Source organism: Bos javanicus, chromosome 3, assembly GCF_032452875.1.
Source record: "Bos javanicus breed banteng chromosome 3, ARS-OSU_banteng_1.0, whole genome shotgun sequence".
NCBI classification, from domain to species: Eukaryota; Metazoa; Chordata; class Mammalia; order Artiodactyla; family Bovidae; genus Bos; species Bos javanicus.
This window is the reverse complement of record NC_083870.1, coordinates 39,836,613-39,908,701: the sequence shown is the minus strand read 5'-3', so window position 1 is coordinate 39,908,701 and position 72,089 is coordinate 39,836,613.

The following is a 72,089-nucleotide window of genomic DNA, read 5'->3' as shown; positions in this document are numbered from 1 at the left end:
CTGCCATCTACTACCTGCTAACGTGAAAGGTCCAGGTGTTGAAAAGCAGAATCCTTCCAGAAGGGCAAGGCGCCTTCCCCCCTGTAGAAGATTCAAGTCACAAGTCCTCGGAGTAGTCCCCAATGGGACTTGTCTCCTCAAAGTGAGGAGTTTCCCGGCCAAGGCACCAAATGTTGTAGCCACGCATTCCTGGAAACAAACTCATTCAGAAGGACAATGCAGATAGTGGAGTGCAGTTTATTACACCGATGGGCCCAAGGCAGAGTCTCTTCTTAGCCAAGGACCCTGACCAGTTTTTGTGAAAACCTTATATACTCTAAGTGTATATACCCTAACTGCTCAAACCCACCTCCCCAAATTCTCTGAAACTAGTCTGAACAAAGGAAAAGAAAGATACAATCAAAGTTAACCCATGACTCGTATGTCGTAAGCCTAGGTAGTTAACAATGGACAATTATCAATAGGCCTCTGGTCACACCCCAATTAGCATAATAGAATTTATTATTCTATTCTGTTACACAGATAATTAGGGTATTTTTTTAGCCATCTGAGAGTTTAGGTATGAACCCTGGGGCTCTTCCATGGAGGGGGAGGGGGTGTCTGGTTTTCCAGTTTGGTATGTCGTTTCCATAGATACTGGGCATATAGCTCAAATTCCATGGTCTGGCCCAAGGTGGAGTCCTGCTTTCAAGATGGAGCCTCTTCTGTTTCCTCCTTCAATGGGGCATTGAGACTTAAAATCTGAAACTTTAGAGATGAACATTTGACATTCCCACTTGCTAAAAGGTGGTTCTCATGTTTTTCTCCATCTCAGAGAAGACACATCAGGATGAGGCTGTTGTTCCTTTTTCATTCAATACTGTCATCCCTTCTTCCTTAAAGAAAATCTAGTTTAATACTCTTCCATGAATCTATATCCTTCCCCCCTCAAAGCTTGAGGTTTTCTTTAGGATTCCAGCTTTAGACACAAAAGTTGTGCCATCCCATTTCTAAGGGTATGTGTAGAAAATAGTTAGCACAGCAGGCCTGAGGCTACTTAGAAAGGACTGTTTGCAGAGTTGTCCCTTGGCTGGTATTTGGAAGCTTGGATTTCTGTTCCCACCATTCCCTGCCTAACAAAAGAGTGGCTCTCTGTGCCTGTTTTTTTTATGCAAGCAGTGTGGTTTATGCAGAGCGCCTGTTTTACTTCTGGGAGTCTGGAATTTTGGCAGAGGTTGCCTGTGTCCATGTGACCAGTCTTTGATGAAACCTTGGGCACAGAGTCTCTCAAGAATTTGTCTGATAGATGGTTCTGTACGTGTACTGTCACAGCTTGATGCTGAGGGAATTAAGATCTGCATGACTCCACTGGGAAGGGACTCTTGGACGCTTGTATCTGGGTTCCTTTTGACTTTGTCACGTGTGCTTTTTACCTTTTGCTGATTTTTTTTTTTTTTTGTATCCATTTACTTCAACAAGAGTTAAGCCTGAAAACAACTATATGCTGAGTCATGTAAGACTTCCTAGTAAATCACTGAAGTAGGATGTGGTCTTGGGGATCCTCTACATAGGAAAAATGACCATTTACTATTTCCTACAATTTCTCTACCAGTAATAACAGTAAAACCAAGAAAAGAATTAGTATCTTAATGACTTAGAAATTTAAATGAAACGTCAAGGATTGTTAAACTAAAACAAATGCTCCCCAAAGGATATCCTTGGTAATTCTGAAAGTTCTAATGATTAGTTGTTGCAATGTGGTTAGGGAAGTTTTCACAGAAGAGGGAATCCTTGAGTCTATGTTTATGTCTTTTTAGAGATGACCTCTCTTTTTATGAAGAAACATTAATAGTATCCTAAGGCTATACCATGGGATTCCAGTTGAATCAAATACTACTTTGTCTATAGAGCCTATGTAGATGGAAAGATAATACAAGAATACTTAAAAAAAAAAAAAATCCTGTTAATTTTTCTCTTTGATGCCATTGAAGTTATTTGCTGGAAATTTGTTGTGTGTGAGTGCATGTCTGTGTTTGCCTCAAAACTTCAGGAGTGAGCACAGTTATAAAAATCCATTAAATAAATAAATAGAGAACAAAAAATAAAAAAAAAAAATCTGAAACTATTGTATTTTGGTAACTTCTAGAATCAATTTGTTTACTGATTGTTTTCCCTTGGTACAACCAGTTAGCCAACCTCACTTGGCTATGTGACCAGAGAGGCGTAAAGGTTTCTAATAAGAATTTTATCTCCTGATGAATTCAGATCTCCTGAGGTCGAGATTCACTGTACACATCTTGAAGGATCACTCTGGAGACGTTTGTTAGTAAGAGTCACTTGGAGCTTGCACATGGGATTCTTTTGGAGCCCTGGTGCTTATCTGCACTATCTTTTTCTTTTTGTGCTGTTACCTGCCTTTATACTAACGTCTTACATGACTACATCTTGTAGGTTCTAGTGGATCGTTTCAAACCTTCAAACTTATGAAATCTTTGTAAACTCCCTGGACAGTGTCACTAAAAGTCTCTAATTATGTTTAAGGTATTTTTTCTTAGTAAACCCATACAGGCTCCTAATGATCGCCTTGTTTATAGACTCAATATTACTCTATTTAAATATATTTTGTAAAACTTCCTGAGGATCAACAGTAAGCTTAAAGATTTATAGCTCTCAGATTACAATATTCTTCCACTTTTGAAAATTTATATACTTTTCTATCATTAGTTGAACTCCTATACAGCTGACAATAATTTTCAAAGATTTCTCCCATCTCAAACCAATTTAAAATTTTTGTTTTAAAACTCTGATTGATGGGACTTCCCTGGTGGTTCAGTGGTTAAGAATACACATGCCAATGCAAGAGACACAAGTTTGATCCATGGTCTGGAAAGATTCCACATGTTGTGCAGCAATTAAGCCTGTGCACTACAACTATTGACCCTGTGTTCTAAAGCCTGGAAGCGGCGACCACAGAGCCCATGTGCCACAACTACTGAAGCCCACATGCCTAGAGTGTCATGCTCCATAACAAAAGAAGCCACTGCAATGAGAAGCACGTGCACTACAACTAAAGCACAGATCCTGCTCATCATAACTACAGAAAGCCCACATGCAGCAAAGAAGACAAAGCACAGACAAAAAAAAAAAAAAATTTAAAACTGATTGATGAAGCTTGGGTTAGACACCAAATCAACTGTGACCTGGTGAAAGCCAAATTTATATGCATTGCAAGGTACCACAGACTCACTTAATGGGTCCAAGTTTGACCTCAGAGACTAGAAAGTGAGACTCCTATAATTTTTCTCTAGTTAATTCTAAGATTCAAATGTTTATAGGCTCAGATAACACTATTCTACATCTCCTGTCTGCTTCCCTCCAGAGGTCCAATGCCACAATTCTAATTGCTTATTTGATATTAATATGTTACTCCAAAGTCAACATATATAAAATTAGATTAATTTGTTTGAAACATTATAACATTGCTAATAATAGTGTTTAATACTTATTGTGTGAAAAGTAATATTATTTGCATATGTAGTCTTATTTTGTGTTCATGCCATCCCTTTATAATAGGTGCTTGATTAGTCCTCTTTTACAGATGGGGAAATTAAGGCACAGAAATCTCATGTAAGTTCCATGAGATCACAAAGTTGACCAGCAGTAAAGCTGCAATTCAAACTCAAATCTTTTTATTCCAGAGTTTACAACTGTAATAACTATTTTACATTGCTTTTCACAGAGTTTCTTCTTCTTTTTTTCTAAATTAGCCAGAATTATAATGTAATTTTCAATTTTCACTGATTTCTCACAATGTCATTAACCAAAAACTTTGGGTGTCTTCAGCTCATCCCCATTTCTGATTACACTGTCTCTGGTTTAGGCCCTAGTTTCTGGAGAGCTGGATTGCTGCAAGGGTTTCTAAAATGCATTTCTAATTTTTCTTTTGTCTACTCCTCTCTGCATACCACTGAGAATCCTAAAACAAAACTCTGATCACATCTCAAATTTTCATTGAAAATCTTTTAATGGTGTCATATTATCTACCTAAAGATGTTCTCTGACCATCAAAAAGCCCTTCTATTTTTTCACCTTTATTTCCTTCTTTAGTGATAGTCCTCTTTTATGGAAAGTACAAATCAAATCCTTCATGCTGTTCAATCTTTCAAACTACTTTATCTATTTTCTTTCACTGAGCAAATACCACTACTTAATGTACTTATTTTGTTTTGTAATATAAATTCTATTTTCTTTTGCCCATGTCTCCTAAATGGCATTCTATTCTGCTGAGAGCCTAGCTTGACAATACGTACATGATAATTAGTTAATTCACTAACATTTATTGAGTGATTGTTTTGTGCTTCATAAACTGAAATATGATACTTCATTTTTTCTGTAGATGTTCTTTAAGAGGAAATATCTCAAAATTTTCTGTACAGCAAAAAGCAATTTAAAAGGGCACTTGCCAACTGGTTCTTAGCTATCACAATGAAAATATCTAGAGTATTTCTTACTATCTTTCCAATCAGTCTAAAAGCTGTATTTGAGGGGCAAATAATGATTCTGGTTGCAGCTAAGACACAAAGAAGGGACTCAAGCATTCACTTCTGAAAACCATGGAGTTAGGAAACCAGGTGAAAGTTTTTTGTGTGTGGAATGAAAGATCACTACACTTCTGCATGATGCTGACTTGGAATCTACCAATCCCTCAGCCATGAGGGCTTGACTTTGGGGAGAGCACTCAAGGGATTGACTTATCATTGTGGAATGGTCTTTATTTAAAGCTAGTGATTTTGTTTTACAAAGAAACGGAGACTTTTTCATTCTATGCCAGTGTAGCCTAGAGTAAAGAAAACATTCTCTGGGATATTTCTATTCCCCGAACATTATCACATTTATTTATTAACCCGACTTCATCAGAATTTGTTCTCCCTGTATGGATATGATGTGTGTATGTGTGTGTTAAAACATACTTTAAAGTTACATTACTATTGAGTATACTTATGCTGTGTAAATATATAGCAAATAATTGGTTATATAGGTATAATATAAATTTTTTATTATGATGGCATAAAATAAAAGATGTAGGTGCTAGAACAATCCAATATATCAGTAAAGAAATTTTATTGAAGCATTAATGAGGAATACATGCTTAAATTCGTTCTAGGCTTGAAAATATTGATTTACGCTATAGCATTCTCTGAGAAACTTATAACAAAGCTGCAAGTGAGCTGGGGATTATCTAATTCAAATTCACTTCTCAATGCCAGTATATTCTGTACAACACCCTCACCTGATGATATGCATTTGTCCGTATATTAATGAAGAAGCTACTGTTCGTGGCACTGAAGCACCTCTCTGAATGGTGCCATAACTTTGACTCCATGGTCACCCAGCAACATACCAAGTACCAGAAGGTGACCTAAAAATGATATATGAGTCTTATTTAGTGTGAAGCTTATTGCAAGAGAAATGAAGAAGAAATAGCCTTACCTAAAGCTTCAGTTAGACAAAATTGCAATAAAATTCTGTGCATGTATAACATATAGAATAACTTTCAACATTTTGCCATTTTCGTTAAGGATGAGTAATTTTCAAATGGTCATTTGCATTCTGACTAATACAGAAGTTATGCTATTATAGTACTGACTGCAGCAGCTTAGAGGCCAAGGAGTCTGGTGTGGGTTCAAAATTGATTTGATAACTCACTTGAACATAAGGATTATATTTTACTCAAGATGCTAGCTAATATACCATAGGCAATTGATTTTCTAGTTTAATGTAGAAATTCCCCAAATTACTCCATTGGCTCTCAATTTGGGTTGACTAGACAAGAAATCCCCCAGGACACTTCATTAATCCCCAATAAGGGTGCAGCTCTCTGAATCATTAAACCATTCAGTGTTTCAGTTTTCTTACCTGCAGAATAAAGACTACATAGTCCCTGAGGTCCCTCTGGCTCTAATGCTTAGATGCAGTTGTCTCCAATTAATTCTTAGCTTTATGGTAATTTGTTCACTTGCTAATATATGAAGAAACACTGAATTATAAAGACTCACGCAATGATTTTCATACATAAAACTTACAAGTAAATATTTGCTGAATTAATGATTTTCTTTGGGAAAATCACTTGGTTATGGGTATAACTGTACTCTGTTAAAATAATCAGGGTTCTTTTCTGTAGCCTAAGCTGTGTTTATCCAGTCTCTTACTATCCTGGAGGATGTGCAAGGTATAACTACAAAACAACTATTTGAACAAGAAGTCAGATTAGTACTTAAGAAGGATTCATTCTGAAAGGAGGGCAATTGGGTCCAAGGAAGTGCTTCAAATCAACTTATAATCAGCTCAATCTTGTTGAATTAAGGAGGTATGCTACTAACTGTTGTTGTTTAGTCACTAAGTTACATCCAACTCTTTTTGCAACCCATGGACTGTAACCTGCCAGACTCCTCTGTCCATGGGATTTCACAGGCAAAAATATTGGAGTGGGTTGCCATTTCCTTTTCCAGGGGATCTTCCTGACCCAGGGGGCTGGTACATTTATTTATTTTTATTTTTAAACAGCTCAAATATGCCTTGTATAATATAATGTAATTGTATTTACATTGTAAATACCATGTATTTAATTGTATTTAATTAATACATTAATACAATATATTTAATGTATTTAATTGTAAATATGATAAAATTTACAATTGTAATTGTACAATATAATATAATATATTGTGATTGTATTAAATTACACAGAATGTAATAACTATGTAATATATATAAATATTGAAATAAGCCACTTTGTTGAATTTCTGAAGACTTTGGCTAAGTAGAAGTCAGGATTTTGAGGCCCAACTAACTGAGAACATTGTGGGCTCTGGTGAGCTAATGTAGGAACAGGAGCTTTGTGAGTATCAGGAAATGCTGTCAGCAACTCTGAAAGCCCAAGAGCAGAAGTGGTGACTTTGTGTGCATAAGACACTTCAAAAGCATGGTAAATATAGGGCAGGAAGGGGATGGCCTTGGAATCTAAGGAGCGTTGTTCCTGCATCCAAGGCAGAAACAAAGGCAGAAGGAAGGAGCATGAAAGGTGTTTATGCTTTGGCTTTAACTGGTAACAAAACTTTGTAAGACTATTCCAAGTGTCTTAAGTTGTTGTCCATATTGTTATGTTTGTTTTGTGCAATATTAATTATATAATTTTGAATCAGAATTAATATTCAAGCTGTTTCTTAAAGCTTCCCAGGTGGCACAGTGGTAAAGAACCCACTTGCCAATGCAGAAGATAGAAGGGACACAGATTTGATCCCTGGGTCAGTAGGAAATGGCAACCCACTCCAGTATTCTTGGCAGGATCCCATGGATAGAGGAGCCTAGCGGGTTACAGTCCAGGGGGTTACAAAGGAGGACATGACTAAGTGACTGAGTGCATGCATATACACATCCCCCCACACACAAACTGCTTCTTAAATGTTATTACATTCATCTATATAAAGCTCTAAGATATATTGTTGTCTTCCTTATTCAACTGTAATCTTGAGGATATGTCATTTGTCTTCCTTGAGGATACATCATAATCTTGAAATTGTTATTTTACTCTATGTCCATATCTGCATAATCTTGTTTCTCACTGAATGAGAAACATTTTTCAAATGGATAAACTGAAGTTTGAGGATTTTAAATTTAGATAGTTCAGCTTTCAACTGATACTTAAACTAAATCTTCTGCATAGCAAACATGGGAAATAGTTACAATAAATTTAAGCTGTAATTTAAAAAAACTTAAACATCTTCCATGAATTAAAAATAGAAGCTGTTATAAGCGCAAGTGACATTTAAGCAGAAATGTTGAATAAACTCTTACCAGGGAAGAATTAGAGTTGAAATAATTATGGGTCTGACACAGACCAGAACCTATCGGTAATAAAGTTTTTGCCAATCTGTGATGAAATTAATAGAAAATAAAAGGAATGTAGTGAGTATTAAATGAAGATCAATTTATCTAATATTGTATAATAACCTTAATTTAAGATAGCATATCTTTGACTTCTGGTATCAATATTTTTTTTTTATTATATAAAGTCATGGTTGGTCTATCGGTCTTTCTGTCTATATGTATGTGTCTATCTTTCATCTTGTGCTGGCAACATAAAAATAAAGGAACCCCTCATCAGTTCCTCTTTTAAAATTTTTACTGAACTAAAAACATTCTAAACCATCAGATTCTATCACCCGTTCAATCTTAGAACTTTGATTCCTCATTATAAAACTGATAGATATTATTGTTAAGATTTTTTTAAAATTTCTGGTTCAGTATGAACTGACTTTTAAGGTTAAATTGTTTACACAATCTATTGTATAAAACTGAAATGCAACCTATCTCCACAGTGACTGTTTCTGGAAAGAACAATCCAGTCACATGGAAGAAAAGCAAAGTCTGGGATAAAAAAGCCACCCCATTCACACTCATTTGGAGGTGCTGCCCCAAGACAAACATTGCTTGCTGATGTACAGTTAAGTCTATAATTACTGTTCCAACTTGAACAGAAGTTTGGTAAGTAACATGAAAAAAATAACCAACTCTTGACTCTTGTACTCCAATTAACACACCTGGATGACATTTTATCAGGAAATATTATGAACTATTTTATTTAGATTTGGATTTTTTCCTCTTATTCTACAAAAATAAAATAACAATTCATCACCTTGTTTTCTTTTTGTTCTCTATCAAATTCAAATTTGAGTGCAAATTGTTTTGATTTGAGCTGTTTGTTTTCTATAGTGATTTTAAATACTTATCTACCTGTACCTGTATAGTTTCTTCAATCAGTGATTCTATTTTCATTTTCTCTGACTGAAATAATTCTATTTCCAATAGCAGTAATGATAATAGTAATTTTTATTTAAAAATTATTATAGTTAAGAGCAAATCAAAATCTTCCTTTGGTAATGGAGGGATAGCAAAATTTTTAGGCAGAACACATATAACCAGCTCACATGCCACAATATTTTACTGCTTTAGAGATACATCTCATATATACATAAATACAGCAATAGTAATACGTTTAAGTTAGATAGGAACTGTCCCAGAGGTTATTTATGTGGGAACTAGGGTAATAGTGGTCTTCCCTTGTGGCTCAGCTGGTAAAGAATCTGCCTGCAACATGGGAGACCTGGGTTCAATCCCTGGGTTGGGAAGACCTCCTGGAGAAGGGAAAGGCTACCCACTCCAGTATTCTGGCCTAGAGAATTTCACGGATTGTATAGTCCATGGGGTTGCAAAGAGTTGGACACGACTGAGCAACTTTCACTTCAGGGTAATAGAAATGAGAATTTTGTACTAATTTTTATTAGGACAAAATTTTGCTGATGATGGAGACGGATATAGACACCATACTGCATTTTAGGAGGATTTTCCTTTGCTGTTTGTGAAGCAGCTGAGAAAGACATCTTCTGCCAATCAACCCAGTATCTTTAATTTGATCGTATTGCCCAAACCTAGAATATGAGCAGGAGAAGTGACAACGTATTTTTCCCCAGGATTGCTCCATGAAGAAAACTCTATAGGAAATTTGTTAAAGGCTACTGAAAGGAAGTTTGAGGTAAGAAAATATCGACATAAGCTGTGAAATAGCTTATTTTAGCAAACATAAGCTCCATTTTATGTACACACCAGTAGACGTAATAACTGTGCTGTTTTTTTGGGTATTTGTTTTTTCCCTTTATTTTAGTAGAAAGAAGCAAAAGGGGAAAATCTAAATTGTTTCAAAGTTATTACCATAAAAGACTAAGCTCAGGTGTCACTTCCATCACACGTTCATCAGTGATGCTTTCTTATCCAAGGAGTGTGACGTTTGGCTCATGTTCTTCTATAAGAGTCTGGTCACTTCTATTACAACCTTTATCACACTATTAGAATTTTCCATTTGTTCATTGATTCCATCGTCTAGAATGTGGACTTCTTGAGTGTACTTGATATATATGTTTTTGTCATCTTTGTAACTTAAACACCTAGAATAGTGCCTAATAGACACAAAAATAACCAGCTGCTGCTGCTGCTGCTGCTAAGTTGCTTCAGTCATGTTCGACTCTGTGCGGCCCCATAGACGGCAGCCCACCACACTCCCCCATTCCTGGATTTTCCAGGCAAGAACACTGGAGTGGGTTGCCATTTGCTTCTCCAATGCATGAAAGTGAAAAGTGAAAGTGAAGTCGCTCAGTCATGTCTGACTCTTAGCAACCCCATGGGCTGCAGCCCACCAGGCTCCTCTGTCCATGGGATTTTCCAGGCAAGAGTACTGGAGTGGGGTGCCATTGCCTTCTCTGAATAATCAGCTAATATGAAAAAGCCTCTTGATTAAAGTGAAAGAGAGAGTGAAAAAGTTGGCTTAAAGCTCAACATTCAGAAAACTAAGATCATGGCATCTGGTCCCATCACTTCATGGGAAATAGATGGGGAAACAGTGGAAACAGTGTCAGACTTTATTTTGGGAGGCTCCAAAATCACTGCAGATGGTGATTTCAGCCATGAAATTAAAAGACACTTACTCCTTGGAAGGAGTGCTATGACCAACCTAGATAGCATATTGAAAAGCAGAGACATTACTTTGCCAACAAAGGTCCGTCTAGTCAAGGCTATGGTTTTTCCAGTGGTCATGTATGGATGTGAGAGTTGGAATGTGAAGAAAGCTGAGTGCCAAAGAATTGATGCTTTTGAACTGTGGTGTTGGAGAAGACTCTTGAGAGTCCCTTGGACTGCAAGGAGATCCAATCAGTCCATTCTAAAGGAGATCGGTCCTGGGCGTTCTTTGGAAGGAATAATGCTAAAGCTGAAACTCTAGTACTTTGGCCACCTCATGCGAAGAGTTGACTCACTGGAAAAGACCCTGATGCTGGGAGGGATTGGGGGCGGGAGGAGAAGGGGATGACAGAGAATGAGATGGCTGGATGGCATCACTGACTCGATGGACATGAGTCTGGGTGAACTCCGGGAGTTGGTGATGGACAGGGAGGCCTGGCATGCTGCGATTCATGGGCTCGCAAAGAGTCGGATACGACTGAGCGACTGAACTGCACTGAACTGAACTGATGTCTTAAATGGAGAAGGAAATGTTAACCCACTCCAGTATTCTTGCCTAGGAAATCCCATGGACAAAGTCTGAGCCTGGTGGATGACAGTCCATGGGGTCGAAAAGAGTTGGACTTGACTTAGCAGCTGAGCATGTCTTCTCAGTTATTTAGAGCATAAATATCTATAGTGGGTGACTATTAGATGTGCATACTTTAGTTGAAGTCTAGGTATTCATGTGAATAATTTTTAAAAGTCAGATGCCCTATAAAGTCTAAGTAGATAATTTTGCATCTGTATTGTAGACTGAATATTTAATCATAACAAGAATACGTTTAATCTTACTCTTTCACTGCTATTCTAAAGCTTGTCCTCTAGATGGCAACATTGAATAACCGTTCTGCAAATTTCTAAGTAAAGCTTTTATGGCTACCTTTAATTAACGTTTTGTATTTTAAAATAAACATATTTCCCCCAACCCCTACATCTTCTACTGTTGAAGAAACTATAATACTAAAGTCTCACTTTTGTATCCAGTAACCTTGAATGTACATGTTGAAAGAAACCATTAACAATTTTGAAGAATAAAAGTTAACCTAGAAGAAAGGTTCAAGTTAGCTCTGCTCAAATTTCCACATGTAAGAAATGTAACATGTTTTTAATGTAACATATGTTTCCTGCCAAGTAATTTATATCAATCAGATCAGATCAGATCAGTCGCTCAGTCGTGTCCGACTCTTTGCGACCCCATGAATCGCAGCACACCAGGCCTCCCTGTCCTTCACCAACTCCCGGAGTTGATTCAGACTCACATCCATCGAGTCAGCGATGCCATCCAGCCATCTCATCCTCTGTCGTCCCCTTCTCCTCCTGCCCCCAATCCCTCCCAGCATCAGAGTCTTTTCGAGTGAGTCAACTCTTCGCATGAGGTGGCCAAAGTACTGGAGTTTCAGCTTTAGCATCATTCCTTCCAAAGAAATCCCAGGGCTGATCTCCTTCAGAATAGACTGGTTGGATCATAGGTGTATTTAAATATAGGGGTAAATCAGTGCTTGTTCTTTTGAGGTAAACATTTATTTTCCTGCTATATTTATTCAAATGCAACGGAACATTTCTAGTATTTAATGTGATGTTAATAGGAATACAGTCATTTCTAAAGGAATTGCTCTAATGAAAATAACCAACCCCCGCCCCCACCCAAATAACCACAACACCTAAAAGAGTTTTTGCAATAAAAAAATACCATTTAAAAGCTACCAACAATGCTGTATATTCAATTATCACACCTGGGCATGTATTGTTACATTTTCTATTCTCCATTTTTTAGATTGTAGCCACCTAATAAACAAAGCTTTACTAATACATATCCATTCAAATGTTCAAAACAGTACTGTGAAATAGAAAGGTACCAAGTAATGTTTCACAGAGGTTAATTGACTGTGTGATCTGTCGGAGGCAAAGCCAAAAAATAGAACTCTGTACTTCTTATCTCTAGACAATGACAACTGCTCATGCTTATAATTCTAGCATTATATTTATAGGCAGTTCAACCACTTTACATGGCTTCTGAGAGATAGGCTAGTGTCTGCTTTCATGCTATCTTATGTTAGAATTTTGTTATATACACAATTTATGTTTTTGCTTATAGCTTTTGGGGGCTCTATGTGCTAGTGAAGCATGCAATAGGAGAATTAAAAGCATTGCCTGTTAAAGCTAATATTCATATTCCTTCCTATTTCTTTCTGTAAAATACCTTTAGAAAATTGTCTTAAATTCTTTAATGAGGCTATTCTGAATTGAATGGGATTTTTAAAAAGATAATTTTAGAATAGCAAGTAGAGAAGCTTCATGGTCAGATGAAAACAGGGGAGGACTCATCAGAGCCACATGAAATTAACTAGGTGAGTGAGGGAAGGAGAAATGCTGTAAGGCAGGCAAGAAGAAACTGGTGTGTGGGGAGCTTAGAGGAACTGGTCACTGCCTGCAGTGGCATGAAACAGATGGAGCTTTCTGACAGGTGCAGTGAGATGTACCCCAGACAGCATATTCACAGGTTTTAAACATTCTGCACACTGATACTCTATTAGCAAGGAGGACATATTCCAACATCATAATTTGCTAAAGCAGAATTGCTAGATGAAGAAATCAAATAGATGGCACATTCTGAGGTATAAATTTCCCTGCCACTTCATCTTGGAGGGACAATTTCTTTTTTCTTGGCCTGAGGCCAAGGAGCATCAGGCTCCACTTACTGATGCTTGCTATCATTCATGCTTATGAAAAGAACTCTCACCTTTCTTGAAAGAAGGAGAAACTGCCTGTGACACAGTGGTCAGATGGTCCTAATCTTTGGAATGCTCCTCTGATTTCCCTGAAATCAGAACATTAGGCCACATCACTACTCAGGAAATCCACAGGCTCTCCAGTAGGGCTCAGGTCTCAACAAATACCCTTTGTTCATCATGTGCTAATTGCTATTTAATTCCCACTGTTGTTTAGTTGCTAAGTCACGTCCGACTCTTGCAACCCATGGACTGTAGCCTGCCAGTCTCCTCTGTCCATGACATTTCCAGGCAAGAATACTGGAGTATGTTGCCATTCCTTTTCCAGGGGATCTTTCTGATGCAGCTATTGAACCTGCATTTCTTGCATTGGCAGATGAGTTCTCTACGACTTTGTCACCTGGGAAGTACATGGGAATTGTTTAATACTTTTTTATTACTTACTTGAAAGTAAAGCAGTGCTTGAAAATTGTTTTCTTAAAATGTTGATTTTATGGATTTTAAAATTTTCCTTCTAAAAATAAGACTATCTTTTAGTATTTGGTAATAATGGTAACTATGACTCTAACTTTCTACAGAAATAATCACTCAATATTTAAATCTTAGTTCTAATACATTTAAAATCCTAAAACAAATCTATTGACTCTCAGCCTATTAATTTTAACTTAGACAATAAAAAGAACCTAGTGAATAACGAGGTTTAGAACATATGTTCTCTGGTTATTTTTGGACTTGTAGTTTCTGGGAGAAGGGCATGGCAACCCACTCCAGTATTCTTGCCTGGAGAATCCCCATGGATAAAAGAGCCTGGAGGGCTACAGTCCATAGGGTTGCAAAGTGTCAGACACAACTGAAGCAACTTAGCAGGGAATATTCTACCATTTTGTGATCAAGAATGAATAAAATTTATGGAAATGTACAGCTATTTGCAACTATGGAGAAAATGATACATGGAAAGACTGGCTCATTGTTTGTCTCTCTCTCTCTCTCTCTCTCACACACACACACACACACACACGCACACTGCACTGCATGATGGTGAAACACTTTGCTCTGAAGCAGCCTCTGTAGACATCCATTATAGTTTATATTATACTGTATTGCAATTGTTCTTTTATTTTTATACTTTTCTTATTTTACTGTAAGTGCCCTGGGTCCAGGACTTGTGTTTCTCCTTTATATCTTCAGAGTATCATATAATACATGGCAGATATTAATAGACACTGAACAAATGAATGTTCTTGACTCATAGGTTAATTAATAACTCTTCATAGAGAAGTTGGCATTTTGAATTCACCATGATGGCTTTATAATTTCTTTATAAAAGGATCTGTTTGGTAGAGTGGGATAATATTTGCTCTAAAGTTCAATTTCATTGCAAGTTTATTTCTTTTACATAGACGTGTCATTTGGAGTGGCAATGTGAGAAGGCAGAGTCAATGTTTGAAATACATTGTACCAGTATTTTCCTCCTGATAGCAGTGGATAAAAAATTTTACAGCATACTTCAGCATGCTGAATACTTTGAAAATTCTATCTGGAGACTTTTTAGGGTCAAAGGCAAACAATTATTAAAAAACAAACAAACACCTGTATAGATTCTTCCATGTTTCTTAAAATAATTTTTGTATAATAAAATCGTGTTTATTGCATACAATAGAGACTCAACTCAAACTAATTTAAGAGAAAACCTGTTGATTCATGCTATATAACAAATACAAATTTAGAAACAGTTACATTCAGAGATTTAAATGAAGAAGTTTCTTTCTCCATTATTTTGTCAAGCTTCAGTTCAGTTCAGTTGCTCAGTCATGTCCAACTCTTTGTGACCCCATGAATCACAGCACACCAGGCCTCCCTGTCCATCACCAACTCCTGGAGTTCACTCAAACTCATGTCCATCGAGTCGGTGATGCCATCCAACCATCTCATCCTCTGTCATCCCCTTCTCTTCCTGCCCCCAATCCCTCCTAGCATCAGAGTCTTTTCCAATGAGTCAACTCTTCACATGAGGTGGCCAAAGTACTGGAGTTTCAGCTTTAGCATCATTCCTTCCAAAGAACACCCAGGACTGATCTCCTTTAGAATGGACTGGTTGGATCTCCTTGCAGTCCAAGGGAATCTCAAGAGTCTTCTCCAACATCACAGTTCAAAAGTATTAATTCTTTGGCGCTCAGCTTTTTTTACAGTCCAACTCTCACATCCATACATGACCACAGGAAAAATCATAGCCTTGACTAGATGGACTTTTTTTGGCAAAGTAATGTCTCTGCTTTTCAATATGCTATCTAGGTTGGTCATTGCCCTCCTTCCAAGGAGTAAGTGTCTTTTAATTTCATGGCTGCAATCACCATCTGCAGTGATTCTGGAGCCCCCCAAAATAAAGCCTGACACTGTTTCCACTGTTTCCCCATCTATTTCCCATGAAGTGATGGGACTAGATGCCATGATCTTCGTTTTCTGAATGTTGAGCTTTAAGCCAACTTTTTCACTCTCCTCTTTCACTTTCCTCAAGAGGCTTTTAGTTCCTCTTCACTTTCTGCCATAAAGTCGTGTCATCTGCATGTCTGAGGTTTTGATATTTATGCCGGCAATCTTGATTCCAGCTTGTGTTTTTTCCAGTCCAGAATTTCTCATGATGTACTCTGCATATAAGTTAAATAAGCAGGGTGACAATACACAGCCTTGACGTACTCCTTTTCCTATTTGGAAGCAGTCTGGTGTTCCATGTCCAGTTCTAACTGTTGCTTCCTGACCTGCATATAGGTTTCTCAAGAGGAAGGTCAGGTGGACTGGTATTCCCATCTCTTTCAGAATTTTCCACGGTTTAATGTGATCCACACAGTCAAAGGCTTTGGCATAGTCAATAAAGCAGAAATAGATGTTTTTCTGGAACTGTCTTGCTTTTTCCATGATCCAGTGGATGTTGGCAATTTGATCTCTGGTTCCTCTGCCTTTTCTAAAACCAGCTTGAATCTGGAGGTTCACGGTTCACGTATTGCTGAAGCCTGGCTTGGAGAATTTTGAGCATTACTTTACTAGCATATGAGATGAGTGCAATTGTGCAGTAGTTTGAGCATTTTTTGGCATTGCCTTTCTTTGGGATTGGAATGAAAACTGACCTTTTCCAGTCCTGTGGCCACTGCTGAGTTTTCCAAATTTGCTGGTATATTGAGTGCAGCACTTTCACAGCATCATCTTTCAGGATTTGAAATGGCTTAACTGCAATTCCATCACCTCCACTAGCTTTGTTCATAGTGATGCTTTCTAAGGCCCACTTGACTTCACATTCCAGGATGTCTGGCTCTAGGTGAGTGATCAATTATCTTTCAAGCTTCACACTGTATTAATTTATTTCCAAACTAGATCTACATGTAGGTAAAGATTAATTCTTGTAGCTTTATAACAGTATCCGTATGGTTCTCTATCCCTATATCAAATCCCAGTAAATACCCTGATTCTGCATGGCTCAGTTTATGTCCTGAAACAATCCTGAATCTGGAACCATCCCTGAATCAAAATGACTTTTGACAGATGTATGAAATCTTCTCATTCAGATTAAGTACCTGGGTCATGTGCTTTCCCTTTTGGCTGGTAGTGGAGGGTCAGTGTCAACAATGCCTAAAGCATATGGAATGGGTTCTGCATGGGAGAAGTTTTTTTAAGGGAAAGACAGAGGAAGAGATTGTGCTGATATATACCAAAAGTTGTGCACTTGAAGTTGTAAATACATTGTCTAAATTATATAGTTCATGCATGTATATGTGTTGCCTGTCTACTTTATTCTATTGCAGTAGACACTGAGGTGACAAACACCATCTGTTCTCTAGCATGTGCCTCAGTACTTCATGTATTTCTCTCATTCTTCTCCCTTTCCTTCATAGTGCTCTCTTCAGCCTTTTTAGACTAAAGGCTAGCACTTAACTTTTAACAGCTCTGGGCATTTACTTCAAGAGAAATATCCTTTATTTCCCAATTTTAGAATCCTAGTGAATAGGCTCTTCACTTCAGTGTGGTCTTGTGCCCATCCCCTAACCAATTGCATGGCTTGGGAAGCAAGATAACATTGTATAAAATTATTAGTCCACCATTAACTATGATTTTCAGAAAATCAAGAGATTAAGGAAACAACAAAACATATGCCCTACAAAAGAAACAAAGCGCTTTTAGCAGTGTTGGTGTTGGTGTAGGTACCATGGTTCTTTATTGCTTCTACTAACTAGAGGCTCAGCTGTTCTCTGATGAACTTGCTCCCCCAGATTATTTACCTTGTCACCATTCAGTCAGAATTATTATTTATTTCTCAAAAGACCACAGTACCAAAGCAGAGTAATTTAAGACACAGATAGCACAGACGATTCTCTTTTACCACATGACGGAATTCAGGTACAGTTGTCCAAACATATATCTTCTGTGGCAAAGCCAGCATTTGACATAAGTGCTTTCCTTCCCAGAACCTCTTGTTTCCTCTAAATCAGAGAATGTAAACTAGCAGCTGACAAATGATTCTAAATCACAAAAATACTTTGTTTGGGTCTGCACAGTGTTGATCTGGAGATAATTTATTTTTAAAAATCAATTTCAACTTTTAGAAACCAGGATATCAATGTAGTGCAAATGAGGCCAGGACAAATCATTCTTCCCTTCAATGGTTGGTGATCAGTCAGAGCCTTTCTCTACCTTGCCAGGGCTCCATACAAATATTAATTATTTATCTGGCCGTCACTATAGAGCAGGACTTTTAGAACATTCACGAGCTCAAGTTAGTGAGCTGAGGAGCAGTGAGCAAGATAAAGACAAAGACTCTTCAAAAATTTGCTGAGGGGAAGTTGTTACCTTCTGGTCATTATCTGTTTACACGGAAATTCAAAATAATTGCCCTCTGGGACCTAGCAAAATCCAGTGCTCACAACATAAGCCAGATGATCGAAGATTCTCCTATAAAGCTCATAGCAATGTAAATGCTGAAACATCTTCACAGGCTGTCAAGGGTTACAAAATTTATAATCCAAACTGTTTTCCATTAAGTCATACAGCTCACTGACTCTGCTAAATTAAATTTCTTCACCACTTGTTGAAACTGATTTTCAAAGTATTGAGTCAATCAGCTAGACTTCTTCTTTGACACCTACTGCAAATGTTAATCCTGCTTCAATTGTTAATCCTATTATTTTATCCCTGTAACACAATTGAGAACAGCAAAAAAGGCTAAGTAGCTACATAGATCTTATACCACAAATAATTTTCATGAAGGAAAACAAGGGAAAAACAAGATGTCTAGAAGTGAAAAAATTGCAAAAAATAACAGTCAACCAAATTTTACAAGACTTTGCCACTTAATTGATATGTCCATGGTTGAAGTGAGCTTTTCACTAAGGAATACCCAGAGACCAAAAGACTTCTAGAGCATAGTAAACCTACATGCAAGAAATTAAGCAGAAATATTTTTTCAGATCTCAATACACCCCTGGCATTCCTGTCCTAAAAAGACATATGTGTATTAGTTTTTCAGCACTGCATAACAAGTTCCAACAGGCTAAACAGCTTAAGTAACAAAATTATTTTTTTGTATGAAAGACAATTTTATTTTTTATCTCAGATTCTAGAGACTTTCTTCATTAGCATTCATTTACATAGACTCAGATTTGGGAGAATTTCATTTGTACTCTAGTCCATCTTTTTTTGCCTACATAACTTTTTTCCCCCACAGCATTCAGGATGTTATAACATCTCATACTGAATAATGCTATTAATTACTTCAAGAAGGAAAATATAAGCAAGTAAAAAGTTTGGCATAAACTCCATCACTATGTCTATATTCCTTATAACATTTCCCATGCACTTGTCCAGTCCTTTTAAGTTCCTTTGTAAGTCTGATACCCTATGGTGAATACATTTCCCTCAGTTTTACTGAGATATAATTGACATACAGCAATGTATGATTTTAAAGTGTACAACATAATGATTTGTATTTATGTGTATCACAAAGTGATTTTCACAATAAGATTAGTGAACATCCATCATCTCATATAGGTACAAAATTAAAGAAATAGAAATGTTCTTTTCTCATAATGAGAATCCTTAGAATTTACTCTCAACAACTTTTATATATAACATACAGCAGAGTTAGTTATATTTATCATGGTGTACATTATGTCCCTAGTACTTATTTATCTTATAAATGGAAGTTTGTACCTTTTGATTGCCTTCATCCAATTTCCGCCTCCCCTAACCGCCACCACCTTGCTTTTGATAACTACAAATTGACCTCCTTTTTATGAGTCTATTTGTTAAGCAACAGAAATTTGTTATCTCATAATACTAATGGCTAGAAGTCCAAGGTCAAGGTAGGGTTGGTTCCTTCTTTTGTTTTATTGAAGTATAGTTGATCTACAATGTTTCAGATGTACAGCAAAATGATTCCGTTATACAAACACAAATACATGTATATTCTTTATATATATATATATATATATTCTTTTACAAGATATATTGAATGTAGTTCTATAGTTCCCTGTGCTATACATTAGGTCCTTGTTGTTTATTTTATACATGCTGCTGGGTGTTATCTATTAATCCCAAATTCCCAATTTATCCCTCCCTCCTCCTTCCCCCTTTGGTAACCTTGTTTTCTATGTCTGTGAGTCTACTTCTGTTTTATATATAAGTTCATTTAGATCATTTTCTTTTTAGATTCCACATATAACTAATATTATATGATATCTGTCTTTCTCTGTCTGACTTACTTCAGACAGAGGTTGGTTCCCTCTGAGGAATATAAGGGAAAAATCATTTTAGGCCTCTCTCCACGGCTTGCACATATCTGTATTCTGTTTATGTCTTCACGTCATTTTTTTCTATCTAATTTCCTCTTCTTAAAAGGACATAAGTCATATTGAATTAGGGCTTACCTGAATGACTTCATTGTAATTAAACCAGCTCTGTATATACTATCTCCAAATATCATCAGATTATGTCTTAGAGCTTAAGGACTTCAACACATGAATTTGGGATGAGACACAATTCAGTCCATAAAGTATATATCCTACTTAGGTTGTGTGAGATAACCTGGGAATTCCCTGGTGGTCCAGAGATTAAGACTTCATGCTTCCACTGCTGACAGCCCAGGTTTGATCCCTAGGGAACTAAGATTCCATGAGATGCAGTGTGGCAAAAAAAAAAAAAAGAAAAGGAAAAATGAGAAGATCAGTGTTAAAAGGGACTAACAGTTGAGAAGTTTATCATAGTTTTCTTCTCAGTCCTTTGTTGTACACAGGCAAGCTTGAAAATGCCTGAGAATCCCACATGAGAAAGAAGACACAAGAAAATATGAAGCAGAGCTCAGAATTGAGTATCAGTCTGACAAGTCTTTGGTTTTGACCAATGAAAAAACTAGTAGGGTGTGCAACCCTACTGTAAAAATACCTTTGGAGCAATTTACCCACAATGCAGAGAAGAATAATTCTGATAGTTTTCCAGGGACCTTGGTGGGTTTGTTGTTAAGATAAAGATTTATAAACATTTCTCAAAGTGTAAAGAATTTTGTTTCAGGAACAAAGTTTGCTTAAGCAATCTCCCACTGAATGTAGAGAATCATTAAGATCTGTACCAGATGAATGCTCGAATCATTTGGAGAATCTATCTGAAGTCATCATGATAATAAAAAGGAGGTCAGCAAATCCAAATATGCCTCAAAGCTTGGATGTAAACGTATCCCTTGTTGAAAGAAAATATTGCTTATATTTTTAAGCAAAATAGATTTAGCATGGAGGAGAGCACTAGAGTTGGATGGCAAGCTCCCACAGATCTGTTTAGAGCTCATTTCTCAGGCTAGAGGGCCAGCTCAAAAAATTGATGATAACGTGTTTCTTATTATGGCATATGTGACAGCTTAGCACCAAAGAATTGATGCTTTTGAACTGTGGTGTTGGAGAAGACTCTTGAGAGTCCCTTGGACTGCAAGGAGATCCAACCAGTCCATTCTAAAGGAGATCAGCCCTGGGATTTCTTTGGAAGGAATGATGCTAAAGCTGAAACTCCAGTACTTTGGCCACCTCATGTGAAGAGTTGACTCATTGGAAAAGACCCTGATGATGGGAGGGATTGGGGGCAGGAGGAGAAGGGGACGACAGAGGATGAGATGGCTGGATGGCATCACCGACTCGATGCACATGAGTTTGGGTGAACTCCGGGAGTTGGTGATGGACAGGGAGGCCTGGCGTGCTGTAATTCATGGGGTTGCAAAGAGTCGGACATGACTGAGTGACTGAACTGAACTGAATCCCTGTCTATTCAAGGATTCATTCAAATGGTACTAGGTAAAACAAAACACTAAACAAACTGCACTAATTATGAATCTGTGTTTCTTCTTTTTCCAAGACTATAATTGTATCCACTCTGTCTTTGAACATCTTACTTTATCTGGATTCATTTTCACAAAATCTGAGAAAAATGGTGTATTTTACATTTATCAATCTGTCAATCATCTAATCAACCTTTCTATATACATTTAATACTGCTATATAATACTATTTCAGCCAACTGTTTAGCTTGGGATTATAACTATATCAGTAAATATAATTCTACTTCATCTCCTTTTTGGGCTTCCCTGGTGGCTCAGCTGGTAAAGAATCCTCCTGCAATGTGGCAAGAGCTGGGTTCCATCCCTGGATCGGGAAGATCCACTGGAGAAGGGAAAGGCTACCCACTCTAGTATTCTGGCCTGGAGAATTCCATGGACTGTATAGTCCTTGAGGTCACAAAGAGTCAGGCACAACTGAGCAACTTTCACATATTAAAACATAACATCATCTCTTTTAATGACTAGATAGGATTCTGTGATATAAACATAATGTAATTTATTTAAACTTTCTTTTTGAAGAGTAAACTGATTTCTACTATTTTTGTTTGCTTTTATGAAAAAGAGGAAGTGGTGGCATTGTTCTTTAGTGGCATAGGTTTGTCTCTAGAAAATGATGATATGATTTGTAAAAAGATACCTTTAGGCAGGCCCAGTAAAAGAATATAAAGTTTCTAGAATGAAATGAAAAGAATAAGAAACTTATTCATTCACTAAACTATATAAAGCAGAGACAAATGACATGCTTCCATTTAGAGAGATAGCCTACATACATTTCTCACATTTTTTCATCACAATATCTGATAGAACCAACTGGGTTAATAATTAATTCATTGAAAGACATTCTGAACATGAAACTAGATTTAGAAGTAGGATATAAGCTGAAGTTGATTTTGTTCCTAAATATTTCAATAAAGTTAAAAAGTTCAGAAGACTATTCAAGAATAAATGGTTCCTTCTTTCAAATAGAATTGTATAAATATTTTCTCAAAACATTGATTTATCTTGAGTAGGTTATACAATGCTACCAAATTTTTCTTAATTCATTAGTAAAAGCACTTCCTCCAGGGTCTTCCTTCTGACACTGAGGTTCAAAATTTTAGAGAAGTGTGAATTACAACCAATTTTCAATTCTGTAGAAAGACTAATTTTTGAATTAAAGTCATCATGTATTGGGAATTTACTACATGGCAGTCACTTTGCCAAACACTTTCCTATATGATGCTACTGAATCTTTGCAGGTCCCATAGGGTGCCTATAATTATTTCTATCCTACAGATGAAGAAACTGAGGTTTGAAGAAGTGAAAATGCTTTCTCAGGGTCTCATAGCTAGCAAATGATGCATTCATCTGATATCAAATCTGGTACTCTCAACCACTGTGCTTTCTTCCTTTTCGGGCTTAGCAGAACTATAATAGAGGCATGTCTACTATAAAAGAGAACCACTGAGATTCAAATGGTTTAAATTTTCTGCATCTCTCAAATTGATCTCATTACCTTTGTAGTCCATGTTAGCCTCTTTCTGTGGAATACAATATTTGCTCTATGATGAATCTGATTATCTATAAAAATCTTGGTTAACCAGGACATTGTTATCAATGTGTATATAAATGTTAAAAATAAATTAATGAAAGATATCAGTTTTTCCTTAGTTATTCTATCATAAAAGCATAATTAAAATATTATTGTAACATGATATGCAATATATGTAAATGTAAAGTACAATTGTCGAATATACTTCTTAATTATATTTCAACAAAAACTATATAACTCCTCACTATGTATATTGTATTTAACAGCACTAATATGAAACATTTCAAAAATTAAATTCTTGCTAAATTATATATCTTTTGTATCAGAGAAAATCTATCATTTTCTATGTTTCCTGTGAAAAATTTTTTTGTTATCTTTTCAATGATTCCCAACCAGACATAGATACTCTATGCCTGAGTGGAACAAAGAATTATTTCTTTGACAATTGAATGGCTTTGAAAGTAGCAGGATTTTAGAACCAAAAAAAATAGATCACCAACCTCCAGAGCAAGAAGACAATAGTGTCTTCTTCTTAATGTTGAGCTTGTTCAATAGGGCAGACTTTTTCAAATATCAGTTATAGTTGATACATGGAAAAGAAAAGAACATAGATATGAAGACAGAAAAAGTGCCTTTTGCAAAAATGAATAACGAGAAAATTTCTTATTGGGATATGATGTTATACATTTGGAAAGTTCTTAAGGTTTCCAATGTAGCATTCTATTATTTCAAAGATAGGTATTTTGCATAACTTTATAATATATTGTCTATACTTGCAACATAAAGTGTTTTAATGGTATAGAGTTTGATTTAAAATTTTTTTTTATTCATTTGTATTTTTCTGCATCCCTTTTAGAGGGTAGATCTTATGCTTTAAAAAAATTATTTTCTAAGGAATCTGTTGCAACCTGCTTAATAGTTTATGCTCTTTATATCTTCAGCTAATTTCTCTTTGTTAAAAAAATCACAAATCTTATACCTTATATTATATCTTTCCACTTCCTGTAATTAACAAGAAAAAAAAAAAAAAACCTTAAAGTAAAGCAGAGCATTTTGGTGGCCCTTGGTTTACTGCATCAGTGTTTCATCATAAAACCTTTGTGGTAAGCAGACAAGCAAGGACATTTTAAGTTCCTTCACCAAGTGAATGCATGTACTGCTTCATTCTGTTTAGTTCATCAAGACATTAAGTTATCTGGGTGACTTCTAAGCACTTTTATTTATATTCTTCAATCTATGTGTTCTCAAACTTGTAGGTTTTACAGTATGCTTTCACATTTTTACATTTAATCAACATTACTGTGATACAATTTGCATACAATAGGTATCCACTGAAGTGAAATTTTAATGACTGTTTTTACAGCTACATACATTTGAGAAACCATTGCCTCAATCAAGATACAGAACATTACACTCAAAACATTGCCAAGCCCCATTGCATCTATTCCTTCCTCTGCTCCTGGTTCCAGGAAACCACTGATTTCCCTTCTGTCACTGTAGATTTATATTGTGTTTTCTAGAATTTTCTAGGATTGAAATCATATGTACTCTTTCAGGGTTGGATTCCTTCAACCGGCATTGTTTAGATTCATCTATGCTTTATGAATCCATGCAGATATAATCTGGGCTTTTTTGGTATTACTGAGTAATATTCCATTCTTTGTTATATACACTCCTTTACAAGTAGACATGTTTTCATTTTTCTTGGGTAAATACTTAGAATGGAAACGACGAGTATAAGGATGACCAATGTCTAGCTTTTTGCAATGTTGCCAATGAATTTCCTGTGACAGTAATATAATTTTTAATTCCCTCCAGCAACAAGATATATTGAAGTAAGGGATGAAATGCCAGTTCCATTTACTCTTTAGCCTCACCAACACTTGTTATTGTTGTCTTAAAAAAAAAAACATCTAGTGATTCTGGTAAGTGTAAAATAAGTAGCCTACATGTACATGGTCAGGAAACACTAATGCATAGGTGTATGTGCGTGTCTGTATGTGTGTGTGTGTGTATATATTTGAAAAGGGAGGTAGGGAAAATTGCCAAATTTGAAATTCCTCATTCTTTAGTGAGTGTTTATGTTCTTATTGGACAATCATTTATATTTTTCTATATTTTCTATATTTCTTTTTATTTATATAAAGATATATATTATAATATATTTTATAATGTATATTTAATGAAGTATATAACATATATTATATATAACATAAATATATAATACACACTATATAAATACATAATATTATATAAATATATATATTTATATTTTCTATATAAATATTTCTATATTTCTTTACAAACCATTATCCCATTTTTCACTGAGTTGTCTTTGTATTATTGAACCTAAGCTCTTCATATATTCTGGGCTTCATATATTTTGTCAGATAAAAGTTTAGGGAATATTTCTCCCATCTAGTGACTTCCATTTTAACTTTCTTAATTGTATTTCTGAAAGTTTTTAATTGTATTCCTAAAACATTTTTTTAAATTAATGAAATCAATCTTATTAATGTTTTATGATTTGTACTTTTTGTGTTTTACCTAAGAAAACATTGCCTACCTGTGGGTTTGCAACCTCCTTGGGAGCTTCCAGGGTGAAATCTACAACTGATCCTCATCCACAGAGGGCAAGAAGAGACCAAAGAAAAAGGTGGACCATTTTGGATTTGTAAGTGACAGGTTTAATAGCTAAGGGAACTTACTATGAGGCTTGTCAAGGGCAGCCACATGATGAGTAGATTGAGCCAGCTGGCCAGAATCTTAAAAGATTATATAGAGGATTTAATCAGGTTAAATCACATACACAGCCCAAATAGTCTCATCACCACATTATTATTTCAAAGTTGTAATTTGGGGAGAGTTTCCTGGAGCAGGAATGATAAGCAGAATGCACATTTCAAGGACCAGAGGAGGGAGTAGGAAGGCCTCAATTACCTGGGTCCAGCTCCTGGGTCACACTAGTGGTCACATCTTCTTGGTGACCTCCCCCAACACTACCTCAAGTTGCAAAGACATTTTTCTGTTTTATTTTAGAAATATTCTACTTGTAGGTGTTTTATTGAGATTTATGATATTTCTGCTTTAATTTTTATATGTGGGTGAAATAAGGATTGGTGTAATTTTTCAATATGGATACCCAGTGTCCCAATGCCATTTATTGAAAAACTTTTCTTTCTACATTGATTTATCAACCCATCAAAAATTAAGCAACCTGCAACCTGTTACAAAAATTACATACACACACTAAATTTGCTTAGTCTTATAATAGTTTTGCTGATTCCTTAGGACATCCTGCCACTGCCGCCAAGTTGCTTCAGTCGTGTCCGACTCTGTGTGACCCCATAGACAGCAGCCCACCAGGCTCCCCCGTCCCTGGGATTCTCTAGGCAAGAACACTTGAGTGGGTTGCCATTTCCTTCTCCAATGCATGAAAGCAAAAAGTGAAAGTGAAGTCGCTCAGTAGTGTCCGACTCTTCTGCGACCCCATGGACTGTAGCCCACCAGGCTCCTCAGTCCATGGCATTCTCCAGGCAAGAACACTGGAGTGGGACATCCTACTATTCAATAATTATCATTTACAAATATAAACAGTTTTAATTTTTCCTCTCTTAATCTGTATAAATTTTGGGTTTCTTTACTTTCCTCACTGCTCTACTTGGTCTGATTTTAGTATCATATTATGCTGATTTAAAAGACAGAAAGTATTTCCTCACCCTCTATTTTTAGAAAGATCTTGTATAAATTTTGCATTACTTATTCCTTGAATGTTTGATAAAGTGAAAGTGGCTCAGTCCTGTCCGACTCTTTGCGACCCCATGAACTGTAGTCCACCAGGCTCTTCTGTCCATGGGATTCTCCAGGCAAAAATACTGGAGTGGGTTGCCTTTTCTTCTCCAGTGGGATCTTCCCTACACAGGGATTGTACCCAGGTTTCCTGCATTGCAGGTAGACTCTTTTATTATATGAGCCACCAGGGAAGCCCCTGTGTGATAGAGCAGAACAATTTAAACTTAAAATTTTCTCGATGGGAGTGTTTTTGAAAAAGAATCTTTTTTTAATAGATATAGGACTATATGATTTTCTACTTTATTTTGTAGACATTAGAACATTATTATAAACAACCTTATGCCAACATTTTGAAAGCTTAAATGAAATAGAAAAACTTGGAAAAAATTAAAAATTATAAAAGTATCATATTATGCTTATTTCCAATTTTTTAAAATTGTGGTAAAATACACATAATGTAAACTTTACTATCTTAACCATTTTTAAATGTATAGTTCAGTGACATAAAGTAGTCATGTTATTGTACAGCCATCATTATGGTCTATCTTCAGAGCTCGTTTTGCAAAACTGAAACTCTATACTCATTACCCAATAACTCTCTATCCCCACTCCCTCCAGTCCCTGACAACCACCATTCTACTTTCTATCTGTATGATTTTGACTATTCTAAGTACCACATGTAAGTGAAATCATACAGTATTTGTCTTTTTATGACTGGCTTATTTCACTTAGCATAATGTCTTCAGTGTTCATTCATGTGGTTACATGTGCCAGACTTTCCTTGCTTTTTAAGGCTGGATAATATTCCATTGTATGTATATACCATATTTGCTTATCCATTCATCTGTTAATGGGCACTTGGGTTGCTTCTGTCTTTTAACTGTTATTTATAATGCTGTTATGAATATGGGCCTACAAATATCTCTTTGAGATATTGGTCTCAGCTCTTTTGAGGGTGTTCCCAGATGTAAAATTGCCAAATCATATGTTAATTCTATTTCTTTTTTTTTGAGGAAACACCATACTCTTTTCACAGTGGCTATATCTTCTTAAATTCCCACCAACAGTGCACAGTATTCCAATTTCTTTATACCTTGTCTAATGCTTGCTATTTTCTGTTTCTGTTTGTCTGGTTTCTTGATAGCAGCCATTCCAGTGAGTATGCAATATTATCTCATCGTAGTTTTGATTTACATTTCTCTAATGATTAGTGATGATAATCTTCTTTTCATGAATGTGTTGACCATCTCAATATCTTTAGAAATGGCTGTTCTAATCATTTGATCATTTTTGAGTTGAATTGTTTATTATTGAGTTTTAGGAATTTCCTATACATTCTGAATATTAATCCTTTAACAGATCTATGATTTGCAAATTTCTCTCATTCTGTTGAGCTGCCTGTTTGTTCTGTTGATAGTGTCTGTTGATGGCATTTTCAAAAACTTTCATGAAATTCAATTTGCCTATTTTTTCTTTTATTGTCTGTGCCTTGGTGTCATCCAAGATGATATTGCCAAAATTCTATGTTAGGGAGCTTTTGTGCTACGTTTTCTTCTAAGAAATTTATAGTTTTAGGTCTTACATTTATGGCATGTCTCCATTTTGAGTTAATTTCTGTATATGGTTTTAAGTAAGGGTCTTTATTTTTTGGAAGAAGTCTTTTATAAATATCAAATAAGTGTGGATAATAGAGATTTTTTATTGCTTATTTTTATTATTGTTATTCTATCAATTTCTGTGAGCAAGATGCTAGCATCTGTTTTATTTGTGGAATTGTGTTTCTGACTTCAGTTCTATCAATTTCTACAGCAAATATTTGTGTATTTACAGGCTCCATCATTAGGCAAAAGTACATTTATGAATATTATGTCTTCTTGATGAATTTGCCCCTTTATGTTACAAAAATGATTTTTATATTGAACAATCATCTTTGTATTTAAATTATTTAAATATACTGTGGAATTTGTTTTACCTATTATCTTTTTACCTGTTATCTCAAAATGCTCTGAGATTAAAATATTTATCCTTATCTTTTGAGTATTTTGAGTTAATGGGGTGCTATTTTATGGGAAATGTAGAAACTTGGTGACCATAATGTTCTGTTCATTTTCCTCCCTATCCTTTATGATAAAGTTGTCATATATATTATACCTACAAGATATTTTTCACTTTAGATGTGACCTTTTTTTTTTTAATTTTAAAACATTTAGGACACAAAAATTGTTTTTCAAAAATATTTCCACAGATAGTTGTCATTCTTAATGCTCTTCATTCATTTCTGAAGATAAATGGTTTCTTGTGGTATCACTATCTATCATCCTAAAAAAAATACCCTGTAGCATTTCCATAGTGCACTTATGTTAGCAACAAATTTCTTAGTTTTCCTTCTTTATAAATTTTTTAAATTTTATCTTCATTCTTAAATAATATTTTCAGTTGATATAGAATTTTGGGTTGAAAGATTATTATTTCATCATTTACCGATATCATTTCCCCCTCTTTGCTTCTATGGTCTCTTTCAAGAATTTTATAGTCTTGTTAATTTTTTTCTTTATGTAATAGGTAATCTTTCTATGAATTCTTTCAAGTTTCCTTTATATCGATGGTTTAAGTAGTTTGACTCTAAGATACCTTGACATAATTTTCTCTATATTTATGCTATTTGAAGTTTGCTGAGATTTAGAATCTATTAATGTATATGTCTCAACAGATTTTGGAAGTTTTTGTCATTATAGCTTCGAAGACTTGTTTCTACTCCACCCTCTCTCTTTTCTTCTTGAGACTCCAATGATGTGTTTTTTAGAACTTTGATATTTTCTCAAAGATACTGATGGTTTGTATTCTTTTCTCTCATCTTTAGATTGGATAATTTCTATTGATTTATTTTTCATATTAATTATTGACTATTTCCTCTTTCATATAACTCTTCTATTTAAGCCCATGTGGTGAATTATTTTATTTTGTATATATTTGTTTCATTTCACTTTTTGTTTCGTTTTGTTGCTGTTTAGTCACTAAGTCATGTCCAGCTCTTTGACCCCATGGACTGTAGCCCACCAGGCTCCTCTGTCCATGGGATTTCCAAGACAAGAATACTGGAGTGTGTTGCCATTTCCTTCTCAGAGGATCTTCGTGACCCAGGGATCATCATGTTATCATACAGAATATTTTCACTGCTCTAAAAGTCCACTGTGCTCTGCTTATTCATCCCTACCTCCTCCTACCACCACCAGGCCCTAGCAAACACTGATCTTTTCATTGTCTGCACAGTTTTACATTTTCTATAGTGTCATATACAAGGAATCGTATAACATATAGCCTTTTCAGATTGAAGTCTTTCACTTAATAGTATAAATTTAAAGTTCTTTCATGTCTTTACATGGATTGATAGCTCATTTCTTTTAGTACTGAATAACATTTAATTGTCTGCATGTACCTCTGTTTATTTATCCATTCTCCTACTGAAAGATATTTTGATTGCTTTAAGTTTTGGCAATTATGAATAAAGTTGCTATAAACATCTATTGTAGTTTTATATGGACATATGTTTTCAACTTCTTTGAGTAAATACCAAAGAGTGTAATTACTAGATCATATGGAAAGACTTTGTCTAGTTTTGTAAGAAAGCACCAAATAATCTCTTCCAAAGTGGCTCTATCATTTTGCATTCTCACTAATAATGAATGAGGGAGAGGACAATGGCAACCCACTCCAGTGCTCTTGCCTGGAGGATACCAAGGGCTGAGGAGCCTGGTGGGCTGCAGTCCATGGGGTCGCTAAGAGTCTGACACGACTGAGCAAATTCACTTTCAATTTTCACTTTCATGCATTGGAGAAGGAAATGGCAACCCACTCCAGTGTTCTTGCTTGGAGAATCCCAGGGACAGTGGAGCCTGGTGGGCTGCTGTCTATGGAGTCACACAGAGTCAGACACGACTGAAGTTGCTTAGCAGCAGCAGCAGCAAAACAGTAATGAATGAGACTTGCTATTGCTCCATATTCTTGTTAGTATGTGTTGTTAGTGTCCCAGATTTTGGTCATTCTAGTAAGTGTAGAGTGATATCTCGTTGTTTTAACTTGAAAATTTCTGAAGCCATATGATATGGAGTATCTTTTCATATGCTTATTTGCCATGCATATATATCTTCTTTGGTAAGGTATCTGTTAAGGTCCTTGGCCCACTTTTAAAATTGGATTGTTCATTTACTTACTGTTGAGTTTTAAGAGTTCTTCATATATTTTTAATAATAGTCTTTTATCATATGTGTCTTTAGAAAATGTTTTCTCCCAGCTTGTAACTTGTCTTCTTATTCTCTTGACATTTTCTTTGTTGGAGCAGAAGTTTTTAATATTAATAAAATCCAGCTTATCAATTGTTTGGTTTTGGATTATGCCTTTGGTATTTTACCTAAAATGTTATTGCTAAACTCAAGATTATCTATTAATAGGCTTTCTCTTCTGTTATATACTTAAGAATTTTATAGTTTCACATTTTTCATTAAAGTATTAATGTGTGATCCATTTTGAGTTAATTTTTGTGAAGATTCTAAGGTTTCTGTCTATATTCTTTTTTTTTTTTTTTCTGGCATGTGACTGTCCAGTAGTCCTAGTGCTATTTGTTGAAAAGACTATTTTTGTTTCATTGTATTACTTTTGCTGCTTTGTCAAAGATCAGTTGGCTGTATTTATGTGGGTCTATTTCTGAACTCTCTATTCTGTTTCATTGATCCATTTGTCTATTTTTTCACCAATACCACACTGTCTTTCTCACTGAACCTTTATAGTAAGTATTGAAACGGGGTAGCATATGTCCTCCAAATTTGTTCTTGTCCTTCAATATTATATTGGCTATTCTGGGTATTTTGTTTCTCCAGATTAATTTTAGAATCACTCTGAGTCTAGTTTACATTCCAAAGGATCTGTTTTTTAGATACTTAGCACTCCATATTGGAGAAGGCAATGGCATCCCACTCCAGTACTCTTGCCTGGAAAATCCCATGGATAGAGGAGCCTGGTAGGCTGCAGTCCATGGGGTTGCTAAGAGTCGAACACAGCTGAGCAACTTCACTTTCACTTTTCACTTTCATGCACTGGAGAAGGAAATGGCAACCCACTCCAGTGTTTTTGCCTGGAGAATCCCAGGGACGGGGGAGCCTGGTGGGCTGCCGTCTATGGGGTAGCACAGAGTTGGACACGACTGAAGTGACTTAGCTTAGTACTCCATATGGAAGCAGAATACCTACAGTATATTTATTGGATGTTACAAGTTTGGAAGAAATGAAAGAAAGTTATACCAAACAAATTAATAATCACAATCATTCTGATAATAATAATAATGTGACCACTTGTCTCACGTAAAACATTTTTATAAAACCTATGAAAGAAACTGTACTATTTATTTGCTCATCTATTTATTGCCACTATTGAGTAGAATGGATTTCTATTGTGATTGTTTTCTTTTACCTACTAGGGAAGAATTTTCCTTTTTTTCAATGAACATATCATCTATACTTTATTCTAATCTAATATGTCTAAAAATTGTAATTTTTCCATACTGCATTACTTCAACTTTTCTGTCTACTATTCTGACAATTTCTTAATCACACCTTTATAAATAAAAATAAATGTAATATCTCATAAAAATTTGGTCACACATCTGTAAAGAGGGTATAGAAATGCTGTGCTAATATTTTAATGATGTGACCTTCCTTTAATCCCTAAATTATTTTTCCCATTCCTCAAATTGCTGTGGTAAAGACAATTGGCTTTGAGGTAGAAAAATCTGATTTCATATTTATGAAATAATATTCACCCATCCTCACCATTTATACAATATTTTCCAAGTTGTTTAACTTCTAACATATATAACTTTTTATATTAAATGCAATAGCAAAATTTCATTAGATTGATAAAAACTTAAATAGGAAAATTTGGTAATATATCTGACATAGTACCAGGTATGTAGTATTTAGTGATCAGTTATTTTCCCCAAAGAACAATATCTTAAATATGAAATATTCTGTTATATCAGAGCTTATTTAAACTAGAAATCATAATTTTGTCTTAAATAATGAGCAGAAATTACATACAAAAAAGTTTTCAATGAAATTCAGTTGTGTTGTGGAATCATTTTAAATTATAGATAAATGTTGTACATACAGGTTTCTCTTTTCCTGAAAAAATATAACATATATTTTAATTAAGTTTCATTATCTTAGTAAGAACCATATTAATTTAACTGCACACTTAATTTCTGAAGAAAAATGATCTGAATACTAATGTTCAGATTTATCTGTTACTTAGATTTGAAGGTGAATATTTTTAGCGGTTGAGTACAGGATTTACATTGGCAGCTATTTAAATCTCATTAAGGATAAAGAAGTTTTGTTATTATGCTTAGTAAAGGTCAGTTCTACCTAGTGAGATTTGTGAAATTTCCACCTGTTTACAAATAATGCTATTTGTTTTCAGAACAAATTTATAGCTAAAATTGTATTGTTTATTATTTGTTCTTATATATACTTTTACATATTAATAATATAATTACCCCCCAATTAACAAATGACCCAGTCCAATGGTCATGAACTAGGTAAATGTACCACTCTCACTTAGAACATCAGTTTACGTAAGTCACTGAATCATCAAAATTGAAGATGGTGAAAATAAAATGCCAATGTCACTTTGTTCTCATTGGTTTCAGTGTGACCTATTCTTCCTCACTTCACAGGCACCTAGGTGTTTGTTTTAGCTGCCAGTTCAGCTGCCTTTTAGCAGCTTTAAGACTGTCACCAGATGCAAAAGCAACAGCATTTGATAGACTTCTCTGCCAACTATGTAAAATCAGGTAACTATAAGGCTCTTATTTTCTGTTATTCACTGTAGCTCTATTGCTCTGATGAAACCTAACATGGGTGTTTGAAGTAAAAGTGAAAGTGTTAGTTGTTCAGTCCTGTCCAACTCTGTGACCCCACGGACTATAGCCCACCAGGCTCCTGTGTTCATGGGATTCTTCAGGCAAGAATACTGGAGTGGGTAGCCATTGCCTTCTCCAAGAAATCTTACTGACCAAGGAATTGAACCCAGATCTCCTGCACTGCAGGCAGATCCTGTACCATCAGAGCCACCAGGGTTTGGTTCCAGTTTAATCATTTTATGTGGATAATGCTAGACTAGACTAAAATTACTTAGGGAATATTAACTGGACAAGATCATGCTTAAATAGAGTTCTGTAACCAAATCACTTTAGGACACATTGTATTTCTTTGACATCCTGTGATGCTATCCATTGGTAGAACACAACCAGTAACTAGAGGCACGGAAGCTTGCTGATAGTCTTTAAAGTTAAGTCTCCTGTGGCACAGAGATGCATAGACTGGATTTCAAAGGACAAATGCAAGATATTCAGCACAAACAGGGATCTCTTTTATAATTCAGTTCAGTTCAGTCACAGTCATGTCCAACTCTTTGTGACTCCATGAACCACAGCACACAAGACATTCCTGTCCATCACCAACTCCCAGAGCTTACCCAAACTCATGTCCATCGAGTTGGTGATGCCATCCAACCATCTCATCTTCTGTTGTCCCCATCTCCTCCTGCCCTCAATCTTTCCCAGTATTGGGGTCTTTTCAAACGAGTCAGTTCTTTGCATCAGGTGGCCAAAGTATTGTAGTTTCAGCATCAGCATCAGTCCTTCCAATGAACACACAGGACTGATCTCCTTCGGGATGGACTGGTTGGATCTCTTGCAGTCCAAGGGACTCTCAAGAGTCTTTTCCAAAACCACAGTTCAAAAGCATCAATTCTTCAGAACTCAGCTTTCTTTTTAGTCCAAATCGCATGTCCATACATGACTACTGGAAAAACAAATAGCCTTGACTAGCCGGACCTTTGTTGACAAAGTAATGTCTCTGCTTTTAAAAATGCTGTATAGGTTGGTCATAACTTTTCTTTCAAGGAGTAAGCGTCTTTTAATTTCATGGCTGCAGTCACCATTTGCAGTGATTTTGGAGCCCAAAATAATAAAGTAAGCCATTATTTCCACTGTTTCCCCATCTATTTGCCATAAACTGATGGAACCAGATGCCATGATCTTAGTTTTCTGAGTGCTGAGCTTTAATTAAGTCAACTTTTTCACTCTCCTTTTTCACTTTCATCAAGAGACTTTTTAGTTCTTCTTCACTTTCTGCCATAAGGCTGGTGTCATCTGAATATCTGAGGTTATTGATATTTCTCCTGGCAACCTTGATTCAAGCTTGTGCTTCATCCTGACCAGCATTTCTAATGATGTACTCTTTTGCGCTGCTGCTGCTAAGTCACTTCAGTCATGTCCAACTCTGTGCGACCCCATAGACGGCAGCCCACCAGGGTCCCTCGTCCCTGGGATTCTCCAGGCAAGAACACTGGAGTGGGTTGCCATTTCCTTCTCCAATGCATGAAAGTGAAAAGTGAAAGTAAAGTCGCTCAGTCTGTCCAACTCTTCACGACCCCATGGACTGCAGCCTACCAGGCTCCTCCATCCATAGGATTCTCCAGGCAAGAGTACAGGAGTGGGGTGCAATAGTAATTCTCTGATACAGCCTTGATATACTCCTTTTCCTTTTGGAAACAGTGTGTTGATCCATGTCCAGTTCTAACTGTTGCTTCCTGACTTGCATACAGGTTTCTCAAGAGGCAGGTCAGGTGGTCTGGTAGTCCCACTCTTTTACAATTTTCCAAAGTTGATTGTGATCCACACAGTCAAAGGCTTTGGAATAGTCCATAAAGCAGAAATAGATGTTTTCTGGAACTCTCTTGCTTTTTCCATGATCCAGTGGATGTTGGCAATTTGATCTCTGGTTCCTCTGCCTTTTCTAAAACCAGCTTGAACATCTGGAAGTTCACGGTTCCTGTATTGCTGAAGTCTGGCTTGGAAAATTTGAAGCACCACTCTACTAGCGTGTGAGATGAGTGCAATTGTGCAGTCGTTTGAGCATTCTTTGGCATTGCCTTTCTTTGGGATTGGAATGAAAACGGACCTTTTCCAGTCCTGTGGCCACTGCTGAGTTTTCCAAATATGTTGGCATATTGAGTGAACCACTTTCACAGCATCATCTTTCAGGATTTGGAATAGCTCAACTGGAATTCCATCACCTCCACTAGCTTTGTTCGTAGTGATGCTTTCCAAGGCCCACTTGACTTCACATTCCAAGATGTCTGGCTCTAGGTGAGTGATCACACCATTGTGATTATCTGGGTCATGAAGCTCTTTTTTGTACAGTTCTTCTGTGTATTCTTGCCACCTCTTCTTAATATCTTCTGCTTCTGTTAGGTCCATACCATTTCTGTCCTTTATTGAGCCCATCTTTGCATGAAATATTCCCTTGGTGTCTCTAGTTTTTTGAAGACATCTCTGGTCTTTCCCATTCTGTTGTTTTCCTCTATTTATTTGCATTGATCACTGAGGAAGGCTTTCTTATCTCTCCTTGCTCTTCTTTGGAACTCTGCATTCAAATGGGAATATCTTTCCTTTTCTGCTTTGCTTTTCACTTCTCTTCTTTTCACAGCTATTTGTAAGGCATCCTCAGACAGCCATTTTGCATTTTTGCATTTCTTTTCCATGGGGATGGTCTTGGCCCCTGTCTTCTGTACAATGCCACAAGCCTCCATCCATAGTTCATCAGACACTCTGTCTATGAGATCTAGTCCCTTAAATCTATTTCTCACTTCCAATGTATAATCATAAGGGTTTTGATTTAGGTCATACCTGAATGGTCTAATGGTTTTCCCTACTTTCTTCAATTTAAGTCTGAATTTGGCAATAGAGAGTTCATGATCTGAGCCACAGTCAGCTCCTGGTCTTGGTTTTGCAGACTGTATAGAGCTTCTCCATCTTTGGCTGCAAAGAATATAATCCATCTGATTTCAGTGTTGACCATCTGGTGATGTCCATGTGTAGAGTCTTCTCTTGTGTTGTTGGAAGAGGGTGTTTGCTATGACCAGTGCGTTCTCTTGGCAAAACTCTATAGACTTTGCCCTGCTTCATTCCGTACTCCAAGGCCAAATTTGCCTGTTACTCCAGGTGTTTCTTGACTTCCTACTTTTGCGTTCCAGTTCCCAATAATGAAAAGGACATCTTTTGGGGGTGTTAGTTCTAAAAGGTCTTGTAGGTCTTCATAGAAACTTGGAAAACTCAGCAGTGGCCACAGGACTGGAAAAGGTCCGTTTTCATTCCAGTCCCAAAGAAAGCCAATTCCAAAGAATGCTCAAACGACCGCACAATAGCACTCATCTCACATGCTAGTAATGTAATGCTCAAAATTCTCCAAGCCAGGCTTCAGCAATATGTGAACTGTGAACTTCCAGATGTTCAAGCTGGTTTTAGAAAAGGCAGAGGAACCAGAGATCATATGTCAAAATCTGCTGGATCATGGAAAAAAGCAAGAGAGTTCCAGAAAACATCTATTTCTGGTTTATGGACTATTCCAAAGCCTTTGACTGTGTGGATCACAATAAACTTGAAAATTCTGAAAGAGATGGGAATACCAGACCACCTAACCTGCCTCTTGAGAAACCTGTATGCAGGTCAGGAAGCAACAGTTAGAACTGGACACGGAACAACAGACTAGTTCCAAATAGGAAAAGGAGTACGTCAAGGCTGTATATTGTTACCCTGGTTATTTAACTTCTATGCAGAGTACATCATGAGAAATGCTGGGCTGGAAGACGCACAAGCTGGAATCAAGATTGCTGGCATAAATACAATAACCTCAGATATGCAGATGACACCACCCTTATGCCAGAAAGTGAAGAGGAACTAAAAAGCCTCTTGATGAAAGTAAATAAGGAGAGTGAAAAAGTTGGCTTAAAGCTCAACATTCTGAAAACGAAGATCATGGCATCTGGTCCCATCACTTCATGCCAAATAGATGGGGAAAGAGTAGAAACAGTGTCAGACTGTATTTATTTGGGCTCCAAAATCACTGCAGATGGTGACTGCAGCCATGAAATGAAAAGACACTTACTCTTTGGAAGGAAAGTTATGACCAAACTAGACAGCATATTGAAAAACAGAGACATTACTTTGCCAACAAAGGTCCGTCTAGTCAAGGCTATGGTTTTTCCAGTGGTCATGTATGAATGTGAGAGTTGGACTGTGAAGAAAGCTGAGTGCTGAAGAATTGATGCTTTTGAACTGTGGTGCTGGAGAAGATTCTTGAGAGTCCTTTGGACTTCAAGATCCAACCAGTCCATCCTGAAGGAGATCAGTCCTGGGTGTTCATTGGAAGGACTGATGTTGAAGCTGAAACTACAATACTTTGGCCACCTCATGCAAAGAGTTGACTCATTGGAAAAGACTCTGATGCTGGGAGGGGTTGTGGGCAGGAGTAGAAGGGATGACAGAGGATGAAATGGCTGGATGGCATCACTGACTTGATGCACATGAGTTTGGGTGAACTCTGGGAGTTGGTGATGGACAGGGAGGCCTGGCCTGCTATGATTCATGGGGCCACAAAGAATAGGACACAACTGAGCAACTGAACTGAACTGAACTGATACTTAATTCTCTTTCAATACTTTCTATTCAGTTCCTGTGTCATGTCAATAATATATTCTTTTTCAAATTAATGTACTTATTTTAATTGGAGGCTAATTGCTTTACAATATTGTAGTGGTTTTGCAATACATTGATATGAATCAGCCATGGGAGTACATGTGTCCTCCATCCTGAACTCCTCTCCCACCTCCATTCCCATCCCATCCCTCAGGGTCATCCCAGTGTACCAGGCCTGAGCTCCCAATCTCATGCATTGAACCTGGACTGGTGATCTATTTCACATACATGTTTATGTATTATGTATCTATTATGTATTATGTATCTATTTCACAAACATGTAATATACATGTTTCAATGATCTTCTTTCAAATCATCCCACCCTCGCCTTCTCCAGCAGAGTCCAAAAGTCTGTTCTTTATATCTGTGTCTCTTTTGCTATCTTGCATATAGGGTCATCATTACCATCTTTCTAAATTCCATATATATGTGTTAATATAATGTACTGATGTTTTTCTTTCTGGCTTACTTCACTCTGTATAAGAGGCTCCAGTTTCATCCACCTCATTAGAACTGATTCAAATGCATTCTTTTTAATTGCTGAGTAATATTCCATTGTGTATATGTACCACAGCTTTCTTATCCGTTCATCTGCCGATGGACATCTAGGTTGCTTCCATGTCCTAGCTATTGTAAACAGTGCCGCGATGAACATTGGGGTACACATGTCTTTCACTTCTGGTTTCCTCTGTGTGTATGCCCAGCAGTGGGATTGCTGGGTCATATGGCAGTTCTATTTCCAGCTTTTTAAAGAAATCTCCACACTGTTCTCCATAACGGCTGTACTAGCTTGCATTCCTACCAACAGTGTAAGAGGGTTCCTTTTTCTCCACACCCTCCCCAGCATTTATTGTTTATAAATTTTTTGATAGCAGCCATTCTGACCAGCATGAGATGGTACCTCATTGTGGTTTTGATTTGCATTTCTCTGATAATGAGTGATGTTGAGCATCTTTTCATGTGTTTGTTAGCCATCTGTATGTCTTCTTTAGAGAAATGTCTATTTAGTTCTTTGGCCCATTTTTGACTGAGTCATTTGTTTCTCTGGAATTGAGCTGCAGGATTTGCTTGTATATTTTTGAGATTAATTCTTTGTCAGTTGCTTCATTTGCTATTATTTTCTCCCATTCTGAAGGCTGTCTTTTCACCTTGCTAATAGTTTCCTTCGTTGTGCAAAGCTTTTAAGTTTAATTAGGTCCCATTTGTTTATTTTGCTTTTATTTCAATTTTCTGGGAGGTGAGTCATAGCAGATCCTGCTGTGATTTATGTCAGAGAGTGTTTTGCCTATGTTTTCCTCCAGGAGTTTTATAGTTTCTGGTCTTACATTTAGATCTTTAATCCATTTTGAGCTTATTTTTGTGTATGGTGTTAGAAAGTGTTCTAGTTTCATTCTTTTTCAAGTGGTTGACCAGTTTTCCCAGCACCACTTGTTAAAGAGATTGTCTTTTCTCCATTGTATAGTCTTGCCTCCTTTGTCAAAGATAAGGTGTCCATAGGTGCATGGATTTATCTCTGGGATTTCTATTTTGTTCCATTGATCTATATATCTGTCTTTGTGGTAGTACCATACTGTCTTAATGACTGTAGCTTTGTAGTATAGTCTGAAGTCAGGTAGGTTGATTCCTCCAGTTCTATTCTTCTTTCTCAAGATTGCTTTGGCTATTCAAGTTTTTTTGTATTTCCATATAAATTGTGAAATTATTTGTTCTAGCTCTTTGAAAAATAACATTGGCTGCTTGATAGGGATTGCATTGAATCTATAGATTACTTTGGGTAGCATACTCATTTTCACTATATTGGTTCTTCTGATCCATTAACATGATATATTTCTCCATCTATTTGTGTAATCTTTGATTTCTTTCATCAGTGTTTTAAAGTTTTCTGTCTATAGGTCTTTTGTTTCTTTAGGTAGATTTATTCCCAAGTACTTTATTATTTTTGTCAAGATGGTGAATGGAATTGTTTCCTTAATTTCTCTTTCTGTTTTCTCATTGTTAGTTTATAGGAATGCAAGGGATTTCTGTGTGTTAATTTTATATCATGCACTTTTACTATATTCATTGATTAGCTCTAGTAATTTTCTGGTGGTGTCTTTAGGGTTTCCTATGTATAGTATCATGTCATCTACACACTGTGAGAGTTTTACTTCTTCTTTTCCAATATGGATTCCTTTTATTTCTTTTTCTTTTCTGATTGCTGTGGCTAAAACTTCCAAAACTATGTTGAATAGTAGTGGTGAGAGTGGGCACCCTTGTCTTGTTCCTGATTTTGGGGGAAATGCTTTCAATTTTTCACCATTGAGGATAATGTTTGCTATGGGTGTATCATATATGGCTTTTATTATGTTGAGGTATGTTCCTTCTATGCTTGCTTTCTGGAGGGGTCATCATAAATGGATGTTGAGTTTTATCAAAGATCTTTCTCTGCATCTATTGAGATAATCATATGGATTTTATCTTTCAATTTGTTAATGTGGTGTATCATATTGAATGATTTGCGAATATTGAAGAATCCTTGCATTCCTGGGATAAAGCCCACTTGGTCATGATGTATGATCTTTTTAATATGTTGTTGGATCCTGTTTGCTAGAATTTTGTTAAGGATTTTTGCATCTATGTTCATCAGTGATATTGGCCTGTAGTTTTCTTTTTTTGGTGGCATCTTTGTCAGGTTTTGGTATTAGGGTGATAGTGGCCTCATAGAATGAGTTTGGCAGTTTACCTTCCTCTGCAATTTTCTGGAAGAGTTTGAGTAGGATAGGTGTTAGCTCTTCTCTAAATTTTTGATAGAGTTCACCTGTGAATCCTTCTGGTCCTGGGCTTTTGTTTGTTGATTATAGTTTCAATTTCCATGCTTGTGATGTGTCTGTTAAGATTTTCTATTTCTTCCTGGTTCAATTTTGAAAGGTTATACTTTTCTAAGAATTCATCCATTTCTTCCAAGTCGTCCATTTTATTGACATATAGTTGCTGATAGTAGTCTTAATTTATAGTTTTATTATACTATATCAGATAAGTAAAGTCCCTTTAGTTACTCATTATTTTCAAAATATGGTTTTAAAGATAAAATATTGAATACATTAAAAATGTTCAAAAAAAAATCAAGTCACTTCTTGATTTTACCTGTCTCCCATTCCAATTGTGGCTATGATGACAGGGGTAGCGTATGCTTCCACCAAAACCTAACATCTGAGGTTGGACGTCACTTTGCTTGTGAGCCCATAACCTTCCACTAAGGTTTCCCAATTGGTACTGCTGTGGTTAGCCTCCAAAGAACTAAATATCCATGGGGCAAACCTCTGACTAGGAAGATTTGGGAACAACTGCATATAATTAGAAATTACTGGGTAAAATCTATTCTTTTTCTTCCTCTTAACAAAGAGGACTGCAATTTAGTTTATAGGATGCTTTAGTGTGATGATCCCATAGGAGGAAACAGTCAGTCACAGGGGACTCTAAGTAATACATCTCTTTCTTACCCACTGTCTCACTCCATTTGTCCTTCCTTCTAGTTTCCTGGGATGGGACTCACCAGTAAAGTAGTGACAAAAAAACCACATGGCTCAGGCTCCACTTTGTGAAGAGCTCGGACTAGATTAGCATTAATAAGATACTTTTGTTTGTTTTGGAAATAGTTAAATATTTTTCTTAAATGTATCCTATATTGCTCCATATTATATAAATATGACTTTAGGTTATAATTATAAGTTAATAATGAAAAATAATTGTGAAAATGCTGCATTTTTTTTTTAAATCGCAGTTTTAGTAGGAAAGGGGAAAAGAATTTCATCTCATGAATTATAGAGCTTGGCTATTACCACCTGAGTTTTAAAATTTTAATAACTACCAGGGTGAAACAAATGTAAAGTGCAAAAATGTATAAATCTACATGTGACTGAGAGGCACAGAAAAATTGAGCTATTTAACAATGAAGCAGCAGCATGCCTATTCAAGAAACAGACCATGAAAAATAAAACAAACCCTCTGGGTTTCTTTCTCAGTTTTTGCTTTTCACAGTTGTATTAATGATTTTGTAAAATTAATTTTCAACCAAAGTTTTTATATAATTTTTAAATAAACTATATCTCTAGAGGATGGAAGACAAAAGGAAAATCACCACAAACAAAGAGTGTAAAAATTTTTATGATCAATGAATGCTTTATTGAAATTTGCTGTTGTTTTTTTGTTAGTTGTGTCTGACTCTTTTGTGACCCCATGGACTGTAGCCTGCCAGACTCTTCTGTCCACTGTATTTCCCAGATAAGAATACTGGGGTTAATTGCCATTTCCTTCTCCAGGGGGATCTTTCTGACCCAGGGAATGAACCCATGTCTCCTGCATTGGCAGGTGGCATTGAGCCACCTGGGAAGCCCCACTGAAATATTAAAAACCACTTAAAATGCTTATCAAAGAAGAGAACTGAATACATCAATTGATAATTGGAAGTTTAGCAGAATAAATGTTAAATTCAAACACTTCAAACTTCTATATATCATTCTTAACTGACATAAATGATGTTATTAATATTATTTGTAATGAAGTTAATTTCTGCATGTCAAAATCTCAATTTCAAAGCCTATTTTTTATAAGACAAAGAATTGGTAGTTAAGAATTTCTTTAATCTTTTTTTCTTTCTTTATAGTGTCATTGCTTCTGCTAAGTTGCTGCAGTCATGTCCGACTCTGTGTGACCCCATAGACAGCAGCCCACCAGGCTCCCCTGTCCCTGGGATTCTCCAGGCAAGAACACTGGAGTGGGTTGCCATTTCCTTCTCCAATGCATGAAAGTGAAAAGTGAAAGTGAAGTTGTTCAGTCATGTCTGACTCTTAGCGACCCCATGGACTGTAGTCCACCAGGCTCCTCCATCCATGGGATTTTCCAGGCAAGAGTACTGGAGTGGGTTGCCATTGCCTTCTCCATTAGTGTCATAACTAATATTATAACAAGGATTGTGTTTATAAACAAATGAAAACACAATCTGCTTATTTCCCATAAAATGACACTTCATTATATATTATGATCAGAATAATTTAAATTCCTTTTTATCAGAATGTGTAGTTTCTTGAAGCAAATGGGCAGGAGAGATTATTCATTCAAAACATTTGCTGTCACTCCACTTTATGTCAGGCCTTTGTAGAGTGATTATTATATTTCTTCGTTTGGGACTGTATTGTTTGATGTCTGTTCCCTGGTAGTTCAGCTGGTAAAGAATTTTTTATGAATCCACCTGCAGTGCAGGAGACCCCAGTTTGATTCCTGAGTCGGGAAGATTTGCTGGAGAAGGAATAGGCTACCCATTCCAGTATTCTTGGGCTTCCCTGGTGGCTCAGCAGGTAAAGAATCCTTCTGCAATGCAGGAGGCCTGGGTTTGATCCCTGGGTTGGGAAAATCCCCTGGAGAAGGGAAAGGCTACCTACTCCAGTATTCTGGCCTGGAGAATTCCATGGACTATACAGTCCATGGGGTCACAAAGAGTCAGACACAGCTGAGCAACTTTCACTTTTTACTTTATCTTAGTATAACTAGTAATGGTTCCTTATACTCCCAAGTTATCCTAGTCTAGATGATAAACTATACAATCAAATCTGATACTTGTCTATGTGCTGGGAAAAATTTATGTGTGAACAAGAACCTTATCTGGTAGCCATAGGTGCTATTCAGTATGAGTTAGCTACATTAGATTGGCGGATTTTGGCTAGCACAGATCCCAATGCAGAGATGATTTTTAAGCTGATACCTGGAGTTAGTCATATGAATATCAGGAGAAAGAATTTAAGGGAGAGGGAAAACCAAGCAGAAATACTCTAGGGTGGGAGCAAGTTGTCATATTGAAAGAATAGAAAAGACAACCAATATTGTGGCAGAGAGTAATGAAATGATGGTAGATGAGTTATAATAAGTCAGGGACCAGGTCATTTGTGGTTTTAGCAGCCAGTGCAAAGCATGTTGATTTTATTCTAAATGTAATGAGGATTTATTGGAGAGTTTTAAGCCAGGGAATGATGTAACATTTTTATGTTTTAAAAAAGCAATCTAATTGCTGAATGGACATTGAATTATAGGGACAAGAGAGCAGTTGGAAGTAAGAAACAATAAGGACTTGGGTTAGGATGCACATAATGGCTTGGACAGGTGTACATGGGTTCAGAGAGTCTTTTGTAGGAATACTTGAAACAAACTGCCTGATTGACCAATGGGAAGAGTTGTATGAGAAAGGAAGGAAATAGCTCTTAGAGTTTTGGCTTGAGAAATTCAGTGCATAGAAAAGATACTTATTTAAAGCTTAAGGAACCAAAAGAGTATCTTATGTATGAAATGTGAAAATTATATTAAATCTAAATATCAGCATCCATAAGTAAAGTTTCATTGGAACACAATCACATTCATTTGATTTTCTATTGTCTCTAAATCTTCACCCTAAAATGACAAAGAAGAAGAGTAGTTGAAACAGAGACTATATGTTCACAGTATTTACACACTAGCTTTTTACAGAAAATTTTTCTTATCCCTGGTAGGTAGTGCTCTTTTGCAATTTTGTGAAGAGAGGAGATAGTTGGTTTTGAAAAGGATTTGAGAGGATAATATTTGTAATGGAAGATATTTAAACATTTTAAAATATTAAAAGAAGAGACAGTAGAGAAGAATAGAAAGGAAGTATTTGAAAAAAAAAATAATGAGTGTCTTGCTGATCCTGTTTGTGACACAGATTTTATCATTGTTCATACTGTTCACTGAACCCAGGATAGGCAAAGTGTGATCTAAGAGGCTGGTAGGAGACTTGAAGAGCCATAAGAACTTCAGACATGTTTATTCTCTCTTCTCATGGCTGACCCAATGGACACAGCCATGAGGCAGCAGTAAAATGCTGCAGCTTTCTTGAGTGGAGCTCATATATGCCTACAGCACAAAGTATCTCGTGAGGCACATGTGCGGTGCTATAAGTGACCTCAGCTGTCACATAAACCTCATGGCGAGCATGTGCAGTGCTATAAGTGATCTCAGCTGTTACATAGTCATTATTTATAAAAAGTGGAGGGAGAGAACATGACCATGCCTTCTTGACTAATTTACTCTCTCCCCATAGTTAGGAAGAGAAGGACCCAGAATGAATGAGAAAAGACCATCTAAAGACAAAATGGTGCATCTGTCTTTGGGGTCTTAGTGGGAAAGAAGGTCATTGCAGTTGCAGGTAAGCATGGATATTTGGTGGCAGAGAGAAAGTTCTCATTTGGGAAATAATTGAGTGTGAATGTGAAATGAGTATGTCCACATTAAGTTTTCCCTTTGGCACTTTTTGTAACAAATCTGAAAATACACTAATAGGGTCATGTAGTTGTTGTTGTCTAATTACCCAGTCATGTCCAACTCTTTGCAATCCTATGGACTGCAGCACACCAGGCCTCCTTGTCCCTCACCATTTCCCCAAGTTTGCCCAAGTTCATGTCTACTGCATGGGTGATACCATCCAGCCAGGTCATAATCTCATTCAAAGAATAAAATTACATGATTGTAAAAAATATCTATAGCTGAAAAGGTGGGGTAGTTTTCATAGTTACCAATTTGTCTTAGCATAAATATTTTTAAAATAGTATATTCATAAACCTTATCTTTCTGGCTGAATTTTTCCATTAGTAACACTATACTGAAAATATTTTAGAGAACATGGCTGGATGGCATCACTGACTCGATGGATGTGAGTCTGAGTGAACTCCGGGAGTTGGTGATGGACAGGGAGGCCTGGAGTGCTGTGATTCATGGGGTCACAAAGAGTTGGACACAACTGAGCAACTGAACTGAACTGAATTGAAAAGATTTATAGTGATAAAATGTCTTCTATGATATCTCAGTTTACTGATAATTAATGCCTCCTATATGGTTCAGTGGTAAAGAATTCATCTGAGATGTGGGAAACTCGCAGGAGACGTGGGTTTGATCCATGTGTTGATACCCTGGAGGAGGGCGTGGCATCCATTCCAGTACTCTTGTGGAGAAAATCCTGTGGACAGAAGAGCCTGGCAGGCTGCGATCCATGGGGATGCCAAGAGTCCGACACAACTGAAGTGACTAAACGTATATATTTCCTTTGTGGACTTCCCCCAGGTGGTGCGGTGGTAAAGAATCTGCCTGCCAATGCAGGAGACACAGGTTTGAATCCTGGGTTGGGACGATCCCCTGGAGTAGGAAAAAAAGTGAATGTGTTCAACTTAATTGCTTCTTGAACAGGTAGGTTTTTATTGCTATTCAATGTCATCTCTTTCAGTTATTTTATAGATGATGAATGACATGGGAGCTATCATAAAATACAAGCCAATAAATGTAAGTTTATAGATAAAAATACATTCTTAATTTCATTAGACTTTTGTAAGAAATAATGTTTCAAAAATAAGTTTATACATTGAAAGGGATTTTTAATCAGATTTATAGAGTAATTTTTGTCATAAATATTTAGAAGAAGTAAATATGAGAATTTAATTAAAGAAAAAGAACACTTGAACAATGATGAATTAAAGTTAATGTTTCTATTACAGGAACTAGTGATACTGTTTTACTCTTTTTTATTTAGAAGATTGTGTTAGTTTGGTTTCAATGAAGAACAGAACCAAAATGGACTTATATATGCAAAAGTTATATTGGAGGAAAAATCTGTGAAGAATAAAGTGAGAGGGAACAGAAGCTGTTGGGATATTTCTGGCCATGATTCAGGTCTTACACCTATGGAAGAGGAGACAGAAGGGAAAGGATCAGGAAGATTACTGAACTGCAGACTAGTTTTATATTAGATTTTTAGGCTACCATAACAAAGTACTGGGGCTTCCCTGGTGACTCAAGGTAAAGAATCTGCCTGCAGTGTGGAAGACCTGGGTTAGATCCCTGAATCAGGAGGATCCCCTGGAGAAGGGAATGGCTACCCAGTCTAGTATTCTTGCCAGGAGAATTCCATGGACAGAGGAGCCTGGTGGGCTACAGTCCATGGGGTTGCAAAGAGTCAGACATGACTAACAAAGTACTAGAGGTTGACTGGATTAAATAGCATAATTTCTTTCTTCATAGGTCCGAAGGCTAGAAATTCAAGATCAAGGTGTCAGTAGGTTAGTTTCTTCTGAGGCCTTGACTTGTATATGGCAGTCTTCTTCTAGTGTCTTCACATGATCTTCCCTCTGTTCCTATGTCCTATTGTCTTCTTATAGAGATTCCAGTCATTTTAGATTAGGGACCACACTTATGACCTAATTTTACCTTAACTATCTCTTCAAAGGCCCTATGTCCAAATACAGTCAGGTTTCAAAGTACTGTGGTCAAGGACTTCCAACATATGAATTTATGGGGAATGCAATTTGGCCTGTAACAAGTGCCCAGAAAAGTTTTGCCAGACCAACAAGAAGCCAAATTAATTGAAGAGTTCCCTGTTTGACAGGAAAGGGCCAGCATTAGTACCCTTATCCTGCTTAGTCATTACCTGGGAGCAGTAGTTAACAATATTTTACTTTATTAAAATGGGCACTGATAATAGCAAAATTCATATTAAAATTAAAAACACCCTAAACTCTTTCCAAATATTATAAAATGTGAATCATAATTTATAGAGTAGCATTGTAAAAACTTACAGTCTATATATGCTTTTGGAACAGAGCAAAGATCTTCATCCTGACATAAGAATTGTCTTCATCAAAAGAATGAAACAGAATCCTGGCTACTACCAGAAACTGAAAGAAGCAAGGAATGGACTTTTCCCTACAGCTCTCAGAGGGAGCATGACCCCACTGACACCTTGATTGTCCCAGTGATACTGATTCTAGACTTCTGGTCCCTAGAATGGTGAGAGAATATGTGTCTGTCTTTTTAAGTCACCAAGTATATGGTAGTTTGTAACATTAGTCACAGGAAACTAATATAAAAGGTATAAAGCAAAGTTTTTTCTTGAGAAAACATTAGTTTAAGTGATCATCCTAAATGCAAATTTTAACAAAGATATGATACTGCTTTTCAAAATAAAAATTCTATTGAAATGATATGTCATTGACAAATGACACACTAAATATTTAGAGATAAATTCAATAAATATTTGTGGCAAAAAAATATTTAGAGCATGTAAGATTTTTAGCATAGAACAATGAATGTCAAAAAGTTCATGACATACTCAGTTTTTAGCGAAGACTGTGAGACAGATGACTAAAACTAGAATCAAACTTATCATATATCAAAGGAAGCACAAATGCCATATGTACATCATAAAACTCACGTTGACATGGTCAGTGCTTTCTTTCTTGGTGTTAAACTTGAAACTCCAAATAATAACCAGAAATTTGATGGACAAGTAAATTAGAATAGAGAGTTAATTAGATGAGTCAAATAATTCTCATCACATCAGGTTAGCCTGAGGCACCATCTACATTAGAATGGTCTTGAGAACACAATTTTAATTTCTTTGTTTAAGGCTTGCACTCTTCAAAAGAGCATTTAGATGTGCACTGCAACAGTTACTTCACCTTTTTCATTCCTCCATAGTGCCCAATGTCTCTTTATAATTAGCACAGTTGTTATTTATATAGCTATATTAGTACATTCTAGTCACAATTAAGTCTACTACCTGTAAGAATGGGTTCTAGCCACATCAAGCTGCTTCTACAACTCTTTAATATTGGAATCATCTCTGTTTTTGTTTCCTTTTCTATAAATTGGCTACATTATAAATTGGCTATATTATAAATTCTATAATTGAGCTTATTTATTTTTATAAAAATGTTTTGCTAAAGAATGAAATGCATATAAAATAGTGCCTGGCATGTAGTGTCTGATAAAGATGACTGCTATTGATAAGATATAATGTTTACTAGTTCCTGCTAGTTCTGAGCCATCCTGCTCCTTTTTGTATTTCTGCTTATTACTGCGACTATTATTTATATGTTGAATTTCTAGTACAGAAAGTCAGGGGCAATTGTATTTACAACTTGAGTAGACATCATATGTTGGACTCTAAGAACTAAGGCACTTTTCACAGATCTGTCACTTAATCCTAGACAGTGGTTATTAGGACTAGTAACAATTTATTTTATTGTGTATTTTTTGTCTCCCCATATTAGAATGTTGGCTCCCCAGGGCAAAGGTCTTTGTTTTATTTGCTGATATTTCCAAGCATATGGTAGGCACTCAACAGATATTTATTGAATAAATGACTGAGAAAATGGCATGAAATAAATTCCAAAGGGAGTGCACATTAAAATTTCACAAGTCCTGTTACTAAAGAGCAAATTTTATTATCTAAAGAATGCCAGATCATAGATTCCTGAGTAGTATTGGTTTGATGCAGTAACGATGAAGACTTGTCCCATTTTCTACTATATCTAGTGTTTTACATGTGGAAGAACTGGGAACTTAGAACATTTTTGTTTGTAGAAAAAAGAATATTCATTTCTAGATCTTTTCTGTTAAATAATCATCTTAATTAAAAAAATAATTTTATCTAAATTTAGATCAATATTCCAGTCTATGGAAATGCTGGTTGTTATGATTCACAGGTGAAAGTAGGTGTGTGAAAATTAATTCCCTATCTGACTTTTAAAATAGTTATGTTGAGAGTACATTTGAGAAAAGATCAAATTATAAAAAGAAGTGATCCTTTCTGATTTAGTAATTCAAAAACACAAGGTAAAAATAGATATGGATATTTTATCTCTAAGAAACATAAATTACAAATGATTGATAAATAAGATTTCTTTTAGGAGAAAAGGATCGTTTTCAATTGTGTTTTGGTTTATATTTATTGAAATAAAATGACAACAGGTGAAAAATAGCACTGCTCTGGAATGGATAATAGAGGTATAATAATGTTATTACAGTTTTTGTTTTGTTTTTTTCAATATAGGATGGGAAATAACAGTAGATTCTAAAAGTTAGCTCTGGGAAAAAATAATGAAAATTGTTAAGAGTGGCACTGGATTTAGTATGATACACTATGTATTTAAGAATTTTTTCAGAAAAATTCCTTCAGAATTTGTCTAGTATGATCTCTCACCGTATCTGTCAAAAGCCTGCTGATATAGTTATTGAGTTACATGCTACTTCTTAAGCATGCTTTGTCTTTAAGAGCCTTTATTCCTGTGAACCCACTCTCTTTTATCTGAAATATGACTGAAATACTTCAATATCAAAGTCAAATATAAGTTTATTCATGGAGATACTATCATAATTTAGGCAGAATATATCACTCATTTCAGTTCCATACACTTATGTGCCATGCAACTATGTGTCAGGCTATGTGCTAGGAGTTGTGTCTACAAGATGGTGATGAGAATCTTTGCCTTTAGGAGAGTGTATCAGTCTTCACTTCAAGAAACAATAGATGTTTTATCAGTAGATGTTCAAATAACTTAAGTTACTGACCTGCTTTCTTTGGACCACCACCATCCATTCTTCAAATGAGGGTTATACCCTCATTTTCACTGCTTTTAAATTTAATGTAGCCAGATAGCTGATCCAAGATTCCCTTTCTTGAGAATATGTTGTTGTCTGCAGCCATTTTTGTTATAAAAATTCTGTCAAGGAGTAGAATAGAAAACAGAAACAACTCTAGGCATTCTATTCAAAAAGAGAAATTAAATATAGGGAGCCAGGCACTTAAAAAGTCGTGGGAAGTTTGGACTCCAGGCTGGGTCTCCTGAAATGATCCCTGATAAAGTGCAGAACTGATCTGAGAGGGAGCTGTTCATTATCCTAAGATCAGAAATGTGGTGAATAGGGAGCTGGCCCTGGGACACTTGAGTTTGAACACACTCAACTGAGCACATACACACACGATTCTGAGATCAGGAATGTGGGATCAGGAAGCCACTGAAATCCCACGTAACTGCATCTCAATTCCATGGAATCAGTATCTGGACACAAGAATTTTAAGTCTGGTTCCTGCCTCTTCCAAAACTATATTTCAACACTTGCAAAGATAAAAAACTGGACCCTAGAACACTGCTGTACCATAACTTCTTGCTTGCCAGGAGAAAATAGTGAAAGACATTAAGATGGCTTCTACTTTTGTTGTTGTGTAGTCTCTCAGTCATGTCCAACTCTTTTGCAGCCCCATGAACTGTAGCCTCCCAGGCTCCTCTGTCCATGGGATTCCCCAAGCAAGAATACTTGAGAGGGTTGCCATTTCCTTCTCCAGAGAATCTTCCTGACCCAGGAACTGAACGTGCCTCTCCTGCTTGGCAGGCAGATTCTTTACCACTGTGCCACTAGGGAAGCCCTGGATTCTACTTTATCTGCCTTTAAATTTCATTAAAATACAGTTTAAAGTGTGGCAGAATCTAATCTGAATCCAGAAATATACTTAAGTCTGCAAAGCAGGAGGATACACTAGAAGGGGTGGAAAAGGATTATTTTCATCACAAGGATTTTATACTTATGCATGTAACATAACCAAAAATATGGAAAGTGGTAAAATAGAGATTAGCATAGTGTATTATAAAAAGGCAAAGGAAGAATCCTTAGTTTAGCAAGGTTTCTTAGAAGAAATAAACCCTGACTGAATCATGAAGGAAGAGTAAAAATGAGTTAGGAAAAGTATGTAAAGGACATGCCAGATACAGGAAGCCAGAAAGACATACCACAGATGATGCTTGTAATTAATCTATCAGCAAAAAATCAGTAATAGGTGACACAGATGAACATAGAGAAAAACACATCCATATTAGGGAAGTCTCCAGTATCCTGCTACGGAGCTCAGGCTGCATTCTGCTTGTAATAGAAAGCCTCCAAAGCCTTAACAAAATCAGATTTGTCTTATATAGACTATTCTGGCAGTCATGTGCAAAAGAGACTAAATAGCTGGTGCGTGGGAGGATATCAGAGGCAGAAGGAACAATTATTACATGCTACCAGTTTTCCAGATGAGAGATAATGAGGTTTAAACTAGGGCATTTTGTGTATCTCTAACATTTAACATATTTGATTTCAATTAAGTGTGTATTTTTTCTCTCCAGGAGATTGCAAAATTCTCATTGAATGATGCAAGGCTTATTAAACATTTTGTCCTTGGTATTTAGCAGAGTGATTGGAACATGATAATCTAACCAATTAATCAAATTGACTTGAATTTAAGACTACTCAAAGAAAGTATTTCCCAAAACCATATTAGAAATGGAATTAAGATGACAATTTTGAGTCTTAACAATATGATTTTTCTTTTCTTCAACAAAATCTTAGGTGAAGAATGGAAAAAGAAATTAGTAAATTGCCCAGAATTGTTACAATTCTGCTTTAAAATAGGATGTTGCTTAATTACCGTAAATTAACATAATTTAATTGAGTGATATATTATGTCAGATTATTCATATTTTTCTTTTAAGGATTCTGTTTATAGACTTACTGTATCTGAGATTATCTGAATGGCTTTCTCCTGACTCATGTTTTGATGGGGGCAAGTAATTTAATCTCTGTTCTTTATTAGCAAGCCTGAAAATTTGACTTCATTAACACTGCAAGTTACTGAGCTACTCATTTTATAATGCTTAAATTTTCTCAACTGAAATGGAAAGCTTTGCATCTACAAAATATTCTTGTTACACTGTAGTATCAATAAATGTACTGAGTTAGTATATTGAAAATGACTGCTGTAATTGGTCCTTTTTGAATAAAATGATCTGGACAGTTCTAAAAGGATTTTATCCCCTGTCTTCACAGCTAACAAAGTAAAGCAAATAGGACATGTGTTACTAGGATTTTAAGAAGCAATATGAAAAATGACAGAATGTGAATAAAGATAGATGGTTGGGAGGTAAATGGTAATGATCCAAAGAAAAAAGGAAAGTGGAAAAAGAGTCACGTTCTTTAGAATATTCTCTCTTATCTTTTCCCTATTTTCCTATAACAATTAGGATATTTGGTTTAATTTCTTTTTTCATAAAATCTTTTAATACATTCAATTCAAAAATAATTTTGATTTAACTTATAGAAACATCTTCAGTTATACTTATTTTGCCATTATGGATTTATTCTGCTAATACATTATATGAACTTTGTTTTTTCTTGACATTAGTTATTAGAAAATTTTAATTTAATTTAGGGTTCTTTAGTCTTTCCATATCCATGCTTAGCTTGGTGCCCTGCAATTTGTGCTTTTTTCAGTTCAGTTCAGTCGCTCAGTCATGTCCGATGCTTTGTGACCCCATGAACCACAGCACACCAGGCTTCCCCGTCCATCACCAACTCCCAAAGTCCACACAAACCCATGTACACTGAGTTGGTGATGCCATCCAACCGTCTCATCCTCTGTCGTCCCCTTCTCATCCTGCCCTCAATCTTTCCCAGCATCAGGGTAGTTTCCAATGAGTGAGCTCTTCGCATCAGGTGCCCAAATTACTGGAGTTTCAGCTTCAACATCAGTCCTTCCAGTGAACACCCAGGACTGATCTCCATTAGGATGGACTGGTTGGATCTCCTTGTAGTCCAAGGGACTCTCAAGAGTCTTCTCCAACATCAGTTCAAAAGCATCAAGTCTTCGGCGCTCAGCTTTCTTTATAGTCCAACTCTCGCATCCATATATGACCACTGGAAAAACCATAGCCTTGACTAGACGGACCTTTGTTAACAAAGTAATGACTCTGCTTTTTTTTTTTTTAATATGCTATCTATTTTGGTCATAACTTTCCTTCCAAGGAGTAAGCGTCTTTTTTTTCATGGCTGCAGTCACCATCTGCATTGATTTTGGAGCCCAGAAAAATAAAGTCTGACACTGTTTCCACTGTTTCCCTATCTATTTGCCATGAAGTGATGGGACCACATGCCATGATCTTAGTTTTCTGAATGTTGAGCTTTAAACCAACTTTTTCACTCTCCTCTTTCACTTTCAACAAGAGGCTCTTTAGTTCTTCTTCACTTTCTGCCATAAGGATGGTCTCATCTGCATATCTGAGGTTATCGATATTTCTTCTGGCAATCTTTATTCCAGCTTGTGTTTCCTCCAGCCCAGCGTTTCTCATGATGTACTCTGCATAGAAGTTAAATAAGAACGGTGATAATATACAGCCTTGACATACTCCTTTCCTATTTGGAACCAGTCTGTTGTTCCATGTCCAGTTCTAACTGTTGCTTCCTGACTTGCATACAGGTTTCTCAAGAGGCAGGTCAGGTGGTCTGGTATTCCCATCTCTTTCAGAATTTTCCACAGTTTATTGTGATCCACACAGTCAAAGGCTTTGGCATAGTCAATAAAGCAGAGATAGATGTTTCTCTGGAACTCTCTTGCTTTTTTCATGATCCAGTGGATGTTGGCAATTTGAGCTCTGGTTTCTCTGCCTTTTTTAAAACCAGCTTGAACATCTGGAAGTTCACAGTTCATGTATTGCTGAAGCCTGGCTTGGAGAATTTTAAGCATCACTTAACTAGCATGTGAGATGAGTGCAATTGTGCAGTAGTTTGAGCATTCTTTGGCATTGCCTTTCTTTGGGATTGGAATGAAAACTGACCTTTTCCAGTCCTGTGGCCACTGCTGAGTTTCCCAAATTTGCTGGCATATTGAGTGCAGCACTTTCACAGCATCATCTTTCAAGATTTGAAATAGCTCAACTGGAATTCCATCACCTCCACTAGCTTTGTTCGTAGTGATGCTTCCTAAGGCCCACTTGACTTCACATTCCAGGATGTCTGGCTCTGTGAGTGATCACACCATCGTGATTATCTGGGTCATGAAGATCTTTTTTTTACAGTTCTTCTGTGTATTCTTGCCACCTCTTCTTAATATCTTCTTCTTCTGTTAGGTCCCTACCATTTCTGTCTTTTATCAAGCCCATTTTTGCATAAAGTGTTCCCTTGGAGTCTCTAATTTTCTTGAAGAGATCTCTAGTGTTTCCCATTCTATTGTTTTCCTCTATTTCTTTGCATTGATCACTGAGGAAGGCTTTCTTATCTCTCCTTGCTATTCTTTGAAACTCTGCATTCGAATGGGTATATCTTTCCTTTTTTCCTTTGCTTTTCTCTTCCCTTCGTTTCACTGTATTTGTAAGGCCTCCTCAGACAGCCATTTTGCTTTTTTGCATTTCTTTTTTCTTGAGAATGGTCCTGATTCCTGTCTCCTGTACAATGTCACAAACCTCCATCCATAGTTCATCAGGCACTCTATCTATCAGATCTAGTCCCTTAAATCTATTTCTCACTTCCACTGTATAGTCATGCCTGTGTGGGGCCACCCAAGATGGATGGGTCATGGTGGAGAGGTCTGATAGAATATGTCTTTTTAGGTAGCATCAATTTTTAGATAACATCAACAATATCTAGGAAACAGAATTTTGTTTTAGAGTTTTTCTTTCATTTCCACTTTTCTCAGAGCCTTGGCCTTGGGAGTTTCAAAAAGTTTGAGAATCAGAAAGCTTACGTTTGAATCATGAATTTAGAGAAAATTTGTCTACATCTTTTAAGGTCACATCTGACTAAACTGACAAACTAATTTGTGCTTGGGAAAAAGTAAGAAATAAAATAGACCTTTCAGCAACATTTTAAAACATTTGGGTCAATAGAATCATTGTTAGAAATTCCAGGTAACATAGAAAAGAAAATAGCATCATCTCATGAGGATGAAATAGTTATTTTGAGACAATTAGAGACTAGTGATATTTGGCAAAACTAATACAATTTGTAAAGTTTAAAAATAAAATAAAATTAAAAAAAAAAGAGACTAGTGATGCTATCTGAAGTGTACCTTTCAATAAATACTGGAGAAGTTATGTATTGACTGCTATTTCATTTGGTAAATGAATCAGTATAATATAACCTTATCCTTGAGGAGCTCATAGTCATAGGAATAGAGAGGGAAAGGAAGAAAGAGATATGCATGTATAGAAATTCAAGGTGTGAATGGGGTCAAGTTGCTATGAGACAAAAATGAAGAAAAAAATTATCAGGGAAAGCTTTTGCCAAAGGGTGACATTTGAGTTAAACTTTGCTGGCTAAATAAGGTTTTGCAAAGAAATCATGGCAGTTCTGTACACTTGGCAAAGCAAAGCTTTTACAAGGTATCTAGCGCTGGGGAATTGGAGAAGGAAATGGCATCCCACTCTAGTGTTCTTGCCTCGAGAATCCCAGGGACGGGGGAGCCTGGTAGGCTGGCGTCTATGGGGTCGCCCAGAGTTGGACATGACTGAAGTGACTTAGCAGCAGCAGCAGCAGTGCTTGGGAAAATGGACAGTTCCTAGGATGACTGCTCAGGAGGGTAGCCAGTAGTATTTAGTTCCATATAGTTTAAAATCTGTTACAAAGAAATGATTACAGAAATGGTAGAATATAACATTCACATAAGATTATATAGATTTCTGTAATGTCCTTTAAAGAAAATGGTAATTATTAATTAATTAAAGTTATTTTCTCAGATTTATTGTTTAAAAAGAGATCACCCTATCACAAATTTGGATGAAAAAAATAGAAATATGGTAAATTGGTTTTGAACTAATTACTAAGTACTTATCATTTGTCAGATACTATAATAATAATTCATAATGAACAATTCTTTAAATCACTAAGGCAAATTATGAAGCAATGATTTTTTCTTTTTTATAGATAAGAAAACTAAGAAGGCTGATTTACAGAGCTATGGTCAGGTAATGGTGGATTCAGATATCATACCCAACTCTCTTACACCAAAGACATGCTCTTTTATTTTTTGACTTTGTATAAAAGCAATAATCAAGGACTTAATAAATGAGTAAAGTAGGTCCACCACTTTAAGGATAGCAAAAAAAGCCAGTGGATTTGAAAGATATGAATAAAATATGAATATAATTTGGCAATTTTCTTCACAAATTGAATTGTATGACCTCTAACGTACCATAAAAATAATAACTCTATCTTCAAAAATCTGGTAGAGAACAAATGGAATTACTTGAAAGTACTTTGATCTCAGAGACAACTTTTGAAAATCTCTGGGTTTAAAAAGCAAGCAGATGTCTTATAAAAATAAATTGTAACTGAACATACTGGCAAATCCTGAACATAAATTGAGTAGTCAGGTCAGGAATGTGATTAATCAATCTGAAGTGTATTCTACAAAAGATGTTAATAATGACTAATAAAAATGGTTACCAAGCACTTTCAAATATAGGTACCATGAAGGTTAATAATGATAATTACCATTATAACAATACATTTCAGTTGCATAGCATTTCTGATCTAAAAATTTCCGAGAATTATGGAGACATTAATGCCTTAATTCTGGCAACATCCTGAACAGACAATAAATATTCAATATTTACAGAAAATAATGGAATGATCCAAAGTCATATAAGACATGATAAAGCCACAGCAATAACTTTACATTTTTAATTTCTTCCCATATATGTCTTAAAACATAGAGTACAACCTTTATAAAACACTGGCATGAAAAGCATCCAGCTTAGTCATTTTTTCTTAACTTTCTCTATTTTTCTTTCAACTTTATTATGCAAAATTTCAAACATACAGGAAAATGTAAAAAACAATACCCCTCTCTCTGCATGGCCTAGTGGTTTTCTCTTCTTTCTTCAATTTGAGCCTGAATTTTGCAATAAGGAGCTGATGAGGTGAGCTACAGTCAGCTCCAGGTCTTATTTTTGCTGTCTGTATAGAGCCTCTCCATCTTCAGCTACAAAGAATATATTCAATCTGATTTCAGTACTGACCATCTGGTGATGTCCATGTATGTATGGAGTCATCGCTTGCGTTGCTGGAAGAGGGTGTTTACTATGATCCAGTGTGTTCTCTTGGCAAAACTCTGTCAGCCTTTTCCTGCTTCATTTTTGTACTCCAAGGCCAAACTTGCTGTTATTCCAGGTATCTCTTGATGTCCTACTTTCGCATTCTAATCCCTATAATGAAAAGACATCTTTTTTGTGTGTGTGTGTTAGTTCTAGGAAGTCTTGTAGATCTTCATAGAATCATTCAACTTCAGCTTCTTAAGCATTAAAGATTGGGCGCATAGACTTGGATTACTGTGATGTTGCCTTGGAAATGAAAAAGGTCATCTTGTCATTTTTGAGGTTGCACCCAAGTACTGCGTTTCAGAGTCTTTTGTTGACTATGAGGGCTACTCCATTTTTTCTAAGGGATTCTTGCCCACAGTGGTAGATATAATGATCATCTGAATTAAAGTTGCTCATTCCCATCCATTTTAGTTCACTGATTCCTAAAATGTCAGTGTTCACTCTTGCCATCTCCTGTTTGACCAGTTTTAATTTACCTTGAGTCATGGACCTAACATTCCAGGTTCCTTTGCAATATTGTTCTTTACAGCATCAGACTTTACTTTTACCACCAGATGCAACCACAAACGGACATCGTTTCTGCTTTGGCTCAGCCTCTTCATTGTTTCTGTAACTATTTCTCCTCTCTACTCCAGTAGTACACCTACCAAGCTGGGGGGTTCATCTTTCAGTGTCATTTTCTTGAATTTTCATACTGTTCATGGGGTTCTCAAGGCAAAAATACTGGAGTGGTTTGCCATTTCCTTTCTCTAATGGACCATCTTTTGTCAGGCCCTTAGTAGCAGAGACATGCCCTTCAGCCACTCAGTGTAGCTGGATGACATGCCTGGCTGTCCCACTGCTGGTCTTCACTGAGTGTTTAATCCTTCACTGGCCAGCAAATAGATGAGGGAAATTTGGAAACAGTGTAATGGCAAATAGGGACAATGTGGGCATAGTTTCAGAGCTCATTTTATTGGGCTCCCAAATCAATGTGGACAGTGACTGTAGCCACAAAATTAAAAGACATTTTCCCCTTTGGAAGAATAGCATGACAAACCTAGACAGCATATTAAAAAGCAGGGACATCACTTTGCTGACAAAGGTCCTTATAGTCAAAGCTATGGTTTTTCCAGTGGTCATGTATGGATATGAGAGTTGGACTATAAAGAAAGCTGAGCACTGAAGAATTGATGCTTTTGAATTGTGGTGTTGGAGAAAACTCTTGAGGGTCCCTTGGATGGCAAGGAGATCAAATTAGTCAGTCCTATGGGAAATCAACCTGAATATTAATTGGAAGGAGTGATTCTGAAGCTGAAGTGCCAATATTTTGGCCACCTTATGCAAAAAGCTGACTCACTGGAAAAGACCCTGATGCTGGCAAAGATTGAGGGCAAGAGGAGAAGGGGGTGACAGAGGATGAAATGGTTGGATGGCATCACTGACTCAGAGAACATGTGTTTGAGCAAATCCCGGGAGATAGTCAAGGACAGGGAAGCCAGGAGTGCTACAGTCCATGGTGTCACAAAGAATTGGACATGACTTAACAATAAAACAACTGCATATCACCTCCTTATTTGACAACTATTAGCATTCTCTCTCACATATATCTTTGCTAATCCTTTAAGAGTAGTTGCAGAAATCTAAACCTTTCATCCCCCAATAATATCCAGATAAGATTATTTAATATAACCACATTTCATTATCATATATATAGAAATTATGCCTTATTTTGCCTACTTAGTGCTTCATGATCTTGCTACAGTGACCAAAACTGATTGAATTTGCAATTATAATGCAGTCAAAGAGAACCAACTATAGGGTAGGTGCAAGAAGACCTAGTATAAAGTGTTCTACCAATCAGGAAAAAGTTCAGTAAAATATTATGATCTCAAAAAATGTAGAGTGTAGGTACACAAAAAGAGCATAGATAATTCAGAAACAGATTAGAGAAAAACCCAGAGTAGAAGCAAAGGAAGTATCGAGAGAGTAGCAAATTTAGAAAAATCAGAGGTAAGAGGAGCTGGGTCAGGAAGTCACTAGAGTAGTAAGCACTAGGTGTCCACTAGACAAATGGGTTGGGTCACCAGAGCCACAGCTGAGCTAGTAAAATTATTGCTGATCTACTACAATGCTGTTGAATCCAAAAGAGTAGTGGCTATAGCTTTAATTCTCCTTGAGAACTATTTGGCTCTTGACATGCTTTCTTTGTTTCCTTCCTTACATTCTGTCTTTATCTACTAATAAACCACTTTGCTGAAAATAACCTGAGTATACTTATTTTCCTTGTGACCTGAAAGTCAAAAATTAAAGCAAACTCCTCAATATTCTCCAGTTTCACACACTTTCAGCTGCTGCATCTTATGCTGCATAACCCAGAACTGAAAACCTAGTATCAGTTTCCCTAATTCTGGTCTTCAAATTGAGGAGATATGATACTGTCATTTATCAAATATTTATTGAGGGATTAATTATATTACAGTTTTCAAATTGTTATAATTAATAATATCTATAATATGCTGCTGCTGCTGCTGCTAAGTCGCTTCAGTCGTGTCTGACTCTGTGCAACCCCATAGACAGAAGCCCACCAGGCTCCCCTGTCCCTGGGGTTCTCCAGGCAAGAACACTGGAGTGGGTTGCCATTTCCTTCTCCAATGCATGAAGGTGAAAAGTGAAAGTGAAGTCGCTCAGTCGTGTCTGACTCTTAGCGACCCCATGGACTACAGCCTACAAAGCTCCTCCATCCATGGGATTTTCCAGGCAAGAGTACTGGAGTGGGGTGCCATACATGTGTGTTAAGTTGCTTCTGTCTTGTCTGACTCTTTTGCCACCCATGGACTGTAGCCCACCAGTCTTCTTTGTCCATGGGATTCTCCAGGGAGGAATATTGGAGTGGAGTTCCATGCCTTCCTCCAGAGGATCTATGTGCTATAATAGATGATGAATTTAAGGCTGTGACATCAACAATAAGGTATAACACTTCCTTAGTGAGTGGGAGAGGGTAATAGAAGCCATAATATATATGTTAGTTTAAATGCAAGTACGTAGTAAATAAGGACTACAAAGAGACTTGGGGGCAAGAGATATACAAGTTATGGGGTCATAAAAGAGCCATGTCATTTTTGGAGAATGATGGAAAACTGGCTAACAAAAAAGTGATGACACTAAGAAAGATACAGATTTCAAGTTACTCTGACTGGATGATACAGTTATGCTACAAAAAAAGACTTAACATTTTAAGTCATTTGTATAAAAACTTCTTTGACTATAAAATGTTTCAAATCACTTGTTACTCAAGAGCTGGCTATGTATTTAGACAAAGTGTGTCAACTTTTTATTCACATCAGTGGATATGTTATTTTTATGTTTATATTAAATGTGTTTATTTTTAGCATGATGCTTATGACCTCTTATAGACTTAGTTTCAACTGACTCTATCTGAAGTAATATGTTAATGGTTTTGATTAAAATTTCAAATGACACAGAGAAAGAAATATATTGATAAATATGACCTTCTGTGCCTTAAGAGTTTGGTTGAAGATACCATAGAGGAGTGGGGGATAAATGTTCTCACATGCCAAAGAGAAGTCTCAGATAACCTACCATCAAAGTGTCCCTAAACTGCTTCTGAGATCTGTAGTCCTGCATCATCTCCAGATTATAGAAGGGGAGAAAAAATAATGAAGAAGAAAGAAGTAATGAGAATTTCTTTGGAAAGTTTGGTTGAAATGCTATGAATTTAAGGAGTGTATCCGTTTTTACCACTGTCCAACCTGAAATTCATCTCAAAGCAAGTGAGGCAAGAGGAGTTTGAAGAGAATGGCTCTGAGAATGTAAAATCTGTTTTCTCGAATGCAGAGGAAACAGAAGCATAGAACCAAGACTGGACTCTTAGTACAAAAGTCTAAAGGTCAGAAATAGTTGGAACTGCCCCTGTTAGGAGAACAAGAGGGAAGGACTGAGTTTCAAGTGTTTGGCAGAAAGAAATACTATTTTTTCATGCACCCGAGTAAATACTAATATTATGGAAGTATTTCAGCCAGTTTGGCCATGGATCATCTTGAATAGACCCTACCTGTAATTTTAGACCTGTAAACAGAAGGGTTAGAACTACAAGAAGATGCAGTGAGTGGAGTCTTAGGTAATCAGTTGGATAATTGTGCTAGATAATGATGCAAGTAAAATCATACCTATGGAGAATTCTAGAAGTGTTGCCTAAGGGTAAGAGATTTAGCAGTTAAGAGTTAATAGAGTAAACTTTAGAAAAGGCTATGTTGGTTGGACTTGCCTTACTGGTTGGCAAAAAATAATGGAATAAGGCTCAGAAAAGCACTACTGGTAAAGCAATATATAATGAATTTGACCACATTAAAAATAAAATTTTCTGTTCATCAAAATATAAAGAAAATAAAAATATGCATGAAAAGCAAGTCACTGAATGGGAAAATATTCACAACACATCACTGACAAAAGTCCCGTAATATATAATGAATTCTTACACGTTAATGAGAAAAAGAAAATCCATTGGAAAACTCAGAATATTTCTACAAGCACGTTGAATAAAAAGGAACTTCAAATGGCCTATAAGCATATCAAATGATAGTCATCCTCATTGATCATCAGGGAAACACAGAGATGGTCAAGGAAGTCCCCAATGAAACAACATAAGATATAATTACAGTTATGCATTCATTAGATCTACAAATTAAATAGAAAATTTAATGATACCATTCTCAATGATATGGCAAAATGTGAATTCTCATACCCTGAGTACCGTGATGAGAGCATATAGCATTACAACTATTTTGTAAAACTAGCATGATATTTGGAGAAGGCAATGGCACCCCACTCCAGTACTCTTGTCTGGAAAATCCCATGGATGGAGGAGCCTGGTAGGCTGCAGTCCATGGGGTCGCTAAGAGTCAGACACGACTGAGCGACTTCACTTTCACTTTTCACTTTCATGCATTGCAGAATGAAATGGCAACCCACTCCAGTGTTCTTGCCTGGAGAATCCCAGGGATGGGGGAGCCTGGTGGGCTGCCGTCTATGGGGTCGCACAGAGTCGGACACGACTGAAGCGACTTAGCAGCAGCAGTAGCAGCAGCATGATATTATTTAGTTAAGTGAAAGTGAAAGTGTTAGTTGCTCAATTGTGTCCAACTCTTTGTGACCTCATTGACTGCCACACTCCTCTGTCCATGGAATTCTCCAGGCAAGGATACTGGAGTGGATTGCCGTTCCCTTCTCCAGGGGATCTTCACAACTCAGGGATTGAACCCGGGTTTCCTGTATTGCAAGCAGATTCTTTAGCATCTGAGCCACCAAGGAAGCCCATTACTTAGTAAAGTTTAATATAAATAGTTCATTATGTTCTATTGAACATGGTTCATCTGTTCCTTTACTGGGTAGGGAAACTTTTCACTATGCACCAGAAGGCAGGTACAAAAAGTCCATAGCCATTTTGTTTATAACTGTCCCAAATCAGGAACGATAACAGTTGATCAATAGAATGATACAAAATGGGCTATATTGTTAGTGTGACGTGGAATACACTGAAACATGCATGAATCTCATAAAAATAAAAATCTATAAGTATAAACATATATGGCTTCACATGTGCTCAGTGATAAAGAATCCACCTGTCAAGCAGGAGATGTGGGTTCGATTCCTGGGGCAGGACGATCCCTTCGAGAAGGAAATGGCAACCCATTCCAGTATTCTTGCACAGAAGCCTAGTGGTCTACAGTCTATAGGGTCACAAGGAGTCAGACAAAACATCAATGACATAAACATATATACTGTGATGCTGTTTCTATAAAGTTCAAAACTGGGCAAAGGTATATTATCTAGAACACATTAATAGGCATTGCCATATTAGAAACAAACAGGAAAACATTACAGCAAAAGCCAATGTTGTGAGGAGGGAGAATGTTATAATCTCAAAGGATAAACAGAAGGCATAACTGACATTGCTTTTTGCTTAAACTGGGGAGCTGGTGACATAAGTAATCCCTGTATCATTAAAATTTTCACACATGTTATGTGTATGTTTCTGAATATATGTTTCAGTTAAACATTTTTAAAAAATCCATAGCATCCCTGCCATTGCCAAGTCAATAAGCAAAACCCATTTCATCTTTTTTCTGCTTAATAGCTATGCTTCATTTCTCAGACTTGCTGGTAGTTAAGGACGGATGTGAAAACAGCACTCTTTAACCAGAAGAATATGAATGGAGGTGACATGTAGGACTCCAAGGCATGGCACTATTTCCTACATATGGTCCTCCATGCTTTTTTTTTTTTTCCCTTTTAGCTGACTGTAATAATAACATCCAGTGAGGCCATTAGAGATCTCATTTGATGTTAGCAGAGCATCTTGAATGGTCCTGGCTGATTGTATGTGAGAAGAAAATGTGCCTATTGTATTTGAACATTTTGTTAGCCTACTCTGAGTAATATACATAGTAAATAAATTTTTCATAACATTAGAAGGAAAAATATGGAGATTTTGTTTCCATAATAGTCTCTCCTAAAGCAATTTTTATTGGCATTATGGTAATTATTTTTTAATTTCTAATAAGTAGGGACAAGTCTTTGGGTATCTTAAAAATTTTTTATCTATAACTTGGGATGAATGAAACAAAGTTGTATCTATAAATTGGTAAAGAAACTGCAGTCACAAGTAATAGCTGTTGTAGAGAGATGTTTGCTCATTTTTGTGATTTGAACAATATTCATGTTTCTCACCGTGTTCATATATGACTGAGGATTTAAATTGCTTTTGTCCTTTTCCTTCATGGTCACAGAGGGACTTGTATGAGGATCTGTGAAATTTTTAATGTCTTAATTACATTTATTGGTTTTTGAATGCAAGAAAAATCTTGTATCCTGAAAAAAATCTTGCTTGCTCATAATATATTATATTTTAAAATATGCAGTTGGGTTTAATTTGCCAACACTTTGAGAATATTCTATCTATTGGTAGTGAGGAGTATTGGCCTGTAGTTTTCTTTTCCTGTAATGTGATTAGAAGTGTTATCGCCTCTTCAATTTTATGGAAGAATTTGCCCAGAATTAGTATTATTTCTAAACATTTGGGAAAATTCTACAACAAACACATGTGAGTCTGGAGTTTTCTTGAATATTCAGTTCAGTTCAGTTCATTTCAGTCACTCAGTTCTGTCCAACTCTGCAGCCCCTGAACTGCAGCATGCCAGGCTTCCCTGTCCATCACAAACTCCCAGAGCTTACTCAAACTCCCAGAGCTTACTCAAACTCATGTCCATTGAGTCAGTGATGCCATCCAACCATCTCATCCTCTGTCGTACCCTTCTCCTCCCAGCTTTAATCTTTCCCAGCACCAGGTCTTTTCAAATGAGTCAGTTCTTCTCATCAGGTGGCCAAAGTATTGGAGTTTCAGCTTCCCTATCAGTCCTCCCAATGAATATTCAGTCCATCCTTTAGGACTGAATATTTAGGTCTCCTTGCAGTCCAAGGGACTCTCAAGAGTCTTCTCCACACCACAATTCAAAAGCATTGATTCTTCAGCACTCAGCTTTCTTTATAGTTCAACTCTCACATCCATACATGACTACTGGAAAAACCATACCTTTGAATATTAAACAAAGTCAATTTCTATGTTAGCCATTACCTAGTCAGGAAATTGATTTCTGCTTGAGTAAGCTTTAGTAGCTTGTATCTTTCAAGCAATTTGTTCATTTAACCTAAGTTGTGGAATTTATTACCATAAAGTTGTTCATAATTTTTATTTTATTGTACATTTAATACCTGTATCATTTGGAGTGACAGCCTCTCATCCCTGACATGGGTTATTTGTATAATTGTCCATCATTTTTGGATTAGTATGGAAAGGGTTTTATTAATTTTATTGATCTTCTGAAAGACTTATATTTTGATTTCATTTATTTTCTCCATACTATCTGTTTTATTTAATTGATTTCTACTCTTTTTTAATATAAATTTATTTATTTTAATTGGAGGTTAATTACTTTACAATATTGTATTGGTTTTGCCATACATCAACATGAATCCACCACAGGTATACACGTATTCCCCATCCTGAACCCCCCTCCCCATACCATCCCTCTGGGTCATCCCAGTGCACCAGCCCCAAGCATCCAGTATTATGCATCGAACCTGGCCTGGCGATTCATTTCATATATGATATTATACATGTTTCAATGCCATTCTCCCAAATCATCCCACCCTCTCCCTCTCCCACAGAGTCCAAAAGACTGTTCTATACATCAGTGTCTCTTTTGCTGTCTTGCATACAGGGTTATTGTTACCATCTTTCTAGAAATTAAGGAAACAATTCCATTCACCATTGCAATGAAAAGAATAAAATACTTAGGACTATATCTATCTAAAGAAACTAAAGACCTATATATAGAAAACTATAAAACACTGGTGAAAGAAATCAAAGAGGACACTAATAAATGGAGAAATATAGCATGTTCGTGGATAGGAAGAATCAATATAGTGAAAATGAGTATACTACCCAAAGCAATTTATAGATTCAATGCAATCCCTATCAAGCTACCAACGGTATTTTTCACAGAGCTAGAACAAATAATTTCACAATTCATATGGAAATACAAAAAACCTCGAATAGCCAAAGCAATCTTGAGAAAAAAGAATGGAACTAGAGGAATCAACCTGCCTGACTTCAGGCTCTACTACAAAGCCACAGTTATCAAGACAGTATGGTACGGGCACAAAGACAGAAATATAGATCAATGGAACAAAATAGAAAGCCCAGAGATAAATCCACGCACATATGGACACCTTATCTTTGACAAAGGAGGCAAGATTATACAATGGATTAAAGGCAATCTCTTTAACACGTGGTGCTGGGAAAACTGGTCAACCACTTGTAAAAGAATGAAACTAGAACACTTTCTAACACCATACACAAAAATAAACTCAACATGGATTAAAGATCTAAATGTAAGACCAGAAACTATAAAACTCCTAGAGGAGAACATAGGCAAAACACTCTCCGACATACATCACAGCAGGATCCTCTATGATCCACCTCCCAGAATATTTGAAATAAAAGCAAAAATAAACAAATGCGACCTAATTAAAATTAAAAACTTCTGCACCACAAAGGAAACTATAAGCAAGGTGAAAAGACAGCCTTCAGAATGGGACAAACAACTAATCTCAAAAATTAACAATTAATCTCAAAAACTGACAAAAATTGACAAATCTCAAAACTGACAAACAACTAATCTCAAAAATATTAATTGACAACTAATCTCAAAACAACTAATCTCAAAAATATTAATTGACAACTAATTGACAACTAATCTCAAAAATATTAATTGACAACTAATTGACAACAAACAACAACAAACAACTAATCTCAAAAATTGACAACTAATCTCAAAAATTGACAAATCTCAAAACTGACAAACAACTAATCTCAAAAATATACAAGCAACTCCTACAGCTCGATTCCAGAAAAATAAATGACCCATTCAAAAAATGGGCCAAAGAACTAAATAGACATTTCTCCAAAGAAGACATACAGATGACTAACAAACACATGAAAAGATGCTCAACATCACTCATTATCAGAGAAATGCAAATCAAATCCACAATGAGGTACTATTTCATGCCAGTCAGAATGGCTGCAATCCAAAAGTCTACAAGCAATAAATGCTGGAGAGGGTGTGGAGAAAAGGGAACCCTATTACACTTTTGGTGGGAATCCAAACTAGTACAGCCACTATGGAGAACAGTGTGCAGATTCCTTAAAAAACTGGAAATAGAACTGCCTTATGACCCAGCAATCCCACTACTGGGCATAGACACAGAGGAAACCAGAATTGAAAGAGACACGTGTACCTCAATGTTCATCGCAGCACTGTTTATAATAGCCAGGACATGGAAGCAACCTAGATGTCCATCAGCAGATGAACGGATAAGAAAGCTGTGGTACATATACACAATGGAGTATTACTCAGCCATTAAAAAGAATACATTTGAATCAGCTCTAATGAGGTGGATATAACTGAAGCCTATTATACAGAGTGAAGTAAGCCAGAAAGAAAAACACCAATACAGTATACTAACACATATATATGGAATTTAGAAAGATGGTAATGATTTCTACTCTTTTTTCTTTCATTCTGATTATTTTGGGCTTCATTTGCTCTTCTTTTTCTAGTTTCTGAAGTTACCCCAAAGTCACTAATTTGAGGTTAATGATCTTTCTTTTCTAATATATGTTTTTAATGCTATGAATATTTCTTTATATAATACTTTAGCCACATATCCCATATTTTGATATGTTGTGCATTCGTTTCCATTCTCCTCATAATATCTTTTAATTTCCTCTTTCAGTTACTTTTAGACTTAAAGATTATATAGATATTTTTTAGTTTCCAAATATTCAAGAATTTTCCAATTTTATTTTTGTTATTAATTTGTAATTTTATTCCATTGTTGTCAGAGAACATTTCATAACACTTGAATCATTTTCAATTTATATAGCTTGTTTTATGGCCTAGAACAGAAAATGGTCTACGTTAGCAAATGGTTCATTGCATTTGTAAAGAACGTTTATTCTTCCGGTGTTAGATAATACTTTTTACAAATTTCTATTAGATCCTGTTGGATGTGCAGAAGGGTATAACCTTCACTGAATTTCTCTCTTGCTTTTACCTAGTGAGAGAAGGGTATTGAAATTTGACTATAGTTGTGGGTCTTTGCATTTACACTGCAGTTTTATCAGTTTTGCTTCCTATCTTTTGAAACTATATTATGAGGCCCATAAACATTCAGGATTATTATGTTCATTTGTCATTGTTATAAAATGCTTTTCTTATCCATGATAATATAGTTTATTTTGAAACTTCACTTTATTCTGATACTAATATAGCCATTACAGGATATTTTAAAATTAGTGTTAGCATGGTATATCATTTTCAATCCTTTTACTTTTACTTATTTAGGTCCTTGTATTTATTCTGAGGTTTCCTAAAGGCTTAGACTTAGAGAATCTGGGTGTATTGCCGATCTCTCCCTTTAATTTTAGCTAATATAGTCCATTAAAGTCAAATTCTTCCCCAAACATGTCTAAACCACAGAAGTCAACTATTTCACACTTTTGTGAATTATCTCAAGGCCTAATTATTTTATTTAGGTCAACTGAAAGTGACAAAATTTGTAAATTAAAAAAATATATATTTGGATATTTGGATCAAACATGTAGATACTCTACTAGTCCAGATCAAAGTCACATACATTCATCTTTAAGCCAGAAATTCACACACACAGAAAAAGATTAAAATTTTTCTGTGGTTATTTTTGTGTATTTATTCATGACAGTTTTATATTTCAATTACATACTTTTAATTTTCTACTTGGAAGATGCCTATTCTAAATAAAAATTTATTTTATTTTCAAGATACTGTCCTCTGAATACTATATTGAAAAGATCCAATTAACTTACACAAATTGCAGTACTCCAAGGGCATTCTTTTCTACAGAAGATTAGAAACACAAACATTAATATGCACCAATAAAAACATATTGCACAGAGTTAATTTTTTTCTATTGATTTACATCCCCCATCACCAAAATTTCTACAGTATCATTTCTCTATTTGTAAAGTTAATCACTAAGGTTAAAGTATTTCTTGGCTCTTATTTGAAATCCCTGCCAGATCCAACACTTGACAGCTATCAGATATTCTATCTAGAAGAAAACAAACATCAAACCTGTAGTACTGTAAGGATTTTCCCTTCCCAAGCCTTACTATTCTAAGTGTGAATATTGATAATTTTGTTTCTATTAGTTAAACTTCTAAACCAGAGATTTTCTCTTTTAATTCCTTCTCTAGCACCTATGATGCTGTTAATGGATTAAGTTTTAAAATTAGAACAAAATTAGAACAAATATGACAATTATGGGCTTGCCCGGTGACTCAGTGATAAAGAATCTGACTGCAATGCAGGAGACGTGGATTCAATCTTTGGGTCGAGAAGATACCCTGGAGGAGGGCATGGCAACCCACTCTAGTATTCTTGCCAGGAAAATCCCATGGACAGAGTAGCCTGGTGGGCTACAGTCCTTGGGATCTCAAAGACTGGACACAACTTAAGCAACTGAGCATGCATGCATGACAATTCTACAACAAAAATTTTGTATGTTTATGTCTTACATTGTTTTTTAAAGCCAGTTGGCTGGGGAAGAAATACAAAAAAAAGAAATATTTTAACTTTTTGGACTGTTAGTTTTCAAGGACTAGATATATTCTCAGAGTATTTCAGTGAGAGGCAGTTTATTATAAGAACACATGGGGAAATGAAGGCTTGTAGGGTCTGTAATATTTTTCATTAAATAAAATTAAGAATACAACAACATGGACAAAGGTAAATGCATGAATAAAATACAGTAACCTGCACTATTCTAATTTTATAGTACAAGTTCTACTTTTAACTCTTGTATAGAATTTAAATCACAAAAACCAAAAGTAATTATATATTTTAATAGGTATATGATATGTGAAGATGTAATTTGTGATGTCAATAACATGAAAAGGTGACTAAATCTATAAAGAGGTCAAGTTTTTATGTGTGATTGAAACTATCATCAATTCAGAATAGAACATAATACTTTTAGGATGTTTTATATATTAATAATTGTAATGGTAACTGCAAAGAAAGTATTCGTAGAGTATACACAAAATGAAATGAGAAGAGATTCAAAGCTTGTCACTAAAAAATAGTCAAGGAAACATAAAAGAAGGCAATCAGAAAGGAAGTGAAGAGAAGTGATGGCAGAGTAGTAGGTGGACGTGGAGTACATCTCTTTCCACAGATAAATCAGGAAAGCACCTTCAGACACAGAAGTGCATGCAGAACTCCAGTTGAGAGCAGACAGGAGTACCTGACCAGCGGAAAAAAAAATATTTTGACCCACACAAAACTTGGGATGAAGGAAATAGGGGGAAAACAGGAGTGTTCGTAGAACTGGACCTGCCCTCAGCAGGTGGGGGAACTGAAGCAGGGGTCCAATCTCCACATCGGCGCAATAATCTGAGTCAGAGGAGAAACATTTAAGGCTGAGAGTGAAACAGCTGATCTGTGGCAGCCTAAATGGAATGGGAATCTGATGGTCCTTGCCACAGCCATACATACCCCAGACAGGGATGCAGGTCCCCTGGAAGGTGCAGTGGCTGGGAGTTGGAGTTTAGGGATTGTGGAGCAATCGCAGGTGAGGGCTGCTGTTGACTGAAGAGAAACATAACACCAGGATGTGAGGGAGGAGACTGTGTTGGGAAATACCTGTGGAGGACAGCCAGGCAGCCAAATGCTGCTGAGTCAGGCGTAGTGGGTGGAGCCATCACAATAGCCTCTCTGCCCCCTGCACGCCAGCAGTGGCACCTGAACAATAGAGAGGCTGGCCCATCAAACACCTGACACACTGAACTACAGAGTAAGACCCCACCCATGGTGCACCTTTAAGTGCCTGAAGCACCAATCTACAGAGTAGGACCCTAGCTTGGGTGGGGAGGGGGGCCTCTATGTGCCTGAATGGACAGAGCTACAAAGAAAGACTGGCCATAGAGGTCTTCTGATTGCCAGCTACAAGAGACTTGGAAAAAGACTCTGATAGGCCATAACTCCTGTGTCAGAGGCAGTCTGTGTCCCCGCACACTTCACACTGCCAGCATCCCCACAAGCCAAGCGGCTGCACCACCTTCATTCTCAAGTCTCACTGGGGCAGAGCTGCCACAGGCAAAAAAAAAGTCTTG